The sequence below is a fragment of the Myotis lucifugus genome, unplaced genomic scaffold (assembly GCF_000147115.1).
Source record: "Myotis lucifugus unplaced genomic scaffold, Myoluc2.0 scaffold_109, whole genome shotgun sequence".
Lineage (NCBI taxonomy): Eukaryota > Metazoa > Chordata > Mammalia > Chiroptera > Vespertilionidae > Myotis > Myotis lucifugus.
Window position 1 is genome coordinate 1,150,962 of NW_005871157.1, and position 52,389 is coordinate 1,203,350.

A 52,389-nucleotide genomic window follows, 5' to 3' on the forward strand; every position below is an offset into this window, starting at 1 on the left:
TTATTTCGTAATGGAGATTTCACAAGATGCTAGATCTAAATGTTTTACTGATAGTCCACCTAGAATCTTCAACACGTCTCTTCTCTTGCTACTGGAATTCATAATCCAAAAACTCAGCAGAAAACCATTCACACCAGTCTGGCAAGGTCCGCTATTTATAATTCATCACTGCTGTTGATTAATCAGAATTCCTTCACCCTTTAGAGGCTTACATATTTTTTTCTTTTTAAATATTTATTCCACTATTTAATGTTGACATCATCATTGCATGATGGTGATTTCCAGAAACATTTTTTGAAATTCACGTATTTATTCCTCATCCTTCTCTAATTCTTTTTTTTTTAATATATTTTATTGATTTTTTACAGAGAGGAAGGGAGAGAGATAGATAGTTAGAAACATCGATGAGAGAGAAACATCGATCAGCTGCCTCTTACACATCTCCCACTGGGGATGTGCCCGCAACTCAGGTACATGCCCTTGACCGGAATCGAACCCGGGACCCTTCAGTCCGCAGGTCGACGCTCTATCCACTGAGCCAAACCGGTTTCGGCCCTTCTCTAATTCTTAAATGTATTCAGGACCTGCAGTGTAGATGGAAATGCATGAAAATCACAATGACATCCTGTTGAAATTTTAGAAAAATGACAATAAATAGAATATTTAACCTATGTATATATAATGAGAAGCACTACTAATGGACAATGCTTTGATTTTTCCTGCTGTTTTTTTAAACATTAGCAATGAGTCATACAGCATGACTGGTGTTTACATTTCATTATGACTGGGTCTCTTTTTTTCTAACTGAAAGGAGCCTTTCAATGTACAGTCAGCTTTTCAGTCACCTGCCTGACTTTAATTTCCCAGTTCCTTCTTGGGCGTCAAGTTTCTTCTAATCTCATTTACAGGATATCATTCCAAAGGCCACTCACTTCCTTTCCTATAGTTACAACTCATTAATAAGTCATTTTCCAAAATATCATTATTGTAAGTTTTCATCATCTAATTCCAACTACTTGGAAAACATGGTTTTTCTCTTATACCTCCAGGTGTTACCTGGGTGGCAGGGAACAGATAAGCCTACGTATCCATGCGATATAATTCCCTCTCTCTGGGAGAAATCACAGATGAATTAGTAAACACTACAGAAGGAAGTAAATGCCAACAGAAGGAAGACTCTACTACACTTATGCTGGAGGAACAAAGAGAGGCAGTAGTATTATTGGGGCCAGGATTCCCTAAAAAAGCTGAAACCAGGCAGGACTGTCTAGCTGACAATGGAGCCATGGAGCGGACATAGTCTCTGTTGGAGATATCAACCGGGACAGAAAGAGGGGGTGCTGTGTGAATATCCTGGCTTCTCCCTCCCTCTAATCTTCTACCAGTGCTTCCCACTAGCTGGAATCAGTTGGAAAACAGCCAAAGCGGGAGAACAGGGGAAGCTTGAGAAATGAAGGGACTAGAGAAAAGGGGATTCAGAGAAATCATAACACTTGTCTCCAAATAGTCAAATGAGTATCACTTGGGAGAGGGAATAAATATGTTCCATGGCACCATGGGAGGATCAACAGATAAGGAGTTAAGTAAAACAAATCTAAACTCAAAATAAGGAAGAATATTTGAATAAACAGAACTGCCTAAAAAGGGAACAATTTGCCTTGAAAAGTGACAATCTTGGAGTCTATAACTTGTTAAATTTCTTTTGGAATGTTTCAAATGAAATGTTTTTCTACAAGTTCTATATGATGCCATTAAAAGCCACAGAAAATTTTTGATAGGATCTAGGTAGTGGGTATATGGCTGTTCACTGTAAAATCTTGTGATTTTATTGCATGTTTGAAATTTCCTATAATAAAATGTTGAAAAACCTTCACTGAAGTCAGCAAAACATAGGCTTACAAAGTGGGATCATTTGTTCATAAATGTTTTATTCTCTGTTACTCGGTAACAAATTATTCCCAAAGTTAGCCCTTAAAGCAGCAAACATTTATCTCACGGTTTCTGAGGATCAGGAATCCAGGATCCGTTTAGCTGGGTAGTTGTGGTTCAAAGTCTCTGAGGATGTTTCAGTCAAGCTGGGCCAGCAGTCGTCTGCAGGCTTGACTGGGAAGGATGCTCTTCCAAACTCACTAATGTTGTTGGCAGGACATAGTTCCTCATAGGATGTTGGCTGGAGTCCTCAGTTATTTGCCAGGTTGACCTCTCCACTGGCTGCCTGAGTATTCTCCCAACATGGCAGCTGACTTCCCTCAGAACAAGTGATCTGAAAGACAGAGTATGAAGGAAGCTCCAGTATTTTTTATTAGTAGTATTACTGGAGGCCCAGTGCCCGGATTCGTGCACCGGTGGGGTCCCTTGGTCTGGCCTGTGGGGATCAGTGGACCTCTGCACCACCATAGCCCGGCCTTACCTGCCAGTTCATCAGGCTCCAGTCTGCTGTCCCCGTCAATCCCACATGAAGTAGTGCGTGAAGCGGCAGGTGGCCAGGGAGGAGCCGAGCCCAGACCAGGCGCCCCACACTCCCTCTCATCTCAGCCCGCTGTGCCCGTCCTAGGGTGATACTGGCTCGCCCATGACCACACAGCCACTGCTTGTCATTGCAGTCTTGCTCCTCATGTGGCACCAGAGAAGCAGCCGCAGGCTCGCGCCCAGTCAGTCTGGATACCAGACTAACTGTATTGATCCCAGTCCCAGTCTAGATGGTGGAGAGGGTCACGCTGCCACAGCTGCGCTCGCCAGCCAGCCGTGAGCCCAGTGTCTGGCGCCCGTTGGTCAGCTGAGCGGTGCTCCCACTGTGGGAGTGCACTGACCACCAGCAGCAGCTCCTGGGTTGAGCGTCTGCCCCATCATAGCTACCAGCTGGTCATCTGGTCGTCCAGTCGTTGGGTCGTCCGGTTGCTTAGTCTTTTATATATATAGATTATTATTATAGATTATTATTATTATTGTTACTAGAGGCCTGGTGCACGAAATTTGTGCACTTGGGGGGGGGGGGTGGTCCCTCAGCCCGGCCTGCATTCTCTCGAAGACCGGGAGTCCTCAGGGGATGTCCAACTGATAGCTTAGGCTCGCTCCCCAAGGGGAGCAGCCCTAAGCCGGCAGCTGGACATTTTAGTGCTGCTGCAGAGGCAGGAGAGGCTCCCACCACCACCACTGCACTCATCAGCTGAGCCCGGCTTCTGGCTGAGCAGCACTCCCCCTGTGGGAGTGCACTGACCACCAGGGGGCAGCTCCTGTGTTGAGCGTCTGCCCCCTGGTGGTCTGTGTGCGTCATAGCGACTGGTTATTCTGCTGTTCAATCAATTTGCATATTAGCCTTTTATTATATAGGATTATTTTGTTGTTAATACACACCCAAGGATATTTTTCCCATTGATTTTTAGAGTGAATGTAAGAGAGGGAGGGAGGAGAAAGAAAGAGAGAGAGAGAAAGAGAGAGAAATCCATCAGTTGCCTCCTTCACAAGCCTTGACCAAGGTAGGGATCAAATCTGCAACCCAGGTTTGTGCCCTTGACTGGGAATTGAACCCATGACCCTTTGTGCTCAGGCCAACACTCTATCTAATGAGCCACACCTGCCAGGGTGGAAGCCACAATATTAGACCTCTCAGTGAAAATAAAAGTATATACCAAGATTCTGGGAAGATGGCAGCAATGGTTATGGTGGCATAGCTTTCAGAGCTTCTCAAATTCCCCCACAAAAATGTAATGATTAGATAGCAAAACTCAAAACTCTTGAACAATATTTACCACAACACTAGGTGACCAAGTATCCCATAAACCTGAAATTACAAGCATGTAGGGAACAAACCACCAAGAGCTACTGTCATCTATGTAAGAAAAAAAGGTAGAGGGAAACAATGAGGTATTTGACAGCCCTAAGAAGAAAGCCCTAACATAGCTAATAGGTATTTACTAGAAAGTGTTAAGGGCAAACCCCACTAGCAAGGATCTCACAGTATGAAGGTCTATATAGACTGGAGCAGTTTAGAACCTATACTCTAGGAAATAACCAACCATGGCTCCTTTCCAGGATAGGGTCCCACACTGGGAAGAAACTGCTAGAAATGAAATCAAAACTGAGCAGGGCAGGGACAACAAGGAAAAAGGAAGAAAGATTCCAGATGAAAGTGGGGCAGGAAAATAGAGCCAGGAGATCTCATAAACCACCTTTGTTTTAACATTATACAAAAACAACAAAAGAGGGAGCTCTGCGATGTTTAAAAAAAGATAATCAAACCAAGCCTCCTTCCAAAATTTTAGGACTACCAATTTCACATAAATATGGGCAATAGAAATCCCATATTTGAATTTGCTACTCAAATCCCTGACAAGCTTATAATAAAATATAGAAAGGGAGAGAGAGAAAATAATGAGCAGAATAGCATCCCAATGGAATCATGCTGGAAAGAAATACTGAAAAAAAATATTAACATGCTAATGTACTGTTGCACAAATTACTAAAAGGCATCAAGAATATGCGCTGACTGGTTTGGCTCAATGGATAGAGCGTCAGCCTGTGGACTCAAGGGTCCCAGGTTCGATTCCGGTCAAGGGCATGTACCTTGGTTGCGGGCATATCCCTAGCAGGGGGTGTGCAGGAAGCAGCTGATAGATGTTTCTCTCTCATTGATGTTTCTAACTCTCTATCCCTCTCCCTTCCTCTCTGTAAAAAATCAATAAAATATATATTTTTAAAAAAGAATATGAAAGCACGAGCTGGTGCCATTTGGGGGCTCAGCCCATCTGGTTTTCCAGATGACCTAATAAATTCATAATTCTTTACCCTTAAAAAAAGAATATCAAATAACATATGTCAACATTAGAAATATTCAGAAATGAGGTGACAGACAACAACGACAAAAAGAATTAGAAATACAAAAATTTTAAAACCATTTAAAAAGAAAAGACTAAACTAGAATGAACCCAAGAGCAAAGGAACACAGTGTAAGAAAAAGAAGATGAAAAGGAAGAGCATTCTTTGAATAAAAAAGAAATGAATAAAACTAAGTAATTTGAGAGAAAGTTGTAAATATTGAAGACAGGCCAAGAAAATTTGACTCATGGATAACAGATGTCCTTAAAGAATAAAAACAAAGAAAAGAATAAATACTAAAAATATAATTCAAAAAAGTTTTCCTAACATGTAAAAAACTTCTTAAAACTACATATTGAAAAAGCACATTGTACATCTTAAAAATGGTGATAGAGAATGACCAATACCAAGATATATTCTAGTAAAATTATATGGCTTTAAAAAAAGAAAAGAAAATCTTTGGAGAGTCTATACAGGACCACATGACATCAAATTTGAAATAAAATTAGATTAGTATATTTTGAATCAATGGCAACATTTTATGCCAGAAGGAAATGGAATAACATATTTAAGACACCCAAGGAAAGAAAATACAAATCAAGGATTTCATATCTAGCAAAACTAACCTTCATATATAAAGAACACAGATAAATTTTTACATCATGAAAGTACTCAGGGAATATTGCTCCTATGAGCCCCTGATAATGAATCTACTAGAGGAAGAGTTGGAGATGATCAAAATGACTAGAGTCATTGGCATTAGAAGCAGTGGTAAACATTAATTATAAAGCTCCTTATAGAACAAAGACTAAATGAAGGTTAAAAAGATTATAGGATGTAGTAGATTAAATATCGTTCATATATTTATTCCTCTCCATCTTAACTTTGTATTCCTATCAAATTCAAGCATTCACCATCTCCCACTTGAATCAAAGTAAGAGTTTTTATCCAAGTCAACCTCATACTATTCTTGTCATCATTTCAGTCCATCCTCCAATTTACAGATGATCTAAAATCTACATTTCTGATTATCTTAGTTTCATATTCATAATTCTTCAATGGTTTCCCACAGCAGTGATGGTGAACCTATGACACGCGTGTCAGAGGTGACACGCGAACTCATTTTTTTGGTTGATTTTTCTTTGTTAAATGGCATTTAAATATATAAAATAACCCTGACCGGTTTGGCTCAGTGGATAGAGCATCGGTCTGTGGACTGAGGGGTCCCAGGTTCAATTCCGGTCAAGGGCATGTACCTTGGTTGCGGGCACATCCCCAGTGGTGGCTGTGCAGGAGGCAGCTGATCGATGTCTCTCTTTCATCAATGTTTCTGACTCTCTATCCCTCTCCCTTACTCTCTGTAGAAAATCAATAAAATATATTTTAAAATATATATATATAAAATAAATATCAAAAATATGTCTTTGTTTTACTATGGTTGCAAATATCAAAAAATTTCTATATGTGACACGGCACCAGAGTTAAGTTAGGGTTTTTCTAAATGCTGACACGCCGAGCTCAAAAGGCTCGCCATCACTGGTCTATAGCATAAAACCCAAACACACAAGGCATGTCCTTAATTCCCCCTTCCTTTGGTGGTGCACTTAGATTTCTTTGGGGAATTACCTTTCCCCCACTGTGAGCAGTGTTGGTAGGACAATTAATCAGAGTGCCCTACACGGTTGGGTCCAGGATATGAGGTCAATTATAGTCTCTCCGGATTTTGAACCCTGAGTAAAACTATGCAGGGATGGAAAAATGTATTGGCAATCACTCACTCTGACAGACAGTTGGGTAGTTCCTGCTGCCTAGGGTTCTACAGCTGCCCTTGATCCTATTTCCAAACCTAGCTCTCCAGCTTTCCCATCAATTCTGAGAGTTACTCATCTTTCCAATAAATTCTCTTCTTGTTTACATTAGCCAAGTCAGTACTTTTGCTTATGATCAAAAAACTGTAACAGGCACAAGGTCACTATATTCCAGCCTTACCTCTCACCATCACATACTATATGTTTTCCTCTCTGTAATAGTGAACTCCTTGTAGTTCTCTTACCCAAAACACACCTTTACCCTACCTCTTAAGAAGCCCATTGACACACACCTCAGTTACAGGCCAAGTGCTATGTCCTCTCCAAGGCTATTCTATCTTCCCTGTCTGGCCCCGGTCCCCCTAACCAATACATTGTACACCCTGAACATAACTATTGTTTCTATTTTAATTTTTTGTACATGTCTCCCACTAGACTAAGTTTTTTGAGAAGAGGGACTGTGTCTTTTCTTTGCTTTTTTTAATAGGGTGGACACAATAGTGGAATAATCGTCAACCCTTATAGAGTACTTACTTTGGTTTAAATTGATTTTAGAGAGAGAGAAAAGGGAGAGGATTTGAGAGATAGAAAAATTGATGAAAGAGAGAGAGAGAGACATTGATCAGATGCCTCCTGCACATCCTGTACTGGGGATGGAGTCCACAACCTGGGCATGTGCCCTAACCAGAAATTGAACCCTGACCTCTTGGTTCATGGGTCAACACTCAACCATGGAGCCACTCTGGCCGAGCAAGACTGTGTCTTTTTACCTCTGATTCTCCATGCCAGCACCTGGCTCCAAAAAGGGGCTTCAAAATAGTTGCTAATGAATGCACAAATGAAGCCTACTATGTAAGACACTGCAGTGAAGCAGCTTTACAGCCACAGCTCAATGTTCTCTATTTTAAAGGCAAGTATGAGTATGTGCTCCTCATACACATAATATTTTCATTTACTTTTTACTTCTTTTAAGATCACTTTCTAAAAGAAAAAAGAGAGAGAGAGAGCTGAAGAAGGGTTTCCTTTCCTCTATATTGATTTTTCTATTTCAATAGCTTCTCAAAAAACAAACTATGGATGGCATCCCAGCAAGTTACACAATAATCAACAGAACTTCTCTCTCTTCTTTCCCTCATTCCTGGAACTTGCAGATTTGGCATTTCCTAAGGGATGTTTTCATTAGAATTTGTTTCCATTACACAGATTTTTATTTAAAACATTCAGGGTTTGGCCATCAGGTGGCTTTGAAGTTATAAACAAAAATGTACTTTGGGGAATTTGAGAACTCCAGAATGTGGAAGTATCTCATACAAATCAGAGAAGCTACTGTTGCCATGTGGAGAGATCAGCAGCCTTAAGCTTAAGTTACTGGCCCTCCCAGTTTATATCACAGTTAAATGCCTTTCATCAACTGTTCCATATCTAGCAGTTTATACTCTAGTTCTTTGAGGAAAATGAGGGGAGAGGGATTAAAATATTAAAAGTGGATACCTCTGGGGAAAATTCATGAGGCTGGGAAAGAATGGGGGAAGGGGGATATTTATTTTCATTAATATTTATTAAACCCTTGTGTACTATTTTATAACCATGTGCATGTATTACTGTTTCTTCTTAAATTTTGATTAAATTTTATCTGACTATATTAGCAACATATACTTGCTTCTTCTGTTGATAGCATTTAACAAAATGCTATAATTCTAACTATTATTGCCCCTATGCACATGAGATCAGTGGCTTCCAAATGCTTTTAAAATAAACTTTATTGATGTGGTTTATGCACAATAAAATACGTGTACAGTTCAATGAGTTTTGATGAACATGGGCATCAGGATTAACTACCACAACAATCAAGATACAGGACATTCATATCACCTGAAAAAATTCCCTTGTGTCCCTCGCCCCAAGCAACCACTGACCTGCCTTCTATCACCATAGATGAGTTTTGTTTTTACTGGAGTTTCATGTAATGTAATAGCACTCTGTACTCTTTTGCATCTGGCTTATTTTGCTCAGCAAAAGTTTTTGAGAATTATCCATGTTGTGTGCATCATGGTTTGTCCCTTTTTATTGCTGAGTACTAGTAGACTATTTATTTATCCATTTGCCTATTGTTGGGAAATTTGTACTCCAGTTTAGGGCCACTAAGAATTAAGCCATCATGATCATGGTACGTCCCCTGCCTGGTAAGTCTGACTGTCTAACCACTATGCTGTACACTTGAAACTAATACAAAATAATATTGAATGCAACCTGTAATTGAAAAATAAAACTTAAAAAAAGGAGAAGAAAGCCATCATGAGCATTTGTGTCCAAGTGTTTGTGTAAATATATGTTTTCATTACTCTTGGAATAAATTCCTAGGAGTGGATTATGGGGTGATAAATTCATAAGAAATAGACAGTCTTCTAAAGTGGTTGTGTATTTTATAGTTCTGGTTGCTCCACATCCTGAAACCCTTGGTATTGTCAGTCTTTCAATTAAAAAAAATAAACTTCATTAATGCATAAACACGTAGGAGTTGAATTTCTGGATGGTATGGTAAGTGAATATTGAACTTTTAAGAAATAGCCAGGTTATAACTTGGGCTAGCTCTTTCCGATTTGCCATCCTCTTTAGGAAATCAATAAAAATATATTTTTTAAAAACAAAAAATTGTTGGTAGCTGTTGAGATAATCAAATGGTTTTTTTCCTTTATTCTATTAATGTGATGCATTACATTTTCATGTTAAACCACACTTGCATTGCTGGAATAAACTTCATTTGGTCATTAAGTATTATCCCTTTTCCATGATTCTGGATCCCATTTGCTAATATTTTGTTAAGGACTTTTATATCTATTTTCACAAGTGATATTGGTCTATAGTTTTCTTGAAATGTCATTTTCTGGTTTTGGTATTAGGGTAATGATGGCCTTATAAAGTTAGTTGGGAAGTGATCCCTCCTTTTTTATTTCCTGGAATAATTGCTATTAGTGTTTCCTAGATAGAAATTCACCAGTAAAGCTATCTTGGTACAAAGTTTGTTTCAGGAAAGGTTTTAAATTATGAATTCAATTGTTTAATTGATTTAGGGCTATTCAGGTGTTCTATTTCTTCTTGAATCAGTTTTGGTAATTTGTGTCTCAATGATTTTTGTCTATTTCGACTGTTTTTCAATTTGTGGGTATAGAATTGTTAAAGTAACCCCTTGTTATCCTTTTAATATATACTAGAGGCCCGGTGCATGAAATCGTGCACCGGTGGGGTCCCTCTGGGTGGCCTGCAGGGATCGGGCCGAAACCCGCAGTCTAACGCTGCCTGTAGCTCCTACATGCCGCTCCTGCTCATCCTGGCCCCACTGTGCCTACTGCGGGCTCCTGTCCAATCAATCCCGATCCAGAGAGGCTCTCGCTGCCACAGCAGTTCTCACCAGCCATGAGCCCTGTGTCTGGCGCCCTCACAAGGGGAATGGCCTGCGGTATTGGGCTGAAACCAGCTTTCTGTCATCCCCCGAATGGTCCCGGATTGCGAGAGGGCGCAGGCCAGGAGGAGGGACCCCACTGGTGCATGATTGGGCCGAGGAGGGACCACAGGATGGCTCCAGGGCGTGTCCAGCCCATTTCACTCAGTCCAGATTGGCCGGACCCCAGCAGCAAGCTAAACTACTGGTCAGAGCATCTTCCCCTGGTGGTCAGTGCACTTCATAGCGACTGGTCAACAGGATGACTGCCCCATGGTGGTCAGTACACATCATAGTGAGTGGTTGAGCAGCCTTAGCATATCATTAGCATATTATACTTTGATTGTTTGTTCGGTTGTTCTGCTGTTTGGTCCATTTGCATATTACCCTTTTATTATATAGGATAGTTTCTGTAAAGATAATCTCTCTTTGATTCCTGATATTGGTAATTTGTGTCTTTTTTCCCCTCTTGGTCTGTATGGTTAAACTTTAAAGGCTTAGCAATTTCATTGATCTTTTCAAAGAACCAGGTTTTGGTTTTATTCATTTTCTCCATCTACTTTTAATTTTGTTTCCATTCTTATCATTATTCAATTCACCTCCTACTTACTCCAAGTTTACTCTTCTTTTTCTACCTTAAGGTACAGGCTGAGATCACTGGTTTTAGATCTTATTTTATTGTATCAGTATATAAATTTCCTTTTATGCTTATCTTTGTTGTTGTTGTTGTTGTTGTTGTTGTTAATCCTCACCTGAGGATATTCTTTCCACTGATTTTCAGAGAGAATGGAAGGGAGGGGAAGAGACAGACAGAAACAAGATGTGAGAGAAACAATTCATCAATTCGTTGCCTCCAGCATGCTCCCAGGCTGGGGTTTGTGCCCTTGACTGGAATGGAACCATTGACCCATTAGTCTGAGGGCCAAATGCTCTAACCACTGACCCAAACCGCCTAGGGCCTTCTATGCTTATCTTGAGCTGATTTTACTGCAACCAACAGTAAAAGCACACATGCCCCAGGCCTACAAATGAGAAAGAAAAGTTTCACAGAACAATACTTTTTCTTAATATGTGCAATGTACTCTGATATTTTCTATTCTGTGGTTTAAGAAATGCTGTTCATGACTGATTAAACTGAAGCACAGTTTAGACTTTTTTTTGCAATAACATGTTATTTTAAATTGGTTGCTCATTATGCTCTCATTACAATTTAACAGCACTTCCTGTTTGAAGAGGTCTTATAAGCCAAAAGCTCAAATCCTATGAGTATGTAGAATAAACTATATTAAACTTTATCTTAGGGTGAACCTAGCAATTTAGCTAAGATTCTTATTTTATATAACAATATAATTTTCTATGCTATTCCTGATGAGAGCTCTGAAGATATTTATCATGAGTATATTAGACTTCTTAGATATCAGAGATTCAAATATTCCCAATATTTATGTTTTCATTAATCACCATAGTATTCAATGCAGGTAAGCTACAGAAAATGACAAGAAACCTTTAGATTTATGGATGAAGATTTTTGAAAGCCAAAAAAGTATGCCATGCCACGCAAGATAAAAATCTAATGCTGTCAATGGTGCATCATTACCACAAAAATTAGTGGCAGGCATATAATTTACTAAGTTTTTTGTAAAATAACTTAGCAAGAGCTATAAAACTTTTATAGAAACCAAAACAAGAAAACTTCTTTGACCTGCTATTTCTATTTCTGGAATTTCATTCTAACGAAATGATTTAAAACATGGGAAAAACTTTTAAATACACTTTGAAAAAAGCATAAAGTAAGGAATTGAAAACCATCTCAAAATGCCAAAATACAGTTAAATAAACTGTACTGCATCTTCTAAGAAATATTTTGTAGTCATTAAAAATCTTTACAAAGATTGTGTAACAGCATAAGAAAATATTCATAAGGCGGGATATATATATGCATGTATGATTACAACCATGTAGGGGGAAAAAACACCTATGCATAACACTGGAATTAACAAAAATGTTACCTTTTTGTCAGGTTAGAGAAATAAGAGTAACTTTTCTTATTGTCCATATTTTCCAAATTCTACTTAATAGCATATAAATTTTAAATAAAACATCTAGCCCTAGCTGGTTTGGTTCAGTGAATAGAGTGTCAGCCTGCAGACTGAAGGGTCCCAAGTTGGATTCCTATCAAGGGCATGTTAACACAAAAAATCATTGAAACCTGTAAAGGATTTTGTGAGTTTATTTGAACTTCAATGAATTGAGATAATGCTCCGGAGAATGGCGGGTTACATTTGTATTTATACATTGTAATCAAAGGAAAGGAACCTAGGTGGGTTACTGAAATCCATTGGTGATAGGCAAGAGAGGTGGGAGAAAGCATCGGGTTGGGAGGAGGGGGGAGGGCGGGAACCCCTGGGATTGGATAAAAAGTAAAATGATAGACACATATTTAGGTGTGTGCAGGAACAATTAACATGATAATGAAGGCCCTGACCGGTTTGGCTCAGTGGATAGAGCGTCGGCCTGCAGACTGAAAGGTCCCAAGTTCGATTCCGGCCAAGGGCATGTACCTTGGTTGCAGGCACATCTCCAGTAGGAGGTGTGCAGGAGGCAGCTGATCGATGTTTCTAATTCTCTATCCCTCTCTCTTCCTCTCTGTAAAAAAATCAATAAAATATATTTTTTAAAAAAAACAAACAAACAAACATGATAATGAAGGAATTTGTGGTATCTGTCCTGGCGCCCAGCACATTAGGTTGTGCCCCAAGGGGTCCAGAAAAAGGGAAGTTACAAGTTACCCAGACATTTCAAAGGGTATGTTATTATAGATGCAAAAAGACAGATAGGCTCAGTTAAGGTAAAGGTTGACCTTGTCAGTGAAGATACCGGCCTAGGATGTAACTACCCACCATAACTGCTTTTAGTTAAATTTCAGACCATCCTTTGTGGTTACTTTAGGTCTCTGAGTTTGCAAGCCTGCCATGTAGGCCTCCCTTGAGCTTGTCAGGTTAGCACGTGGCCCCTTTCGTCAACAGGCACATGCCTGGGTTGCGGGCGCTATCCCCAGTAGGGGGCGTGCAGGAGGCAGCTGATCAATGATTCTCTCTTCATCATTGATGTTTCTCTCTCTCCCTCTCCCTTCCTCTCTGAAATCGATAAAAATATTTTTTTAAATCTATTAAATATGCTAGTTGTTAGTATTATAAAAAGGAAAAATACATGATGTAAAAAGCACTTTTAACTGTATTTACTGTATAGTAGTGATTATATTTCAGATATGTGTGTATGTGGAGAGAGAATGAGAAAATTGAAAGAAAATACCAAAATGCTAGGAAGGGTTGTATAATGTGGGATGATAGTTAAATCTTTTTTCTCTTTATTTTCTAAATTTTAAGTAAGGCATTTTATTTTTATAACAGTACAAATGCCTTTTTAAAATGTTTTTATTTATTTCAGAGAGAGGAAGGGAGCGGAAGAGTCAGAAACATCAATGATGAGAATCATCTGTCCCAGTGATGGTGAACCTATGACACGCGTGTCAGAGGTGACAGGCGAACTCATTTTTTTTGGTTGATTTTTCTTTGTTAAATGGCATTTAAATATATAAAATAAATATCAAAAATATAACTCTTTGTTTTACTATGGTTGCAAATATAAAAAAATACGGCACCAGAGTTAAGTTAGGGTTTTTCAAAATGCTGACACGCTCAAAAGGTTCGCCTTCACTGGTCTATCTCTGCCTCCTGCAAGCCCCCTCCTGGGGATCAAACCGCAACTCAGCCAAGTGCCCTGACCAGGAATCAAATCGTGACCTTCTGGTTCATGGGTGGATGCTCAACCACTGAGCACACCAGTGGGGCTATAAATGCCTTTTTGATAAGTATGCTTAGCTATTCGCCCCCAAGCACTCTAGGTTTGCCCTAGGCCTCATCTCAGTTTGCTGTTGGCACTTACCTTGTGTCAAAACAATGAGACACACCAATAGTGAGTTAAAATTCTATTGTGTTTAGATTTATCGAGCCCACAGCCAGACTGGAGGCAAAGCTGCTGCAGTGATTTTTCTTCCTGTAGTTGAAAGAACATTTAATGGACCAAGTAGCAAGAAACACTGATTCTGTTCTCAGTGGTGCATTTGTGTTCAGGGAAGTCATTTATCTCTGTTTTCTAAATCCCAAACTAAAAAGGTCAGATTATTTGTAAGAATCTCTAATTGTAGTTCATGTATGGAAAGGTCAGACTTGAGTAGGATTCAGGAAATTTTTGTAGACTAAAGCAAAACCCCAAGAGTTTGAGAAAGCAGGCAGTACAGTTTGAGTTCTCAACTAGAAAAATACAGTCAGTAAAGAACTCGAGCCCTAACCAGTTTGGCTCAGTGGATGGAGCGTCGGCCTGCAGACTGAAGGGTCCTGGGTTCGATTCCGGTCAAAGGCATGTACCTTGGTTGCGGGCACATCCCCAGTAGGGGGTGTGCAGGAGGCAGCCGATCAATGTTTCTCTCTCATCGATATTTCTAACTCTCTATCCCTCTCCCTTCCTCTCTGTAAAAAAAACTCAATAAAATATGTTAAAAAAAAAAAAAAAAAGAACTCTACCATGGGTTGGGATAAACACCCAGCATTTCCCCAAATTCTGGGCAAAATTTAGATAAGATATCTGAGTAATGGTACAGAGTACTAGCAACAGGGCTTGAACAACCTAGAGATTTTTTACGCTCTATCTAGCAAAGGACAGGTAGGATCTGACAGTACACATGGAATTTAAGTAGGCACTTTACACTAGATAAGGATGTGGAGAAAAATGCAATTTCAGGACTATGAGTGTTTCTCTGACAAAATACTGTAATGAAACCCAACGATTCATTTAGTCTGGGAGTCAAAATACTGTGTTGCCTCCTGCAGGAGCCCTTACTGACAACACAGGTACATGCCCTTGACTGGGAATTGAACCCATGACGCTTGGATTTGAGGGCTGATGCCCTAACTACTGACCAACACTAGCCTTAATTAATCTTAACCTTAGACTAGATCTGAGCTCTGGAGTTTGGAAGGGCATAGCTCTGCTTTCAGTGAAATTCATAATTGAATCATCTGATGCAGACAAGGATGTTCCTAATCAAGCTTGTCCCTAAGTGAAATAAATAATAGAGACCTGTAAAAATATAATTACATATTTCTAAACTGGACTCTGAACCTATAAATCCAGACATATTCCAATTTATTTACCCTGATCCAATTAAGAAATGTAAGAGATAACCTAATGTAAAAACAAGTTTACTGGTTATTGTACACAAAAGAATGTGAGCAACTTACAAGTATCCATATAATAAAAGCCTAAGCAACCATTACGGCTGAACAAGCAGAATGACTGGTCACTATGATGCACACTGACCACCAGGGGGCAGATGCTCGACACAGGAGCTGACCCCTGGTAGTCAGTGCACTCCCACAGGCGGAGTGCTGCTCAGCCAGAAGCTGGGCTCACGGCTGGCTGGCGAGTGCAGCAGTGGTGACAAGAGCCTCTCCCACCTCTGCGGCAGCGCTAAGGAGCAGCAAGCCAACCAGTAAGGAGCTTGCTGCTAAGAAGCAGCAAGCTGAGCGGTAAGGAGCAAGCAGGCAGGCGGTAAGGAGCGAGGGATCCCTGATTGCGATAAGAATGTCCGACTGCCAGCTTAGGCCCAATCCCCCAGGCCTAAGCCAGGCCTCAGCCTGGCCTAAGCCAGCAGTTGGACATCCCCTGAGGGGTCCCGGACTGTGAGAGGGCACAAGCGGGGCTAAGGGTCCTTCCCCATCCCCAGTGCATGAATTTCATGCACTGGGCCTTTAGTCAATATAATAAAAGGCTTGGTACAAGCTGCCTTCCTTTCAGCCTAGAAAATATACCAATTCCAAGCTAATAGAGTAGAATCAAACATAACAGACATACTCAAAGGAAGCCCTAGCTTTATTAGAAAATAGACAAAATCTTCTAAAAGTAAATGGACTGAAATTAAAACTGGAATAGTGCTTCTGATAATAACATTAACTATTGTTTGTTTATGACATAAGACAGACAAAACTTTCAAAATTCAAAAACAGTTAATATTTTTTCAGCTTTATTGAAGTATAATTGACAACTTAAATATTTTGAAAAGGTAAAAAGATCCCTCGCCGGGTAGCCCAGTTGGTTAGAGTGTTGCCAAGGTTTCGGGTTCAATCCCCCATCAGGGCACATACAGGAATCAACCGATGCATGCACAAATTGGAATAACAAAATAATGTTTTTTTTCTCTCTCCCTTCTTCTCTCTCTAAATTAATTAATAATTTTTAAAAAGAATTATGGGGCATAAAAAAAAAGAAAGAAAAGGCAAAAAGAACTAATAAAGTTATTAGTACCAATTATTTTTAAACTTATAGCTAAGAGTTTTACCAACACTCTTCAAACCAAAAAACACAACAAAATTTTAAAAGTATAGATTTTTCAAGATATTAAACCCAAGATTTTTCCCTTCTTCAAATCCTCTAAATTCAAATTATGAGAAATAATTCACTCTGGCCACTGGGAACAATTCTTCTGCCCAGTGACATAATCAGAAAATTTATTTCTTCTATTATTTAACTTATTCACTCCCAGGAATAAGCAAGAGGATATAATTTCCCCGGAAGCCTATGACTGAGGCATAATTAAATTTATAACATGAGAAATTTAGCCCTAGCCTGTTTGGCTCAGTGGATGGAGCGTCGGTCTGCAGACCGAAAGGTCCCAGGTTAAATTCCGGTCAAGGGCACATGCCTAGGTTGCTGGCTCAATCCCCAGTAGGGGGTGTGCAGGAAGCAGCCAATCAATGATTCTCTCTCATCATTGATGTTTCAGTCTCTCTCTCCCTCTCCCTTCCTCTCTCTGAAATCAATAAAAATATTTTTTAAAAAGAAAAGAAATTTAAGCACTGAGGAAAGTCCTGATGGTAGGAGAAAATGAGCCACTTTTTGGCCTAAAGAACAAATTCTAGATCTCTAAGGCAGATTTGAAGAAGAATTTATCCAGGAATCAGTCTCCTCCAAAGCTGGACAGGGAGGAAGTGTGGGAAACACAGTTTTTCTAAAAGGATGAAAGGTGTCACTTGGAGTCATTCTGGTTTCCTGAGGAAGGGAAGGAGACACTGAGACATCTTGTTTTGTGCGTTTTAGATCTTCCTTGTTTTCCACCATTAGTAACTGTTCTATCTCCTCTTTCAAAGATAAACTTGCTTGAAATTCCTGTTTGGGTATCATGAGGTGTTCTTTCTGGCCTATTCTCTGGTCCTCCAACCCCTCTAATTCAGGGCAAATGACTTTGTTACTGGAATCCTCATGGACTTCCTGCTCTATGTGAGGTAAATGTGGAGGCTCTGTTGTAATTTGTTTACTCTTAGCTTCTTCTTTCAGCAAATTTACATTCTCATGAGATGTAAAACTTGGAGCTTTATCTAGCCTAGATTTTTCACAAAGTAAGACACCCCTTACTTTTTCCTCTTTCTTTGCTGTCTCTGTCACGGATTTCTTTGGATGTAGCAGTGTCCTTATGAGGAGGCCCTGTGCATTCATCCTGTATTCTTTTGCAGCTCTCTCTCTGCGCTGCTTCTGTAAGTCCCTGAGTTGAAGCAGTTCCTCTGGAAGTTCCATACACGTAGGCTAAGAAAAGAAAGTGAACACAAATCTCCTATAATTAAATTTCTGATCATGCCTTAAAATCACTTCTGCTATACTTAACAGTATTTGGCAAGTGAAGTTCTATTCAAATGTATTCTTATAGTACCCTCTAGTGTCTTTAACTGTAGTAGTACTACTTTTCAAGTAACAAATATTTTGAATCCAGTTTTGTGTGTGTCTTTGTGTGTGTATGTATCAGGATTATACAGTGAGCCCAGCTGGTGTGGCTCAGGGGTTGAGTGTCGACCTAAGAACCAGGGGGTCACGGTTCAATTCTTGGTCAGGGCACATGCCCAGGTTGTGGGCTTGATCCCCAGTAAGGAGTGTGCAGGAGGCAACCAATAGATGATTCTCTCTCATCATTGATATCTCTCTCTCTCTCTCTCTCTCTCTCTCTCTCTCTCTCCTCTCTGAAATCAATTAAAAAAATTTAAAAAAAGAAATAGAAAATGCCCTCTTTGTTGCAGGAGGTAAATAATTTTCCCAGGTTGCCTGCCTTTGTCTTTGTTCACTATCTTTTCACCATACAAAAAAATTGTAAGTCAAATTTATTAAATTTTTAAGAGTTCTGAGTATTTCTTTGTTGCATAGAAAAACACATACACCTACAACTCCATAGCAAAAGAGCAAATAATCCAAATAAAAAATGAGCAAAGAGCCTGGCCAGGAGGCTCAGTTGGTTGTCCCGTATACCAAAAGGTTGTAGTTTCATGTAGGTTTCATTCCAGGTCAGGGCACATACCTTGGTTCCAGGTTCAATCCCAGTCTGGGAAGCAACCGATCTATGTCTCTTTCTTCTCTCTCTCTTTCTCTCTCTCTCTCTCTCTCTCTCTCTCTCTCTCTCTCTCTCAAATCAATAAAACATATCCTTGGATGAGGATTTTTTAAAAATGAACTAAAGACCTGAATTGACATTTTCCCAAAGAAGGCATTCAAATGGCCGTAAGTATATGAAAAGATGCTCTGATAACACTAATCATCAGGAAAATGCAAATCAAAACCACAATAAGATATCACCTCATACCTGTTAGGATAGCTATTATAAAAAAGATAAGAGATAATAGTGCTTGGGGCGGGGGGAGTGGTATGTGGAGAAAAGGGAATTCTCATATAGTGTTCATGGGAATGTAAATTGGTATAGCCATGATCAAAAGCAGTATGGCAGTTCCTCAAAAAATTAAAACTAAAATTACCATATGGTTCAGCAATCCCACATCTGGTATATATCCAAAGGGAATAAAATCACTGTCTTGAAGAGATATCAGCAATCTCGTTAACACTGCATTATTCACAAAAGCTAAGACATGGAAACAACCTAAGTGTCTATCAAGGGATGAATGAATTAAGATGATGTGTCTATATGTACATACAATGAAAAGAAGGAAATCCTGCCATTTGTGACAATGTGGATGAACATGGAGGGTATTATGCTAAGTAAAATAAGCCAGACAGAGAAAGACAAATACTGTATGCTATTACTTAAATGTGTGGAATCTTTAAAAAAAAGCTAAATTTTATAGAAACAGAGAATAGAATGGTGGTTGCCAGGAGTTGGGGGAAATAGAGAGATAGTTCAAAGGGTACAAACTTTCAGTTATAAGTAGTTTCTAATTAATGTACAGCATGGTTATTTATTATAGTTATTAATTCGATATTGTATACTTGAAATTTGCTGAGAGTAGATCTTAAGCATTCTCAGCATACATACACACAAAGTAACAATGTGAGATAAGGATGTGTTAATTATCTTGATCTCAGAAGCATTCCACCAACGTATATGTACTAGTATACTTTAAATATATATCATTAATTTTTTCAATTATTTCTCAATAAAATTGCGGGGAAAGAAAGAAAAGCATTCCTTATGTAAGATTATTTTTTAAATTGTTTTTCCCCCACTAATTTTATAATTCCATTTTTTACAAAAATACTCGATCCATGGAGTTTGTTTCAGTGTAATGAAAGAGATAGCAATTCAATTCTGAATTCTCCTCCCCGACAATGGTTAGTCATTTGCTAAGGTCATTTTCAGAATAATTACATTTTTTCTCATGGATTGAAAAGTCTACCTTTATCATAACCATCTTGGCAGATATAAATCAGATATATTTTTGGGTTTTCTATTCTTTTCCATTGGTCTTCCTAAACCGGTACTGTCGCAAACTGTTTTATTTGGTTTAGACTTATATGTTTTACTTATGGTTATTGATCTCTATAAACTCTATAATCACAGTTTGCCTAAATAATGCTGTTGTTAATATTTTTATTGGACTAGAGTTAAATTTAAAAGTTAACTTAGATAACTAAAAATATTTAGTGTCCCCATTCAAGTTCTCTTTTATGTCATTCAGTAATATTTTAACATTTTCTTCATCTCTATATTCCACATTTCTTGTTAGACTTATTTCTGGGTAATCTACCTTTTTTGTTACAATTACAAATTGATGTTTTCTTTCATTTTCTAGCTGTGTATATGGGTATAAGAAAGCTATTTTTTATGTCATACTTTTTCACTACTTTACTAAATTCTCTTTTTGTTTGGGGTGTTTTTTTCAGTTGATTCTCTTCAGGTTTCCTGTGTATCATAGGCATGTCATAATTCTAATTCCTCCTATTCAATTTTTATAGTTTATATATATTTTTTAATTCCATTGCCTAATAACTTCAAAAAATATTAAAGTAGTATGGCTGGCATGGCTCAGGGTTGAGTATGGACCTATGAACAAGGAGGTCACAGTTTGATTCCCGGTCAGGGCACATGCCCGGGTTTAGGGCTCAATCCCCAGTAGGGGGCATGCAGGAGGCATCCGATAGAAGACATTTCTCATTATTGATGTTTCTCTCTCTCCCTCTCCCTTCTTCTCTAAAATCAATAAAAAAATGTATTTTAAAAATATTAAAGTAATGGTAATATTCACCATTTAAATTTTTTTCTTTATATTAATGGGAATGCTTTTAGTGTTCCTAAACATTATGTAGTCTTCTTGCTTGAGAAAATTTTATCATGTTGAAATATCTATTCCAACTTTAATTAATATTGTATGTAAAGTAATATAAATGTTTCTAGCATTAAACAGTGAGAGCAAAATACAAAAAAGTTATAAACTTGTCATTGGTTTTACATGATAAATAAAAAACATTAAAATTATCCAGTAAAACAAGGTATGCAAGGTATTTTTATGTTTTGTTGCTGTTGTTGCTATTAAACAGTGAGAGCAGAATACAAAACAGTTGTATTTTTATTTTTGTTTGGCATTTATGAGATAGTCTTAAGACTTTCTTGGCTCTAGTAAAATGGAGAATTTCCTAACATTAAACTATGCTTGCAAATAGAATCCAGCAACACATTAAAAGAAAAGTGAAATACATCTAGTGGGGTTCGTACCCAAAATGCTAATATTGTATTTAAGATTCTGAATCAGAATTTCTAACGGAGAATCCAACAACCGGCAAACTTTTTATGTAAGGAGCCAAACAGTAAATATTTTGGCCTTTCTAAGCCACAAACCAACTCCATTGCATACTTTTTTTTTTTTTAAATAATCCCTTAAAACTGTAAAAACCATTCTTAGTTTGTGAGCTATACCAAAATAGGCCAGGGGTTAAGTTAGGCGATAAGGGCAATATTTTCTCAACTCCTGGTCTATAATTTTTCTTATATTGTACTGGCATCATAAAAATAACTAATGAAATCTTAAATTTACTCATTCTTTGATAGAAATATTCATTGGAAACATAATATTGTGAAAAATGCTCAAGGACATGGATTAAGCCCAAGCTATAGCCCCTTCAAAAATATTTATTACTGCCCTAGCCAGTTTGCCTCAGTGGATAGAGCATCAGTCTGCGGACTGAAGGGTCCCAGGTTCAATTCCGGTCAAGGGCACATGCCCAGGTTGTGGGCTCGATCCCCAGTAGGGTCGTGCAGGAAGCAGCTGATCAGTGATTCTCTCTCATCATTGATGTTTCTATCTCTCTCTCCCACTCCCTTCCTCTCTGAAATCAATAAAAATATATTTTAAAAAATATTTATCACCAAGCCTGCCTGGTGAAATTTGCTGTGGCTGTGGATATCACTCCATGAGGAATAAGGCAGAAGCAGAAGTCCCAAGACACAGCCACAAAGAGCTGCACCTACCTCCATGCCTCCCAGCCAGTCTGCAGACCCTTCTCGGTAGGTGTTTAGGTACCCATCTACCAGGGTGGTTAGGTCAGACATCATCTCATCCAGGAGTACCAAGCGAAGGGGTAGCAGGTAGGTGGCTTCTAGGGCCAAAATTTTTAGCAAGGAGGGTGAAAGAGGTCGTGTGAACCACACTTCCGTATTTTCCTAGAGACATCAAAACAATTTTCTCTGAATAGTAAGCAAAACGTTAAAGAAAATAATTGTAAGGAAAGAAAATAACTGTTCATGTAGGTGCTGTTTAACTTAAAACACTATTACTGTCATTTCCCTCAATTATTACCTTCTACTTTCACACTATGGCTAGCCTTCTGAGCACACACACACACACACACACACACACTTTATGATTCAGGGAGGACAGAGGGAGGGAGGAAGGAAGCGGGCAGGGGGGGGGGGAGAGAGAGAGAGAGAGAGAGAGAGAGAGAGAGAGAGAGAGAGAGAGAAGAGGGAAGAAGGAAGGAAAGATAAGAAGGAAGGAGGGAGGAGGAGAGAAAGATAAATCAGGACTTATTTAAAACTAGAGGCAGCAGATTTGGTTATATGGCCAAAATTATAGCCAAATGATCTAGATCCCAATTTAGCATGAGAGACAATCAGGAGCTAAATAAAATCTACCTTACTTTGGGATAAATAATTGGAATTATTTTTGTCCTATCACTTAGTCCAAATTCCCAACCTAATCACCCTCTTGTCAATTTAACAATGTATTTCAGAATGCTTTTAAATTGACAGACAACAAATCTGGATCCTGGCTCTTATCCACTTGAGCCCACAAACAAACTGTTCCCATTTGGAACAACTAAGATTTTAGCAATGCTCATATGCTTACATGGCACCTGTCATTTCTCTATAGAATATGCTAATAACCTCACTCAGAAAGCACTTGAAAAAAACTAATTCATATGGGACATCCTTTAATACTCACCTGAATCAGTTTTTGTTTCTCTTCCAGAAAGGAGAGATATTTAGGGGCTACTTTAAGATGTCTGATTAAACTCTCCTGTAAGGTACTGATGCAGTTTGGAAGAAAGCCGCCTGTTTCCATGGAAAACTGAAGGACATCTGCCACCTGTGGCATTAAAAAAAGACAAACAGACCAGCCTGTAGAATATATACACAGAGCTATCTCCTGGCAGAAATAGTAGAAGTATACAGTATTTAGATAAATGTCTTTAAATGCCATTTTCCCCAATGACCCACATGAAAATTTAAAGTTGTACAGTCAACTTATTCTGAAAAGTAGGAGGAAAAAAGAAAAATGATCACCCAATTTTAATGTGTACTTGTCTACTTTCTTTTCCACTTCTTTTATTTGACTGCCTTATGGTTATTTAATATTATTTTTTAAATATATTTTTATTGATTTCAGAGAGGAAGAAAGAGGGAGAGAGAGATAGAAACATCCATGATGAGAATCATGGTGGATCGGCTGCCTCCTGCAAGTCCCCCACTGGGGATCGAGCCACCAACCCAGGCATGTGTCCTTGGCCGAAATCGAACCTGGGACCTTTCAGTTTGCTGGCCGACGCTCTATCCACTGAGCCAAACCAGCCAGGGCTATTTATTATTTTTTGGTGCCTTTGGGAAATGGGGAAAGGAAGATAAAATTCAAGAATTATTTTGCCAGGCCACAGTGGCTCGGTTGGTTGAGTGTCATCCTGTGCACCAAAAAGTTGCTGGTTCTATTCCTGATCAGGGCACATACCTGGGTTGTGGGTTTGATCCCATGTTGGGGAACATATGGAAGGCAATCTCTCGGCAAACTCTCTTTCTCTCTCTTTTCCTCTCTCTAAGCATCTCCTTAGATGAGGATTTCAAAAAAACAGAATTATTTTTATTACATACTAGAGGCCTGGTGCACTGATTCATGCACTGGTGGGGTCCCTCAGCCTGGCCTTCGGGGATTGGGCTGAAACCAGCTCTCTGACATCCCCCGTGGTGTCCCGGATTGTGAGAGGGCAGTTCTCAGGTGATGCACCCTGGAATCGAGCTCCCTCCTCTCTGGTTCCAGGTGCATAACCCAAGAACTGCAGCTGCCAAGTTACTGCAGCTCAGCAGCTCCTGTGTTGAGTGTCTGCCCCCTGGTGGTCATTGTGCATCATAGCTACCGGTTGGACAGTCAAAAGGTTGGATGGTCGCTAAGGCTTTTATATATATAGATTAGCAACTGTGGTAAAGTTTTGGTAAGGAAAGCTTAAAAAATTAAGAATTAAGCCCTGACGGTATGACTCAGTGGTTGAGCATTAACTCATGAACCAATAGGTCACAGTTCAATGCCTGGTCAGGGCACATGACTGGGTGTGCAGCCAATAGATGATTCTCTCTCATCATTGATGCTTCTAATTCCCTCTCCCTCTCTCTTCCTCTCTCTGAAATCAATAAAAAAACATATTTTTTAAAATGTGAAATAATTATTTACCTGTGTGTGATAGGCTATATAATGGCCATCAAAGATATCTAGATCCTAATTCCTGGAACATATGAATGTTATTTTATACAACAAATGGACTTTGAAGCTATAATAAGTTAAGGATCTTGCGATGGGAATATTATCTTGAATTATCAGGATAGGCTCTGAATGTAATCACGTGTTCTTATGAGAGGGAAACAGAAGGAGATTTTACTATGGCAGCAGACTTTGGAGTGATGCACTTTGAAGATGCAATAAGAATAAGCCAAAGAATATAAGAGAAAACTGAAAAAGCAAGAAATCAGACTCTCCCCGACCAGTCTCCAGAAGAAACCAGCCCTGCTGCCACCTTGACTATAGCCCAATAAAAATGATTTCAGACTTCTAAACTCCAGAACTGTAAGAGAGTAAATTAATGTTGTTGTGTTTTTTTAAAGATTTTTAAAAATTGATTTTTAAAGAGAGAAAGGGAGAGGGAGAGAAACAATGTGAGAGCATAACATCAATCTACTACCTCCCGAATGCCCCCCACTGGGGACCTAACCCTAATCCTAAACTCTAACCCACAACCCAGGCATGTGCCCTGAGAATCAAATTGGCAACTCTTCATGCATGGGACATCCATCCAATTGAGCCACACTGGCCAGGGCAAATTAACGTTATTTAAGCCACTAAATTTGAACTTATTACAACAGCAACAGGAAACTAATACATTGTGCTAAGGAAAACAAATTAGAAAAACTCTCAATACCTGCTTCTTTCACTATAAAAATCTGAGAATAAAAATATGGAAAGATATGCCAGTGTCTTTATTACACACAATCAAGAAGCCTAATGGCTTCAAGGGAACAATGAGCAATTCTCTTATGTTTTGGAATAAACAAAAAAGCAATCTCTATAGAGTGAAAGATCCTGAAAGAAGGCCCAAAAGAACATGTAAATGAGCAGATACATACAGGGCAAACTGAATCACACACAAAAAAACACAAAAAATTAAAATTTTAGAAATTTGTTAAAAATTGGCCAACTCAATAGTTTAACCCCTCTCCAAAGGCTCTAGGTCTTATATATTCAATATTTCACTTTCACTGGCATAAACCTAGAAGAACCTAAGAAAGCATAATGAAAACTAATGGTTTTCCTGCTCTCACAGCCAAACCAGCTCTAAGAGATAGTATTGTCTAAGAATTTCTCATTTATCTAGGGTTCTTAGAGCAGAGAAAAATCATATATCTTTAGGCTATGTTGTGCCAAAACAGGCTTTTTCACATATCTAGGACGACCTGAGTCCCTGAGCTAGATGCCAACTAGCCACTCGCCTTAACTGGTACATATGTGGTAAAGGCAGAGGTGTGATTGTTCACCTCATACTAACGGTCTCATCTCAGACTTCTGAATGACCCCCAAATTGTTTGTTTCTGAATATTATTTACTAGAGTTCAGAACAAGTTCTGGAGCAAAATGAGGGGAAAATACTAAATACTTTTTAAAAAAATATATATATATATTATTTATTTTTTTTACAGAGAGGAAGAGAGAGGGATAGAGAGTTAGAAACATCAATCAGCTGCTTCCTGCACGCCTTCTACTGGGGAGGTGCCTGCAACGAAGGTACATGACCTTGACCAGGATCGAACCTGGGACCCTTCAGTCCACAGGCCAACGCTCTATCCACTGAGCCAAACCAGTTAGAGCAATACTAAATACTTTTAAGTAACTTTTCTGCAGTGATTTTATAGTTCACCAAATGATCCCACACATTGTACAAACGTCTTACATGAGAAATGAACAGGAATGGGGCACAGACACATAAAGACTTTCAACAACTCATCAGACAAGGCCTATTTTCTACAGGAGCTACATACAGTAGATTAAATCCAATGTTTCCCTGCATGTACCTGTGTGTCAAAGACATTATTCAGCAAAATTCCATACTGATGAGAGAGGCAATCAGAAAGCCAACGACAATCATGGATAACCTAAGGCATCAGAAGACAGAGACAGAGTAATTAGAACCTGGCTACTAGTTTTATTACCAGAGGAATCAGCTTACACATTCACCTTCAAAATTTTCTTGTCTTCTAATACCATCTGCAGTCCATTGTTGAAAGCACGATTTCCCAGAAGGAAAATGTCAAATAAATAGACACGGCTGTTTGTGGCCACCTACAATAAATCATGCAGTCACACATGTTATAGAATAAGGAAGAACTAGGGAAAGGGATCTGAAGATCAAGAAAGACATGTGATAAAATATTTAACATCCTCACTTTTAAAGTAAACTATAGGCATTCAATATTCTTAGAGAAAAATGGGTTTACATTGATCCTACATAAAAAAAAATAAAAAAGGAGGAAACCAAGATGGCGGCATAGGTAAACACTTGAAATTGCTGCCTTGCACAACCACTTCAAAAATACAACTAAAAGACAAAACGAACATCATCCAGAACCACAGGAAGGCTGGTTGAGTGGAAATTCTACAACTAGAAGGAAAGAGAAAAGCACACTGAGACTCAGAGGAGGTACGGAAGTAAAGTGCAGAGGTACGGAGGAGCACGTGGAAAGGGCTGGCAACTGATGCCAGGCAGCTGTTGTCTTTTTCAATCAGGAGGGAGTCTCAAGCTCCAAACTGCTCTGAACTCCAGTTCCGGGTGAGTCTCTGGGGACCCAGACTCATTCAGGGAGAAACTGAACTGTCTGGCATCGGGCAGAACTCGAGGGCGGCTTTCTCTCAGAGGTGCTTGCAGCAATTACCTCGGGACACTGAGACCCAGGGCCTCTTAGGGCAGGACTGAGGATCAGCCATAGCTGCTTGCTCCGCCCTGTTGATTCCCTGAGACCCCGCCCCACCCAGCTGTGTGCAGAGGCTTTTGCATATGAATGGCCTGGCCCTTTGCAATCTAAAATTACCTAACAAACTGCAGCTGGGTCAGAGAGACCCAGAACATCCAAAAGAAGGCCCAAGGCCCCACAGCAGCTTGCATTGCTTCACAGCTGGGCCTCATCTGGGCACCTCCAAATCCCAAACAAAGAAGAGGAATCTGCATATCTCTCCATAGCTCCTGCTGGGTAGCCTCAGGCAGAGGCTAAATTAGCACCTCCTTAGAGATTCAAGAGCCAGTGTACCCAGTGGTCAGAGTGGGACCATCCAGATTACAACTCCTCAGATCCAGAAGGGACACACTCCGGGGGCAGACTCAGTGAGCACCAAAGCCCCACTGAAGCAAGTCTTGCCCCAGAAGGGTGTCTCCAACACAGAAGTTCTCCCACCATAGACACAGCTGATTCTCATAGCCAATTGGCCTGGAGGTCAATTCCTCCCAGTGATACCAACAACAATCAAGGCTTAACTACAACAAGACTGTGCACACAGCCCACAAAGGGGTGCACCAAGAGTGTCCACCTCAGGTAATTGGGCCCTATAGGACACCTAGCACAGAAAACCACTCTATCAACACAGGAAAGCAGCCAAAATGTGGAGACAAAGAAACAGGTCACAAATGACAGAAATGGAAGAAAGCAAACTACTGGATATAGAGTTCAAAATCACGGTTATAAGGTTTTTCAAGAATTTTCTAGAAACTACTGATAAATTTAGTGAGACCCTCAAGAAATCTAGTGAGACCCTCGAGGATATGAAAAAGGACCAACTAGAAATTAAGCATACACTGACTGAAATAAAGAATATTATACAGAGATCCAACAGCTGACTAGAGGATTGCAAGAATCAAGTCAAAGATTTGAAATACAAAGGAGCAGAAAACACCCAACCAGAAAAGCAAAAAGAAAAAAGAATCCAAAAATACGAAGATAGTGTAAGGAGCCTCTGGGACAACTTCAAGCGTACCAACATCCGAATTATTGGGGTGCCAGAAGAAGAGAAAGAGCAAGATATTGAAAATCTATTTGAAGAAATAATGACAGAAAACTTCCCCTACCTGGTGAAAGAAATAGACTTCCAAGTCCAGGAAGTGCAGAGGACCTCAAACAAAAGGAATCCAAAGAGGACCACACCAAGACACATCATAATTAAAATGCCAAGAGCAAAAGACAAAGAGAGAATCTTAAAAGCAGCAAATGAAAAACAGTTAGTTAACTACAAGGGAGTACCCATTCGACTGTCAGCTGATTTCTCAAAGGAAACTATGCAGGCCAGAAGGGAATGGCAAGAAATATTCAAAGTGATGAATGCCAAGAACCTACAACCAAGATTACTTTACCCAGCAAAGCTATCATTCAGAATTGAAGGTCAGGTAAAGAGCTTCACAGATAAGAAAAAGCTAAAGGAGTTCATCACCACCAAACCAATATTATATGAAATGCTGAAAGGTAGTCTTTAAGAAGAGGAAGAAGAAGAAAAAGGTAAAGATAAAAATTATGAACAACAAATACATATCTATCAACAGTGAATCTAAAAATCAAGTGAATAAATAATCTGATGAACATATAAACTGGTGAATATAATAGAATCAGGGGCATAGAAAGGGAGTGGACTGACTATTCTTGGGGGGGAAAGGGGTGTGGGGGATGCGGGAAGAGACTGGACAAAAATTGTGCATCTATGGATGAGGACAGTGGGGGGGGGTGAGAACTGGGTGGAGGGGAGCTATGGGGGGAAAAAAAGGAACAACTATAATAATCTGAACAATAAAGATTTAATTAAGAGGAAAACAAACAAACAAAAAAAGAAAGTACTAAATAACAACAACAACAACAAAAAGGAAAGTACCAAATAGGTCCTGGCCAGATAACTCAGTTAGTTAGAGTGTCATCCCAAACACCAAGGTTGTGGGTTCAATCTCCAGTCAGGGCACATACAAGAATCAACCAATGAATGCATAAATAAGTGAAACAACAAATCTCTCTCTCTCTCTTTCTTTCCTCTCTCTGTCCAAAATCAATAAATAAAAACAAGAAAGAAGGGTATAAATACAGATGTAACAGGAGAATTAAAAAAGAACCCAACTATGCTGATGATCTGGAAAAAAAAAGAAAGAAAGAAAAATAGCCCTCGCTGGTTAGGCTCAATGGATAGAGCATCGGACTGCAGACTGAAGGGTCCTGGGTTCGATTCCGGTCAAGGGCACATGCCCAGGTTGTGGGCTCGATCCCCAGTAGGGGTCGTGCAAAAGGCAGCCAATCAATAATTCTCTCTCATCATTGATGTTTCTATCTCTCTCTCCCTCTCCCTTCCTCTCTGAAATAAAAAAAATGTATGTTTTAAAATAAAGAAATTTGCATTTGTGCTGCTAACTCAAACCTAGTCACCTAAAAACTAAGGTTTGCCATGAAAGTGCATGAAATAAGAGAGGCAATCTAATCCTTGTGCAAAACTGGGCTTGATATCTCCATTTCTTTCCCTTTGAGAAGATGAATACTTCAGTGAGAGAAGGTCAAGAGGGCAGACTGCCAATCCTAATAAAATATCTTTTCAGTAGCTGGAGGTAGGACTCTACTCAAAGGATAGAAGACATTGTTTGGGTATTCAGCCCCTTAAATGCTGATGCTGCTGAGTGTGATCCAAAGGTGGCTACCCAACCTCCAGCTATGCAAACCTCATTACAAAGTTCTTTGGATATAGTAGGGACCCTCACCTGACATCTCTCAGGTCCAGTAAAATAAAAATGATGTGGTAGAAACCTGCTGTGGAAAGCTAGCAAACAAAAGGAAACATGAGAAACTCTTCATAGAGCTAAGGCAAGAGAATAGAGCTGGGAAAGACCTCAAGCATAATCTGTAAGTCAGCAAGCTATAATCATAAAAGCATAATATGTTAATTAGACCAGACAGTTGAACGACCTTCCAGACGTCATTCCGGACGTCCTTCTGGACGAAGCCACTGCCGTGGGGGCCAAGGCAGAGGCGGTTAGGGGCGATCAGGCAGGCAGGCAAGCAGTTAGGGGCGATCAGGCAGGCAGGTAGGCCAGTGGTTAGAAGCCAGCAGTTCCGGATTGCAAGAGGGTGCAGGCCGGGCTGAGGGACTCCCCGCCCCCTGCACAAATTTCATGCACTGGGCCCCTAGTAATGATTATAAAAGTGAATCTATAAAGAGACAGAAGCTCTTTTCTTTTGAAAAGAATAAACTGAGTAGTAAGAGAATGAAAGACATTGCAAACAAGTTCTAGTACAGTGACACTTGGGTGATACAACGAAGACAATTAATATAAACTTCCAAGTGAATTTATAATTATTTCCAAAATAAAAAGTTTTTTATAACTATGTTTTACCTGAAGCCAACATAGTTTCCCATGACGACACACATTAGCTCCTTCTGCAGCCACACTCAAAACACTTTGCTTCTTGATGTGGAGCATCTGGTAAAAAAAGAAGAAAGTAGAATGCTCCAGGGAGTTAATTTTGCAATTATAACATCATGAATGACAGAAGTAAAATAGCTAGCAGTGAACAAAGTGGATCATATTTTTTAAACTCATAAAATCTAACTGATCCAAAACAGGTGTCTGCTACACACACACACACACACACACACACATACACACACACCATCACTGATTATATACAATTATTTGTTTATTTCCTTACACTAAATGTAAAATTTCCAGCTTCTTGAGGGCTGGGAATTGATGACTGTTTTACCCCACACCTCGGAACAGTGCCTGGCATGTAGCAGGCACTCAGATATTTTGTTGAATTATTAGAGAAAACATCAATGATCTTATAAGAGAAAAATTTGTGAGACACAGACATGATACCCATATGGAGACAAAACTGGGAATGATTGAAGGCAACTTACTGCAGCACCAAACTTCTGCTGGAACTGATCAATGACTGTGTATGTCACCTCTTCTTCCTCTACAGGGAAATGATGGCATTAGATATATTTATCTTTCTTGGAAATAGAATAGCTCTCCCACTAATTTTAGCCATATTAATAGAATCCTACTCTATTGCAACTCAAATGTTTAATGATATTTCAATATCACGTGCATCAGCCCATCACACAGTGAACACTATTAGCATCCTGTTTATCAACTGAGAATAAACAAAAGCCTCACTAGTGATAATCTTATGAATTGGACAATTTAGTCATTTCTTGTAATAACCCAGTAATGTTTCCCTCCTCATAGGTTTATGTCTTAAATACTTCAAGACACACACTTTTTAAAAGCATGTTCAAAATAAAAAAATATCAGTTTAAATAAATTAGTCCTGGAGATGGGCCAATGTCCACACTTCTGGGATTCTCTGAGTTCTGAAAGTTAATTACTTTTTAATTATGTAATTTAAAAAATTATTGGGGCCAAAACCGGTTTGGCTCAGTGGATAGAGCGTCGGCCTGCGGACTGAAAGGTCCCGGGTTCGATTCCGGTCAGGGGCATGTACCTGGGTTGCGGGCACATCCCCCGTGGGAGATGTGCAGGAGGCAGCTGGTCGATGTTTCTCTCCCATCGATGTTTCTGACTATCTATCTCTCTCCCTTCCTCTCTGTAAAAATTCAATAAAATATATTTAAAAAAAAAATATTGGGATAGCCCAGCCAGTGTGGCTCAGTGGTTGAGTGTCGACTTATGAACCAGGAGGTCAGGGTTGAATTCCTGGTCAGTGCACATGCCCGGGTTGTAGGCTCCATCCCCAGTAGGGGGCGTGCAGGAGGCAGCCAATCAATGATTCTCTCGTCATTGATGTTTCTATCTCTCTCTCCCTCTCCCTTCCTCCCTGAAATCAATAAAAATATATTTTAAAAATGTTTAAAAGATTATAGATATAGTATAACATATAATTCTTCATCTCTCAACCTCAGAATCTTTGGAGTGGCATAGGATACAATCCATGCACCTCTTTCTTTTTTCTATCCATACTCACTCTCTTGGTGACTTATCTCACCTAATCTCAAGGCTTTACATATCATTATAGGCTAACTCTTAAATATGTACCTCCATCTCAGACCTTTCTCCTCATCTCTAGACTTACATTAAAACTTAGGTTAACAGAAACTAAACTCTTAATTATCTTCCCCAAACCTTTTCCATCCAGTCTTTCCCATCTCAGTTTAAGCAACACCATACTTCATGATACTCAGGCCCAAACCCCTGATATCATCCTTGATTCCTCTCTTTCTCTCACATCCATATCTGATTTACCAGTAAATCGTGTATGCTTCACCTCAACATACACCCAGAATTCCACCACTTCTTACCAATCATACTGCCACCACTAGCATCCAAGTTTCACCATACTCACTTGTTGTAAAATTATTTCAATAGCCTCCTAAGGGGTATTCATGCTTTCACCCTTGTCCATATATATTTATATGCTAAGTGTCCCTTCCACCGACCAACCTGTCGCTATGATGTGCACTGACCACCAGAGGGAATGCTCAATGCAGGAGCTGCCGAGCTGCAGTGACTTGGCAGCAGCGGTCTCGGGGATGCACCTTGAAACAGAGAGGAGGGAGCCGATTCTCACAGGGCACACGATTTCACCTCAGCGTGGTATGTGTTGCTGGGCACTGTCGCCCAAATCGGGGACTGACACTGATTGTCTTTATCTGCTGACACAGCACTTGCAGAGGCTCTGACTCGGCTCTCAGGGAGCAAAAGTGGTCCTCAGGGGATGCCAGAGAGCTGGTTTCAGCCTGATCTCCACAGGCCAGGCTGAGGAACCCCACCAGCTGGAGGAACTCTGCTCACACCGCAGACATTGGGGGAGGGGGCGTGTCCAGCCCATCTCGCCCAGTCCAACCCTGCTGGCCCCCTTCTAATTAATTTACTTGCAATGTGCACTAATCCGTGCACCAGGACACTAGTCTTTCTATAAGCATTTAGACCAGCGGTTCTCAACCTGTGGGCCGCGACCCCTTTGGGGGTTGAACAACCCTTTCACAGAGGTCGCCTAAGACCATCGTAAAACACATATATAATTACATATTGTTTTTGTGATTAATCACTATGCTTTAATTATGTTCAATCTGTAACAATGAAAATACATCCTGTATATCAGATATTTACATTACGATTCATAACAGTAGCAAAATTACTGTTATGAAGTAGCAACGAAAATAATTTTATGGTTAGGGGTCACCACAACATGAGAAACTGTATTAAAGGGTAGCGGCATTAGGAAGGTTGAGAACCACTGATTTAGACTGATCTTGTTCAAAGAGAGGTCAGATCATGTTACTTTTCTGCTCAAAACTCTCCAATAGGGCCCTTCTAGTGTGGCTCAGTGGTTAAGCTTCGAGCTATGAACCAGAAGGTCATGGTTTGATTCCTGGTCAGGACACATGTCCAGGATGCGGGCTCAATCCTCAGTGTGAGGCATGCAGGAGGCAGCCAACCAATAATTATCTCTCATTATTGATGTTTCTATCTCTCTTGCCCTCTCCCTTCATCTCTGAAATCAATAAAAATATACATTTTTTACAAAAACGTAAACCACACAAAATAACCTCTCCAATGGAAAATAAAAACTTTAAGACAGTAACAACAGTATAAAAATATGAAATACTTAGGGATAATTATGGCTAAAGATATGTAAGACATGCTGAAGACTACAAAACATTGCTAAGAAATAAAGATCTAAATAAATGGAAAAATATACTAGGTTAATAGATTGGAATATTCAATATTGTTAAGATGCCAATATTCCCCAATCTAGCAATTCAATGCAATCCCAATAAAAATTCCAGCAGGGTTGTTTTTTGAGTGTGGTGGTTCTTTCTTTGGTAGAAATTAACAAGCTGATTCTAAAGTTCATAGGGAAATGCAAAAGACATAAAATAGCCAAAACAACTTTGAAAAAAGAACTAACACCACCTCATTTCAAGAATAAATCAATAGTAAACAAAACAGTCTATTATTGGTGTAAAGATAGAAAATTAAATCAATGTAACAAAATTGAGTGTCGAGAAATAAACTTACACATTTATAGGCAACTGATATTTGACAAAGGTACAAAGTAATTAAGTGGAGAATATAGTCTTTTCAACAAAGTTATACATATGCAAAAAAGAACTTTGATCCATACCTCACATCTTATATAAAAATTAACTGAAAATGAATCATAGATCTAAATGTAAACCTAAAACTATGAAACATCAAGGAGAAAACATGTGACTTTGAGTTGCGATAAAATTTTTTAGATATAACATCAAAAGCATAACCCATAAAAGAAAATATGGAAAAATTGTAGTTCATCAAAATTTTTAGTCTCTTTGAAAGATACTTTAAGAGAATGAAAAGCCAAACCATAGACTTAGAGGAAATACTTGCAAAGCATTTATCTGAGAAAAGACTTGTATTCAGAATTTACAAAGAACTCCTAACATCTCTATATATAAAGAAGTAATATGCAAATGAGGTCAAGACTCCTTCATGGTCCGACCAGCTCTGGAGGAGCAGCCGGGCTCCACCCAAGCCTGAATGATCAACACAGAGGGTGCAGCGCAGCTGGGGGCAGACCCCCAGCGGACACACACACACACACACACACACACACACACGGGGCACCTGCTCCGAGCCTCCAACGTGGCTGGGGGAAGGCCCCCAGCAGACACACAGACACACAGACACACTGGGCGCCTGCTCCCAACCTCAGATACAGTGGGGCAAGGCCCCCAGCAGACACACACACACACACACACACACACACACACAGGGCACCTGCTCTAAGCCTCCATGGCCAGACTGCAGCTTAGGCCCACTCCCCCTGGGGGCTCCTGGACTGTGAGAGGGGGCAGGCTGGGCTGAGGGACCCCCCCCCCAGTGCATGAATTTCGTGCACCGGGCCTCTAGTTGAATAATAAAATCCTATATAATAAAAGGCTAATATGCAAATAGACTGAACGTTAGAACAACAGGAACAACCAAAGAACTGAACAACTGGTTGCTATGATGTGTGCTGACCACCAGGGGATGTGTGTGGAACATGGCGGGCGTTGGCCGCAACGGGATAGTGGAGCAGGTGAGTGGGGGCGCCAGACCAAGGTGGGGCACCGGTCACTGTCATTGGGGCAAGCCTCTGGTGGTTACTGAAAGTTCTTTGCTCCTGCACACCACGGGCCCGCCCAGTGCTCACACATGCCGCTGGCGCTGGCCCCACTCACACTTGCAGCTAGTGTGGGTGCTTGGCACCAGTCCCGATCACTCGGCGCCATCAGCGGGTTCAAGCAGTGGCTGCCTGACCGCCCCTGAGGGCTTCTCCACCTCCCCCTGCTCCTGAGGGGCGATCAGGGCAGCAGCCGCCACTCGCACCTGCTGATGGCACTGGCCCAGCTCGCACCTGCTGCTGGTGCCGGCCCCAATTGCTCCGCGCCATCAGTGGGTGTGAGCGGGGCTGGTGACATCAGCGTGTGGGAGTGGTGGGCTGCCGGCAAACAAGGGACCAGGGGCCATGGCGGGAGGGGCCAGGCAGAGACCTGCCCCTGTGCCCACTGCAGCCTCGCAGCCCACAGTTCCTTTCAAGGTGCATGAATTCGTGCACTGGGCCCCTAGTACTTCAATAAGAAGATGAGCAAAAGATATAAACATATCTGAAAATATATGAATATATTTTACCAAAGATATTTAATGGCAAATAAGCACATTAAAAGATCCTCTACAACCTTACTCATTAGATAAAGCCAAGAAATCCTCCAGTGGCTTCTCTTCTCACTTCTGAGTACAGGTCCCTTCAGTAACCTACAACTTCCTCCATGATCCACTGACCCCACTTCATCTCCTACTACTCTCCTTGCTCCAGCTAAACTGATCTCTTTGCTGTTATGTCAAGATCCTGCCATGTTTCTTTCTCAGGGTCTTTGTATTTGTTCTTTATTCTGCCTAAAAAATATTTCCCATAGATATCTATACAGCTCCATCCCTCACCTCCTCCAGGCCATTACTCAAATGTCACCATTTCGATAAGGTCTGTCCTGGACACCCTAAATTATAAAACCACCCTCTTCACAGACTTCTACTTTTTTTTAAAATATATTTTTATTGATCTCAGAGATGAAGAGGGGAAGAGAGAGAGAGATAGAAACATCAGTGATGAAAGATAAACATTGATCTGCTGCCTCCTGCATGCTCCACACTGAGGACTAAGCCTGCAACCCGGGCATATGCCCTAACCAGAAATCGAATCATGACCTCATGGTTCATAGGTCGATGCTCAACCACTGAGCCACACTGGCTGGGCCAGACTTCTATTCTTTCTTCTGTTTTTTCTCTCTATAGCATTTGGCACTGGCATACTATATATTAAACTATTTATTTTAATTATTTAGTGTCTATTTCCTCCACCAGAGCTCAAAGAGGTAACAGTATATCCAATGTCTGAATATAGTGTGCACTCAAATATTAAATAAACAACTGAATCATGATATTTTATCTTAATTCAGGACCAAGAAGCAATGGCTTAGCTGAGCATTCCATATGGAACCCTGACTTAGGGTTATGCCAACTCTGAAGAGTGCTGAACCACAATAAAGAAAGCCCAGCCCTGGCCAATTTTGCTAAGTGTTTAGAGCGTCGGCCCTGGGACCAAAAGGTCTTAGGTTTGATTCCTGGTCAAGGGCATGTACCTGGGTTGCAGGTTTGATCCCTGACCCTGGTCTGGGCATGTTCAGGGGGCAATCAATCCATGTGTCTCTCTCACAGCAGTGTTTTTCCCTCTCTTTCTCTCTTTTCCCTTCCTCCACTCTCTCTAAAAAATCAATGGAAAAAATATTCTTGGGGGAGGATTAACAAAAAAACAAACAAATAGAAAGCCCACTACTCACCTGATGGGCTGTACTTGAGGTCATTCAGAAGAGAGGTGGTTGGTGCCTCAGAGGCAGGAGGAGGCTCACATATATTTAAGTCTTCATCTTTCATTTCATCCAACCTGGTTCTTTCTGTATTTAGACTATACTTACAAAAAACAATACTCAGGTGAACTATTCTTTGTTGCTAATGCCATACATAGATTTTGCCACACATCAATGATAAGAACTCTAGATCTCCATTTCATAGAGGACCTCATTCATCCACTGCTTACACTCATTTGAATATGCCGTCTAAAGATGGAAGAAGCCCTAGCCAGCATGCTCAGTGGTTAGAGCATCAGCCCAGGCACCGGAGGGTTGCCTGTTCTATTCTCAATCAAGGGCATGTACCTGGGTCACAGGTCCCATCCCCGCCCCTGGATGGGGTGTGTGTAGGAGGCAACCAATCAATGTGACACATCGATGTTCCTCTCTCTTTCTCTCTCTTCCTCTCCCCCTCCCCCCTCCCTTCCACTCTCTCTCTTAAAAAAAAAAATCAATGGAAAAAATATCCTCACTCCTTACATGAGGATTTAAAAAAAAAAAAAGATTTGAAAGATAATAAAATACAGATGGAAGAAAATATCCATCTATTTTTTCTCATTTCTATTACCCAACTACTGAATTAGAGTCAAGGCATTCTACTCTAATGTGTACATTTGGGTAACATAATAATTAAGAAAAATACTCTATCATACCTAACAGAGGATGCTTTTTCTCCCACTGTACCTTGTTCCACTTCATCCAGTAGTTCCACTGTAAAAGAAACAAATGGCTTCCAACAGTTTCCAATCTAAAAGCAATTAACACCCCCATCTGCCCCTGTCCACAGCTTGTCCATGTACCACAAACAATAATTGGAAATGAAATATTAGTCCCCAGAGGCCTTTATATGCTAGTAATAGAGTAGAAAAGACTATACAAAGTACTGATGACTCCTAATATTTTTATTTTTCAATTATAGTTGACATTCAATATTATATTAGTTTCAGATGTACAGTATAGTGGTTAGACATTTATATCTTATGAAGTGTTTACCTTAAGTCTAGTACCCACCTGGCACCATACATAATCCCATATAATAAAAGGCTAATATGCAAATTGTCCCCTTGGGAGTTTGACCGACCAGGAGGAGTTCGACCGACCGGGAGTTTGACCACCCGCTATGACGTGCACTGACCACCAGGGGGCAGTGCGCAATGAAGGAAGGCCCCGGCTGGCAGCCAGCAGCCGGCAGCCAGGGGAAGGAAGGCCCTGATCGGCCCTGATCACTGGCCAGGCCTAGGGACCCTACCTGTGCACAAATTTCATGCACCGGGCCTCTAGTTATTACAATATTATTGACTATATTTTCTATGCTGTAATTTACATCCCCATGACTATTTTGTAACTGCCAATCTATACTTCTTAATCTTTTCACAATTTTTTTCACCCAGTCCCCGAACTCCTACCCCATCAGGCAACCATCAGTTGGTTCTCTGAATTTGTTTCTGTTGTTGCAAATGGTAAGATTTTATTCTTTCTTATAGCCAAGTAATATTCCATTGTATATATATGTACCACATCTTCTTTATCCAAATGTCTATTGATGGACACTTAGGTTGTAAAGACTCCTAATACTATGTCCCTTTGTAGCTTTCTTGGCCCTTCAGCAGGATTAGGAAACTCTCTACATGTTCTGTTTACCTTTTTTGTCCCAGGGCACCTCTGTGGTCATACAGATTGGTTCTAGAAATATCTTTTCTTTTCTGTTCATTTCAATTCCAATGCATCTTTCTTCATACTATGTACTGTTATGGGGTTTTTTTTATAAAATCACTTAAAAATCTATCCCTTTCAAACTCTCACAAGCTAGTACATTAATATTTCAGTGACATGAAAAGTAATAAAAGCTAGATTCAAAATCACAAAAGATATATGAGAGAAAACATTCCATGAGATTCTGAAACCGTTTATTTTTAACCTAGCAGTGTAGGAACGTAGGGAAATGTTATATATCGACTCTAAGATGTACATTTTAAACAGCTCTGAAATTGGATATGACTCACAATTGAAAGCCTTTATTTTTTTCTTAGGGTGGGAAAGTAATAGTGAACCTTACAATTAATGGCATCTTAGATTCAATTGTATGTATTAGTTACTTTTCAGGGAAAAAGGCTCTCAAGGGCCACTATCAAATGTCTCTTTCCCCTAAACTACCTGGAAGTGTGGAGTCTGGGTCAGAGAAAGTGAAATTCACTAAAAACACTGAAATCAATTATTATCCTTCATCATGACAATTTCTATTCAAGGTGCTTTTCAGGGAGACCCCTCCATGTCTGATTGAGCCACAGGACAAAGGAGAAGGCCAGCTTTTGCATCTAAAAGTTATGAACAAAGACTAAGTCCTGAGAAAGAATTTAGGAGGAGATGAAATCCATGTGTACAGATCACAAAGCTGATCAGTGGTTAGTATTCTCCTGTGAGGAGATGGTAGTAGTGATTCCTTCACTTCCCTTTATAAACCCATCCATAGCCTAGCTTTGTGCCAGATCAGAGCTGTGCTTCTCTTCAAAGGCTAATACTTAAAACACACTTAAGAAGCCCAGCCAGTGTGGCTCAGTGGTTGAGCATTGACCTATGAACCAGGAGATCACAGTTTGATTCCCAGTCAGGGCACATGCCCAGGTTGTGGGTTTGGTCTCCAGTGTAGGGCAGTCAATCAATGATTCTCTCTCATCATCAATGTTTCTATTTCTCCCTTACTCTCTGAAATCAAAAGAATATTTTCAGAAACCCAGATGGGACCAGCCCCCCCTACTGTCCTAGCCAGTTTGTCTCAGTGGTTACAGCATGGGCCCTTAGACTGAAAGGTTGTGGGCTCAATTCCAGTGAAGGGCACATATAGGAGGCAACCAATTGATGTGTCTCTCTCACATTGATGTTTCTCTCTGTCCTTATCCCTCCCTTCCACTCTCTCTAAAATTCAATGGGAAAAATATCCTTGGGTGAGGATTAACCAAAAAAAAAAAAAAAAGAGAAAAGAAAGAATCCCACTACTGCCACCACCATCACTGAGATTATAAAAAGATGGTCAAGGGACAGAGTTTTAGAGTTTTACAGTAGCATACTCAGTGACAAAGGACAGTTAGATAGCTGGCTAGAAGTGGATCTGGATTGGCAGTCATTAATTTCTCTCCCTAAATTCTACTTCTCTCACAAAACAAAGTAAACTTTCAAGCAGCAATAATTTCTTGTTTACAGAAGTCCTTTCCTTTACTCATATTTGCCCCAATGGTAAGAAATGCAGAGCTCTATGCAGTCCCAGATCTCAGACTCCACCACCTTCTCTTCCCTGCACTGATCTTTATTCCTCCTTGGAGGGATTTCTGCTTTTGAGTTCTTAAAAGCAAAAACAGTTCTTTCTCCCAGCCCTTTTCTTAGTCCATATGGTTTCTTTGAAACACACTGACCAGATGAGCTTCTATACTATTTCAGGCAAACAATTGGACCTACTCTTGCTAAATGGCTTTTGTTGGCAGAAATAAAGAACCGAGCTGCTTCCTGAGATTCCAAAACCCAAAAAGCTCTGATAAAAAATTTTTTCCTGTGATTCTTTTGGCAGCAAAACCTAAACTGACATACTACTTATAGTCCTATTTTATTCCACTTAGTATGCTTAGCCACCCATTTCTCTGTAGAAATGTGTTTTATTATAGAGTGCTGCCTAGATCTGCTTGAGGTGTTATGTAATACTAGTGGCTGGGTGCACAAAATTCGTGCATGAAGGGGGGCGGGGGGTGTCCCTCAGCCTGGCCTGCACCCTCTCCAATCTGGGATCCCTCTCCCAATCCGGGACCGCTGGCTCCTAACCACTCACCTGCCTGCCTGCCTGATCACCCCTAACCACTCTGCCTGCCAGCTGGCTCACCCCCAACTGTCCCCCCTGCTGGTCTGATCACCCCCAACTGCCCTCCCCTCCTGGCCTTGATCACTCCTAACTGCCTCTGCCTCAACCCTGCCACCATAGCTTTGTCCAGAAGGTCTCCCGGTCTAATTAGCATATTACCCTTTTATTAGTATAGATGAACAGTATATACTCTGTGTTAGGTTTTTCCAAATGTCCAGTACAATTCTGGATTCTGAAAAATTTGGCCCCAAGGTTTCAGATAAGAGCTTGTGAATGTACTGTGAACCTGTAGTGTTAAACTCGCTTGCTGAGCAAGACAATTCTTTTCTTTCTTTCTTTTTTTAAAATATATTTTATTGATATTTTACAGAGAGGAAGGGAGAGGGATAGAGAGTTAGAAACATCAATGAGAGAGAAACATCGATCAGCTGCCTCCTGCACACTCCCCACTGGGGATGTGCCCGCAACCAAGGTACATGCCCTTGGCCAGAATCGAACCTGGGACCCTTCAGTCCGCAGGCCGACGCTCTATCCACTAAGCCAAACCGGTTAGGGCGACAATTCCTTTCTGTTCAGATTCCTAACTCTGCCTCTGGCTGAGTCTCTTGTAATGAGTACTAGCAATCCTCACATTGTAAAAACCAAGATGACTAAAATTCTCTAAGACTATTTTTGCTCATAATATCCATTGAAACAGTAAGGTAAGGATCAATTCTCAAATACTAACTTATTTAAGAGTTCATAAATGCAATATTAAAGGCAAGATAACAATCATTTTTTTTCAAATATTGGAATGAGGCAGTGCAGTGAGTTTACCCCTGCAAATCCCAATACCAGCATTCAAGGACAATGAAGCTCTCACCATTCACAATCTCATGCCCAAAAAACATCTTCACTCCTGGGACACTTCGACCAGTCTCCACATTCTTCACTGTTATAGAAAATAATTCAATTGGTTAATAAAAAAGAATGAGCCCTGAAACTATAAAAAAAGTATGATATCTCTCAAAAGTGCTCAATCTGAGTTTTATAAAAATTCCCAAGTTATTTTCCCCCAAAGAATGAAGAGTCAGTAACAAATTACAAAGCTATAGCCTTGAAACAAGGGGTGCCGAAACCAGTTTGGCTCAGTGGATAGAGCGTCGGCCTGCGGACTGAAGGGTCCCGGGCTCGATTCCGGTCAGGGGCATGTACCTGGGTTGCGGGCACATCCCAGTGGGAGATGTGCAGGAGGCAGCTGATCGATGTTTCTCTCCCATCGATGTTTCTAACTATCTATCTCTCTCCCTTCCTCTCTGTAAAAAATCAATAAAATATATTAAAAAAAAAAAGAACAAGGGAAACCCCAGAGAAACTAAAAGGGCAGTGGTAGTGCACTGAATTTAAACTTCTCCAAAAAAGCCCTGACTAGTAGCTCAGTTGGTTAGAGCATCATCCTGACACACCAAGGTTCTGGGTTCAATCTCCTGACAGGGCACATACAAGAATCAAACTGTGGAAGGCAAGATGGCGGGCTTGCAGTGAGCAGCTATCAAGGGATGAAAATAGGTATGCCTAGAAGCAAATTTTTTTAAAATTTTTTTTTATATATTTCTTTATTGATTTCAGAGAGGAAGGGAGAAGGAGAGAGAGATAGAAACATCAATGGTGAGAGAGAACCATTGATCGGCTGCCTCCTGCATGCCCCCTACTGGGGATCGAGCCTGCAACCCAGGCATGTGCCCTTGGCTGGAATCGAACCTGGGACCCTTCAGTGCGCAGGTTGACGTTCTATCCACTGAGCCAAGCCGGCCAGGGCTAGAAGCAAATTTTAAAAGTATTTTCTCTTCTAATCTTTTTCCATAGCACCTGATAAGCATCTCCATTCACCATGGCCGTATCAGCAGTGAAACAGGCAATATCAAGCAGAACTATCTTGAAATATTTATTTCCAATTTAAAATGGAGCTTTATATTGTGTTTGTCATAAATCCACATACTCTTCTCTTCCAGATGACTATAATTGCCAAGTAGAACTTGCTTTGACATCTGATGGCAGGATGATAGTTTGCTACCATCCTTTGTGGGTATTCCATATGAACACACCAAACCTATCTCTCAGCCAGATACTGTGCATATAACTATGAAGAAATACAGGATCATATACTAAAAACCAGATTAGAAGAAAAAGATAAACACTTTGAGCAAGGACCCATGATAGAACAACTTAACAAAATGTTCCTTACTACTAAGCACCATTGGTATCCTCATGGACAGTATCATACACATCATAAGAAACTGAATCCTCCAAAGCCCTTGTTTGAAAATCAAGACAGTTGATATTGAGGTTTTCAGTACTCAAAGAGAAATGCTGTCATGTGTCTCATTTGTCATTTGAGAAAATGTAATCAGGTATATTCACTACTATGTTGTTGTTGTTGTTTTTTAATATATTTTATTGATTTTTTACAGAGAGGAAGGGAGAGGGATAGAGAGTTAGAAACATCGATGAGAGGGAAACATCCATCAGCTGCCTCCTGCACACCCCCCACTGGGGATGTGCCCGCAACCAAGGTACATACCCTTGACTGGAATTGAACCTGAGACCCTCCAGTCCACAGGCCGATGCTCTATCCACTGAGCCAAACCGGTCAGGGCTATTCACTACTATGTTATACAGTAAAATAATAATGTCTTTTCATTAAAAAAAAATAATAATCAAACAATGAATGCATAAATACGTAGAACAAATTGATGTTTCTCTCTCCCCCTTCCTCTCTAAGAATCAATAATAAATAAAAACTTAAACTTCTATCAATAATATGCAGGGGCCTTTAGGGCTAAGAATTATATCTATTTACTATATTTCCATTGAATTTTAGTCCACCTAACTCCAGAAAAAATTTCAGGCAGCTATTTCTAGAGTCCACACTCTGTTTCATGCTACATGGTCAAAAATACTAATTGTCAGGAATAACAATCCACTTCCTGGCACAAATACAGGGCTCTTCTCCAAGCACATAAGGGAATTAGGAGTCAAGATCTCATGACTACAATATGGTGTTATTTTTCTAGATGAAAGTGCTCACAGCAGTCGTATATTTCCACATTTCTCAGCAATCCAAAATAATTGAGTTTCACCCCCATGATTCCACTGAATATATTTTTACTGAGGTCAAAGATCACCAGCTGCCTATTTCTCAAATCCAAAAAGAACGTTTACAGTATTAACATACTTGGCTCCCACACGTCCTTTGATACTATTCTCTCCTTTCTTCTTGGCTTTACAGGACACTCTTTGTTTAGTTCTTTCCTACTAGTTACCTAGAACTACCATCCTGAGCACCTATTCCATGCCAGGCACCATGCTAATTATTTGCCTACATTTAATTATCCAGTAACTTAATAAGACAGGCATTTCATTATCTCTATTATGGAGGAATCTAAGGCTCAGAAAGGTTGAATAATTTGCTTCAAGTCACACTGCTAGTAAAAGACAGAGTCAGAATTCAAACCCAGGTCTCAATGATTTTAATATGCACCTCATAACCAGTGTTGCACTGTCACCCTGGTTTGCCTCCAGTCTCCTTAGCTGCCTCTACCATCTCTGCCTGCACATTGATAGTCTCCAGGGTTATGTTCTTCATCCTTTTTCCTTCTTCTTGAATGATCACATCAACTTCCTAGCTGTAGCTGTCCTGACATGCATTATTTCTCCAATATGGACTATTTCTCTGAATTCCACTCACATTTTCAACTGACTAATAAGATACTTAAGATTTTCAAACTGAAATCATATCTTCTCCTAGTAACCAATAAACCTGCACCTCTTCCCATTTCTATCTACACTAATAAAAGAGAAAGATGTAAATTGACCACACTTTCGTGACGCCCACCAGCCAATCAGGAGTGAGTATACAAATTAACCCAACAAAGCTGGCCGGTTAATTTGCATACACAGGCACCGAGTAGCTGGGGGCGGGGTGGGACACTTGCATCATCGCCATGCCTTCCGCACCGCCCCCAGCCACTCTGGGCCTCTGGGCAGCGTGGGAAGGCGGAAAGGCAGCTCCGGCCAGAACAAAGGCAGAAAGGCAGCTTCGGGCTGGAGCGAAGGCGGAAAGGTGGCTCCTGTCGAAGCAAAGGCAGTACCGGCAGCCAGGGGAAGGAAGGCCCATTCTTGCACACATCTTCGTGCATCGGGCCTCTAGTCAATTAATAACTACTATACACCTAATTTTCTGAGTCATAAAAGTAGGAGTCATTTTCCATTCTCTTTACCTAATGATTACTCAGTTACTCATTCCATCTCCTAAGCATTTATAGAATCTGTCTTCTCTTCTCCATTCCTTCCCAAGCCCCATCATTTCTCCTGCATTGGGTCCCTTGATTGTCTGAATAGTTCCTGTCTATTCCCTTTGTGTGTAGTTTCTCCCTGACACACACTGGCTTTGTTCAAATAGTACATAAAAGCAGGAAACAAGTGTAAAGAAATATGTTCAATCTCTCTAGAAATATTTTAAAACATGCCAAAATGAAATTAACTTGTCCATAAAACTAGCAAAAATCAAGGAAAGATACACATGAGCATTTTTTTAAAAATCCAAAGCTAGATTATTTACTGTAATTTACTCACACATTACTAGAAGCAAAATAATACACAACCCTTTTGAAAAACTATTTGGAAATATACATAAAAAACATTTAAACTGCCCTAGCCGGTTTGGCTCAATGGATAGAGCAACAGCCTGCAGCCTAAAGGGTCCCAGGTTTGATTCCAGTCAAGGGCACATGTCTGCGTTGCGGGCTTGATCCCCAGTATGGGGCATGCAGGAGGCAACCGATCAATGATTCTCTCTCATCATTGATGTTTCCATCTCTCTCCCCCTCTCTGAAATCAATAAAAAAAAAACGCCACAAATATTTAAACTCTCCCCGGCCAGTGTGGCTCAATGGTTGAGCATTGACTTATGAACCAGGAGGTCATGGTTCCATTTCCGTTCAGGGTACATGACCAGGTTGTGGGCTCAATCCCCAGTGTGGGGTGTGCAGGAGGCAGCCAATCAATGATTCTTTCTCATCTTTTTTTTCTTTAATATGGAATGCTTCATGTTATCCTTGTGCAGGGCCATGCTAATTTTCTCTGTAGCGTTCCAAGTTTAGTATATGTGCTGCTGAAGCGAGCACTCTTTCTCCTCATTGATGTTTCTATCACTCTCTCCTCCGTTCCTCTCTGAAATCAATAAAAATATATACTTAAAAAAAAAACCATTTAAAATATCCATAATTTTCACCCAGTAATTTCACTTCTAGGACTATTCCTAAGAAAATGATTATGAAATATAATATTAAATTTTATTTTATAAAGTGTAATAATATATAAAATGTACAAATATAAAATTGTATTTTATAAGTAAAACTTATTATAATTTATAATTATAAAATATAACAAATATTTTGAAAGTTTTTAAGCTTTTTGCTTTAAAATATTTAGCCTTATTAAATGGAAATTTTAAAACATGAGAAAATGCTTGTTACAGTGTTAACTAAAAAATTGTATATGTGATATACAAGACTTATGTCACCTATATAAATCTGTTATTAAAGACTAGAAAAAAATATACCAAAATATGTCATCTGGACTGAAGGCTTATTGCACAAGCATGAGATATTTACTGATTGTTGTCTATTCAATGCCATTTATTCAGGCTAGAAACGTGCTCAATCTCCCTGCAGAGAGTGATGACCTACTGGGCTTCCAGGGCACCTCTTTAAGGGGGCTGATTCAGCTGGATAGAACACCAGTTTCCCCATCTTCCCTCTTCCTCCTATCTGTAACTCCATCAATTATTCTGAGATTTGAAGCCATGTGCTAAAAAGATGGCAGAGTAGAAAATGAAAAACCCTGGATCCTTGCCAACTTTGGGGAGTATGCCTGGGATGTCTACCTTCTTTAATATGAGAATAAACTCCTAATGTATTTAAGCCCCTGGAAACAAATCTGTTTCTAGCACCTGGTCATGGTTCCTAATAGCACAGCATTAAAAATTTCAAGCAACTAACTTGAAAACTTATATGCCTCCCACTTAAAAATCTTTCAGATTGTTCCTCATTGCTTTCAGAAGTGTCCAAATGCTATGACATGTAAGGTCCTTCTCATCTGTCTATGCCTATTTCTCACATCTTCATACTGAAATTTACTTAGGTTTTCCGAATGCACCAAATTTTCATGTCTCTATATGTTTGTACATACTGCAACTTCTGCTTAAAACAATAGTTCTCTCCATGTTCTCCATCATCTGCATCACCGGGAAACGTCAGAAATGCAAATTCTTGATCCCCACCCCAGACCTAAGAATTAGAAATTCTTGGAGGGGGGTCAAGCAATCTGTGTTTTAACAAGTCTCCCATGTGATCCTGATGCACAGATAAAGTTTGAGAACTACTGACTTAAAACAGCCTCCCTTTCTTCCCATCCAGTTAATTCCTATTCACCTGAATGAAGTTCTGCATCAATTCTGCCATTAGGGAAGCCTTCCCCACTGTACTAATCCTACCACGCTCAGATGGAAATTAGCTGAACCTTTGTGTTTCCATAGCATCTTGTCCCTCTATAAAAACGAATATAACACTACATTACTGTATATTTTTCTACTTGCTTATGTCTCCTTACCAGACTAAGTTTTTTGAGAATAGGGACTATGTCATTTTTATCTATATCCCTGGTACCTTACACAGTACCTGGTATATACAACTATCAATAAATGGTTACTGAATGAATTATTCCTAGCCCACAAAAGTCATAATGTGGCTTAACAATAAAACTAATCTCAAATGCCATTTATGTCTTTTTTTAAAAAAAAATCCTCACCTGAAGGTATTTTTCCATTGATTTTTAGGAAGAGTGGAAGAGAGAGGGAAAGATGGAAAGAACCATCCATGTGAGAGAAACACATTGATTGGTTGCCTCCTGCAGGAGCCCCGACCAGGGACTGGGCTGGGGACGAGCCTGCAACCAAGGTACATGCCATTGACCAGAATCACACCTGGGACCCTTTGGACCACAGGCCAACACTCTATCTACTGAGCAAACTGGCTGGGGCCATTTATGTATGTTTTAATTATGAACTTGAAATTTATCATGCCAGGAAAACAACTATCCTAGCAAGTCCATATTTTGGCTTAATTGAAAACTACATGTTAGGCCCAGCTGGTGTGGCTTAATGGTTGAGCATCACCATATGAACCAGGAAGTCAGGATTTGATTCCCTGTCAGGGCACATGCTCAGTAGGGGGTGTGCAGGAGGCAGCCAATCAATGTTTCTCACTATCCTTCTCCCTTCCTCTCTCTAAAATCAATTTTAAAAAATATTGTCGCTTCAAGGTGAACACATGGAGGAGCTAGGAGGATGGCACACCCAGAGAAGGCACGGAAACTCTGAGCCTCTTCCATTTGGCTGTTCCTGAGTTGTATCCTTTATAATAAACCAGAAATGCAGCTGGGAGAGATAGAAGTTATTTTATGACAGAGGATAATAGATAATCACTGAGGTTGCAGAGCAGGAGCACAAGACCTCTGGTCCCTCCTGGTATCTTTGAGCCTTTGCACTATTACTAAGCAGCCTATCTCTGACTTCTTTTTTTGCATGAGAAAAATAACTGCCTTTGTGACTTTGCCTGTTAAAGCCAAAAGCAATTCTATCTAATAGAGTAGTTATTTTAAATTTCAAGATGCATATGGAGAAAAATTAAAAGAACTACCCAATTTAAAAATATATTGAAATTTTCTACTATCATGTCAATAAAAGTAGAGAAGTGGGACAAGCTAGCATATGCAGCCATAATGCTGTTAGGGAAAATAGCATTCTAATCTTCCTCCTACCCTTTCCTAAAATAGGAATGATGCCTACTAATAATCCCAGTGGAGCCCAGTCATCACCCAAACTAAGCTATGAATTTCTTAAACAGCAGAAGATTATGAGAAATAAAAAGAGACCTTTCTTCAAGACAACAATCTTGTTAGGGTCCACATGCTGGAGCACTCCCTCAAAGATGCCACAAACCAATGTGAGTTTCACCCTTCTCCACAAAATCTGATTGAGGTAATGGTAGTCACTGCTGGGATCCATGCTTTTTTATTCCAAAAGCAGTCTTCAAGAAATCTTCTTTAAGTATCTAAGCACTTGAAAATAAAAGAGATTTATGATTTAAAAAATATGTTGGGGTGGGGGAGTGGGGTTATTTTTTCTTTCTCTATACCTGTAAGAGACAAGAAAAATAAAAATATAAGAGTAATTCAGTTTGTTTATCCTTTTAGAATGATAATGAGAAAAAGATCATTGTAAGCACCAACTCTAATTTATACATGGGGAAATGAAAACCATAGGACTTAAGGTAAGGTAGGCTTGATGACTTCATCTATAAAATGGGGTAATACCACATTTCCTTCCTTAGCTAAATGAATAAGCAGAATATTTAGAAACTTTTAATGGCAGGTACATATATCTTTTTAATATCAACCATAAAAACTAAAAGAACAAATGAAAAAAATTGACATTGGCAATACATTTGCAATACAAACTATTTACCCAGAAATGTCTCTAATCTATCCTCTTCCAGGTTAGTAACATTTCCAGAGTTTGACGTTTTATAAAAAATATATTTTTATTGATTTCAGAGAGGAGAGGAAAGAGAGAGAGATAGAAACATCAATGATGAGGGAGAATCACCCCACACACCCCACACTGGGGATCAAGCCCACAACCCAAGCATGTGCCCTAACTGGGAATCGACTCGTGACCTCCTGGTTCATAGGTTGATGCTCAACCACTGAGCCACGCCAGCTAGGCCAGAGTTTGACATTTTTAACCAACCAAAGTATAAGTGATTTAAAACTATCACAATTTATTCATTACCACTCCAGCTGCCATTTCACTGCAAGGGCCATTCGATCCCACTCTGGCCACAGTTCAGTCACTGGGCTGAAGTAGTATCACCAACCAGTCATTTGCAGCCTAACACAGTGGTCGGCAAACTCATTAGTCAACAGAACCAAATATCAACAGTACAACGATTGAAATTTCTTTTGAGAGCCAAATTTTTTTAACTTAAACTATATAGGTAGGTACATTGTTATTAACTTAATTAGAGTACTCCTAAGCTGGCCTTTGCTAAAAATGTCCTCAATCTGATTGAGGTACATTCGCTGAGGTCGACCCCTTCCAACTCTCCCATCCACACTCGTCTTGTATACTTGTTTAGTCTATCTCCTTTCCGAAAACCGACTTCTGCGCATGGGCCATGAAGTTTCAATCGCACGGTACATGTGTGCCCGCATGTGGTATTTTGTGGAAGAGCCACACTCAAGGAACCAAAGAGCCGCATGTGGCTCGCGAGCCTCGGTTTGGGGACCACTGGCCTAACAGATTAAACTGCCAAATGCCATACACTAGTTTTGTAAAATTCAACTGTTTTTGTGAAGGTGATGCATGCTCATTATAAATGATAATGCAGAAATGTACAAAAAAACTTTACCTTGTAGAAATAACTATTAGCCTTAGTAGATACTCATATTCTTAAGTGTAATACTGTAATTTAAAAGATGAATCTTTTTTTAATAGTATCTTTTAGAACAATCCTACTGTTTGAATGTCCTTATTTTTAGAATCCCAGATACATTTTCCTCTATGGTGGTTTAAATTGAAAAGCTGATTGCCTTTACCAATCAATGTGTGTGTTTCACATGGATGTTTCTCTGTCTCTGTCTCTCCCCTTTCTTTCCACTCTCTCTAAAAATCAATGGAAAAATATCCTCACGTGAGAATTAACAACAAAATAAATAAATAAATGCTGCTTGCCTTTGCCACACTACAAATAGTGAACCAGTGAATTTGCAACCTATTTATATAATAATAAAAAGGTAATATACTAATTAGACCAGATGTCCTACGGACGTCATTCCGGACATCCTTCCTGATAAAGCCAGGGTTGGAGGGAAGCCAGCCGGGGTCCCAGGTGCCTGTGGGCGGCCAGAGGAGGGAAGCCTGGGTCCCAGATGCCAGAGGGAAGCCATTGCCAGCAGCTGGGGGAAGGAAGGCCTACTCTTGCATGAATTTTCATGCATCGGGCCTCTAGTTTATATATATAAAAGCCTAAGTGACCTTTATGACCGGTCGCTATGATGCGCACTGACCACCAGTGGGTAGACGCTCAACGCAGGAGCTACCCCCTTGTGTTCAGTGCACTCCCACAGCCAACCTCCCCCAGCTGGCCCTGATCGGCCCCGATTGATCAGCCTCGATCTCCGGCCAGACCGAGGCACCCCACCCATGCATGAATTTTGTGCACCGAGCCTCTAATTTAACAATAAAATAAAACATTGATGGAATAATTAAGGCATAATTCAACTAGGAAGAAGGTGAGAAGATACATAGCAATTTTAGCCAGATAAATTACCTATATTTTTATATTTTAAGGTGTAGCAAGTACTTTCACAAATTTTATTTGTTGCCTACAACAACCATTACCTAATTTACACATGCAGAAACTAAGGCTTAAAGATTTAAAACACCTGCCCAAAGGCACACATTTAGAAGATAATGGAACCTGAACTAAAACCAGGCCCTTAGTGAAGAGCATATGTAGGGCAAGGCCAGGTGTAAAGCATCCAGAGAAAACATGTCACCAGAGTGTCTGAGAAAAATCATTCTTCATTGTTCAAGGCAATCCAAACAGGCAAAAGGGGAATTTCTACAGACACAAAAAAAGGGCATAAAACTGGAAAAAAAAACAGCCCTTAATAGAGGCAAAAAAATTAATTTATATTCTTAAATGATCCATAAGAAATAAAAGTTTGTGAAATGCCTGGAGCGTAAGGAAGCTTAAGAAACATTAAAGTAAGAAAAAAACAACATTAATACAAAGAAAGTTCTCACAGAGGACAGCTGCAAACGGTAGATTCAAGATTAGGAAGGAAAAACTAAGGTCAAAATCCAGAGATGGGCTTCAGGGCAGAGTCGGAAAAGGGACATTCACTTGGCTGACATCAAGTCTTTCCTACCAGACCTATACTTGCAAGATTAAGACGCTCCCATGGCTTCCAGACCGGCAAATCCAAAAGATCACCCTCTGCATACAAAGGCAGACCTCACTACGGACAAGAGCAAATCAGTCCTGAAAACAGTTCAGTGAGAGTGGGACCTCCCTCGGTCTCCTGCTAAGCTGTCAGAGCCTTTGGTGAAGCTTAAAACTAGTGAGCCAAGCTGACTCGTGCAGCGTGCCAGTCCCCGGGTGCGCAGGTACTCAGTGATGGAGGGCAGGATTTGTTCTAACCATCGCTCAACCCAGTGGTTCTCAACCTTGGCTGCACATTAGAATCACCTGGGAATCTTTTTAAAATCCTGATTTCTGGGCCTCCTCCTCCTGGATCTTCTGTTTATTTGTTTTTTTTTTTGTTTTCAAT

At 40.1% G+C, this 52,389-nt stretch overlaps 1 protein-coding gene and 2 pseudogenes across 1 annotated transcript; 1 reads left to right on the plus strand and 2 right to left on the minus strand.

Moving 5' to 3' along the window:
* Positions 1–16,903: 16,903 nt before the first annotated feature.
* On the minus strand, positions 16,904–49,110 carry EXD1 (exonuclease 3'-5' domain containing 1). Its single transcript, XM_023757600.1, has 11 exons — positions 48,925–49,110; positions 41,813–41,881; positions 37,760–37,817; positions 37,038–37,162; positions 31,071–31,129; positions 30,544–30,630; positions 26,376–26,480; positions 26,213–26,293; positions 22,830–22,973; positions 21,857–22,048; positions 16,904–17,700 (listed from the first exon to the last, which is right to left on the minus strand). Exons 1-11 carry the CDS (start codon positions 49,055–49,057, stop codon positions 17,044–17,046), a joined length of 1,710 nt encoding a protein of 569 aa, XP_023613368.1. The 5' UTR covers positions 49,058–49,110; the 3' UTR covers positions 16,904–17,043.
* On the plus strand, positions 42,821–43,268 carry LOC102440613 (annotated as a pseudogene).
* On the minus strand, positions 46,020–46,115 carry LOC111826902 (annotated as a pseudogene).
* Positions 49,111–52,389: the final 3,279 nt, after the last annotated feature.

Coding starts and splice junctions, on each gene's coding strand:
- EXD1 (XM_023757600.1), bottom strand. CDS start 49,057: ATGGATCCCAGCAGTGACTACCATTACCTCAATCAGATTTTGTGGAGA. Junction 22,049..22,829: donor AGAAACAAAAACTGATTCAG/GTGAGTATTAAA, acceptor TGATGTCTCTAG/GAAAATACGGAAGTGTGGTT. Junction 17,701..21,856: donor ACTGGCTGGGAGGCATGGAG/GTAGGTGCAGCT, acceptor TTCTTTTCTTAG/CCTACGTGTATGGAACTTCC.